Raw genomic sequence first — 62,254 nt, 5'->3', positions numbered from 1 at the left:
GCCAGGACTGGTGTCGAGGCATAAAGGCAGTGTATAAAACTATTAAAGGCCGAGGGTGAACAGAAATTATCTACTTCCTTCAGCTGGCAAGCCAATAAAGGGGGCAGAGATTTAAAACCAAATGACATAATGATTAAAAGAGTGGAGGGAAAAACAGACAGCCCAAGAACAAGAGAAGCTTGGAATTCATAGCCTGAAAGCAGAAACCATCATTGCATTTACAAATCAGCTGGATGAGCGTTTGACATGCAATTATTGAGGACAGTGGATTGAGAGCTGAGAGGGTTTGAGTTCCATGGTGTTTGTTTTTGACTGGTGTGGGCCAATTGGCCCCTTCCTATAGGGTATATTTCCATGATGCTATAAGTTATCAATATAGTAAATTTACTTTTGAGCCTTAGTTAGATCAAATTCAAATGGGAAGAAATACACTTTGGGTTCATCTTTCACAAGTAGCATTACAAACTGCCTTAAGATAATAGATAATTTGCACTGCCCAAATTGAAAACTGGTGGCTGACTTTTTAAATGCACACTAATATGACACTGGTGTTATGGCCAAGAAAGAACGGCTATGCCTCGACTGCCGCAGAAGACTAAGGACATTTGGTAAGCCTACAGCATCCCCCTTCCCATCAGAACTGCCCCCTCCATCGACTCCTTTAAGTCAAGACTAAAATCTTATCTATACTCCCAAGCCTTTCCTGATGTCCACTGAGCGAGGGCTATATGTATATATGTATGTAGTTTGTATGTTTATACTATTCTTATAACAAATGTAAAGCACTTTGGCCAACGAGAGTTGTTTTTTTAAATGTGCTATATAAATAAATGCGACTTGACTTGACTTGGCAATATCTCTTACCGATTTCTACAGATGCACCATAGAAAGCATCTTATCGAGATGCATCACAACTTGGCCAAGATTGCAAGAAATTGCAAAGAATTTGTAATGCATCCCAGTCCATCAAACAAACCAGCCTCATCCCCCTCACCCCCCCCCCCCCCCCCCCCCCCCGGTCACCCTATCTACACCGCACGCTGCCCTGGGAAAGCATAAAGCCAGCATAATTAAGGACCACTTACACCCAGGTCATTCCCTATTCTATCTACCTCCGTTGGGCAGAAGATAAAGCTGGAAAGGATGTACCACCAGATTTGGGAACAGCTTCGTCCCCGCCATTATCAAACTACTGAACAGATCTCTCAATCTATGGATGTCGTCCCCATCTCCTAACCTACCTTGTTGTGGCCTTTGAACTTTTTCTAATCTACACTTTCTCTGTAGCTGTCTCATCATATTCTGCAGTAATTATTTTTGTCTTTATTCTGTCTGTTGTTGTTTCTTGTCTGTATGGCTTGATTGTACTTGGGCATGGTATGATGTCCCAGCCTAGCACTCAAAGATTTTCACTGTATCTCCGCACAAGTGACAATAATAAACCAATGCCTTTTTTGGGCATCGGAAGGTACATAAAGTGGTGGATTTTTTGGGATGAAGAATTTGATCACAGTTTAGACCTCACCGAATGGCAGGAAAGACTTTCTCTGGACAACCCATGGCCTCACATTCTGAATGATTTCTGACAGCTTATGTATTTGCTATCACGAATAAAAAAAAACATTAACCAAATGAGAAAAATTCCTGTGAATATCTATTTGGCAAATCCAATGACTGATTGATTTGGCCACACTGGATGACAACATGAGACCCTGCAATATCTGAACTACTGTTAAGACGTGAACCATTTTATAATTTGGTGGGATCCTAAGAGTATTATTGAGAGGTCCAATATTTCCTTTCATGTGGATTGGAAGTGGGATGCACTTGTGACCTTTTAATTGTTTCACGTGCCACGTAAGAGAGATCTCAGCTATTATTGGAATCTGCTATCAAGAAAACAATTTAGAGAGCATTTATCTTTCGATTTCTGCAGGGTATTGAATGTAGACTCGTGGCTCAACAATATGGCTTCTAACTGATATCCAGTTCATTATTGTTCTAGCAGAAGGCCAATTGGACTAATATTTAAACAATCTTATTGTGTGGGTGATTTAATTTGTTTAAAGATGCTTTGCTATTCCAATAAATATCATAAATGGGGATTCTTTCAACCTGCCTCTTCAAATGGACGTGAACTCGCTGCACAAGAACATCGACATCATATAATCTTTCTGCAATTACTTTCCACTTGGGTATCAATTTCCCTTCATTCTTGGAAGGTAAAAAAAGTTATTGCCTTTGGGTTTGTGGTTTTATCAGTTATGTAATAGGTTTTTGCTTCCGCTTTTATGAAACCATGCCAAGACGTAACTAACTGGTGAACTGCCGGGAGCTTCATTCAATGCAAAGTGGGCAAACCTTCACTTGTGGATTCAATGGCTACACGGAGGATAAAATTATGGCAAGCAAAATAAGCATCAGGAAGAACTATTGGGAAGTTTGGCCAGTACAATGGCTGGGTTCCCTTCAGTTTACACGTGTGGTTTAAATTTGAACACCATCGTCCAGATCAGGTCGTGAAACTGAGACAAAGTGGGTGTTGGAATCTGTAAAACGCATTCTCAAACTTTCAATTGAGGCAGAAGGCTGGAGAAAAATGATAGAAACATTCTCCAAACAAGCAGAACCGTCAGCTTTAAAATGTCAACGCAAAATAATCATACAAATGCATTCTGGCTCTTTGGAAGAATAATCAAGAGAGAAATCAGCATTGTACTGCAAACTGTGCATTTAAAGCAATATACACATTTGACATTAAAATGATTTAACAAAGCTTTAGAAGCCGTTAAAATTATTTCAATTCTGAAATTAAGAGATTAATAAATAGTTAAAAATAAAGCACATTAAAAGCATATTAGGTTTTATGTAAAACAATCTGGACCTAACTAATAGTTAAATAAAATCTATCTCTTGCACCAGGGTTGGGAGTCAAAAAGATTAAACACTCAGGCCATTTTGTTTTTTTAGAAAAAAAATATGAATGGCTTTAACACACAATAGAGCAACTTCTTCCGACTTTAAAATAGTTTTGCATCAATAAAAAAATGAGCATTCACGTATGGGAGGCAAACACAAATAGGATGGAGCCAGGTTCAGGAGGTTTTAAGCTCTGCTGAAGAAAGCCAAACCAATCCTTGGTCAATGAACCTTCATTGGCTTAATTTCAATCTAGTCCCCTTCTGAAAAGGAAGATTAAGGATGTTCATGTAAGACTTGACAAAGCCCCCCCCCCCCCCCACTCAAAGATGTACAGAAAATGGTTTCATTTTATGTACACTGTTTGAGAATTGGTTGTTGACATTAAAAATAATTGGTAATTTTAAAAACCTTTTGTGTGCGAATGAGGCATCTGCCAAGATTGGAGATAAAGCCAAGAACCTCACACTTAGGAACAAAATGTGATCATAGTACTGTTGACACTCTCATGGTTTATGAACAAAGCACTTCATTTTAATTACCAATCAGAGCAACGTTCATGAGTTCATCATCATCGCCAATCAAAAATGCCGGGCTGGGGCGAGATGACCTCTCGGAGTTCATGGATGTGCTCCCTGCCATAGATAAGGATTGGTCAGTTGATATCGGAGACTTTGACCAACTCTCTGCTTTAATACTAGAGTGAGATTTTTTCTTCTCCCTGTCTCGGTCCCGATCGCGATCCTTGTCCTTCCCTTTCTTCTTCTCCTTTTTGTGCTTTTTATGCTTTTCCAAACTATACTCAGGGAGCGGCCGGACATCGTCGTCCGAGCTTGGACTGTTCTGGTGGGACTTCTCAGCGAAGGACGAGCCGGACTCGCTGCCACTGTCGCCACCTTGAGGGGTGTAGGCGGGCGACTTGCTGTAGCTCGGGGAACAACGTTCGTGTTTTGGCGTTGATCCGCTGAACAAAGGCGACCCATAGTTTTTTGCTCCGGTGATCTGCGGTCTTAAGCCATCGCCGCTGCCATCACTTGGCTTCTGCAAGGTCACCTTGGCCTTGATGCTCGGAGAACCACCGTCGTGCTTGCTGATGATGATCTTGGCCACGCCCGTCCCCCCGCCGTTCTTGGAGTCGGAGGATTTCTTCCCACTGTCGCCCGAACTCCCCGAGACGGAGACCTTGGATTTGCTTTCTTTGTCACTCTTCTCTCGCTTTCCCTGATAATCAGCCGGTGACACACTGTGCTTGGACGGGATGCCGTGAGCAGATGCCATTGCTGCTGCTGCCGCCGCCGCCGCCATTTGGCCGTCTGCAGAGTCGTCAGCGTTAGAACCACCCACACCACCCACGCCATGTTTCAACTTATCAATCACTGCCGTCAAAGACGGCTTCTTGGTCCGACTGGGAGACTTCCCTTTGATTAGATTTCCGTGGGCGTTTTGAGATGAAGACATTGAGGAAGCAGAGGAGGAGGACGAGGAAGAGGAAGAGGAAGCTGGAGGTTTCTGGTTCAAGGAACCGGAGGATGCCATGCCAGAAGACTGCTTCATGCCTGAGCTGGAGCTAGACCCAGACATGTGAGAGCTTCCTGAGCCCGAGCTGACTGGAGACTTGGCTTTCATTGGCGGAGTTCCCGGAATGGGCTTCAGTGGCGATGAAAGCTTCTCCGAGTTGCCCGACGGTCTGGAGTGGGAGGGAGAGACGCTGGGCTTTCCTCCGGATGGATTAGCAAGAGACGAGGACGACTTGACCTGGGGCTTCATTTTGCTGCTGCTGTTGCTGGACAAGCTGCCACTGCTGGTCAAACCGTGCTTGGTGACTGGAGAGGAGCTGGGTTTACCCATGGACTGAGACGAGCTCTTGGACTGACTGGAACTGCCGCTGCCTTGCCCTGGATACAGGCTGCCGCTGCTCATTTTGGAACTGGAAGAGCTCTCCGACTTGTTGCTTTTCAATTTGCCGGAAGAGGAATTGGAGGAATGAGAGTGGTGACTTTTGCTGCTGGACGAAGGGCCTGAGCCAAACTGACTGTGCAAGGACGATTTTCCGACCATCTCCTTGCGGATCTGAATTGTAATTTTCGGGATTGGAGGGGTGGCCACACTGGGTGGAGTCTGTGACCTCCCAGAGCTGCCAGGGGATTTGGAACCGGTGGTGCTGGCAGGTGGTGTGAAAGGCCTACTAGACACGCTGTGAGACGGAGACTTGTTTTCCGAGTCGGTTTTCTTGCGCTTCGGAGGCTTTTCCTTGTTTTTGCCATCGCTCGACGGAGTCCGGGTGCGCTTGCCGGGTTTACTGTCGTTGGTCATCCCGGGTAAGCTGTTGCTCCCGCCACCGTTTCCTTCCTTGGCAGATCGCTGCTTTTGAGACTTGTCCACTTTTGCAACCTCCACGGTGCTCAACAAGGGGCTCTGGTTTCCAGTGTGTTCCATCCCGTCGGGCGGCCCCAGCGACTTGTTGCTGTTGGTAAACATACTAAAATCCACCATGTCCGCGTGGCTGCTCCCTTTGGAGCGCTCCCCGCTGTCACCGCCCATCGCCTGCACGTTCATGGAGGCAGACGCCGGTGGGGGGAAACCCTTCATGTCATCCATATCGCCGCCCTGGCTGCTCTCGTCAAAGTATCCACTCACAAAATTGTTCCCGCTTTGATTTTCCAATAAAAAATCTACTCCGTCGGGAAAAAACTGGTTAGAGGAGTCACTGGTGGGAGTGGCGGTGGCATCTGCTATTAGGTCTGCAGGGTCAGTGTATGTGTTCTCGTTGCTCCCAGCCTGAAAAACGTCTGCATCAAAAGTGCTGTTCACAGCAGCATGGGATGAATTGACGGAATCACGGACAGGGGTGCCGGCGGACGGACAATTGTCGGTGGGGGTGGCCAGCTTCGTTTGCTCCGCTATGTCGGACAGAATCTCTGTGACGTCAGCTCCAATACTGTCCGTGCTAGACAGGCGTGCCATCCTCTGCATGGTGGACTGCTGCGAGTGTGCAACTGTGCCAGGGTACGTTGTCGGAGTGTTGCACTGACTGGGGGCAGGGGTGATGTGCGGGGTGTCCAAAGTATCCCCGGGCATGTTGACGTCAAAGACACTGTTCGGAGCGTCGAAGTCCATGGAGATGAGCTCTCTCTGGAAGTCTTCCTCGGTCTGAGGTTGCTTGGGTTTATCCGTCTGAGACCGAGTCCTCTTCTTCTTCTGTTTGGTGCTGCCCGAAGCCACGTCGATTCGTGGGGAGCTGGAAGAAGAATTTTGCCTCTCCAAGGGGCTGCTGCTGTAAAGCGTGGAAAAATCTTGGCTGGGGTTGTCCTTGAGCAGGTTCATCAGCATGGGGTGGTTTTTGGTATTACTTGCAGGGGAAGAAACCAGCGGAGGTGTGTGACCAGGGGGCGTGGGGCTTGACCCAATGGATGAACCAACACTCCCTGTAATTTGCAACAAGCTGGTCAGGATCGGGTTCTGGTTCACTTTAAAGGAGTCTTCCCCGTGTCCTGATTCGTGCCTTTCCTTCATGCCCTGCATATTGAAGATGGTGGAGTTGGGCCCAGGAAAGGTGCTGGTTGGCGTAGTGGTGGTGTCACTGGGTGGGTTGTTGACCTGCTGCGTGCTGTAGCCGGGGCTGCTGGGTGGAGGGGGGTTCCTCTTCAGCATGTCCTCCACTGTCTCGGCAATGAGGGGCAGAGCTGGGGTGTCCGCTTGGATGGTCTCTGCCTTGCGGCGGATTGCCCGCATCGTCACTGGGATAGACATACATCTGCAACACACAGGGCATCAGTGGCAATTATTCACATTCACCCACACTGCTGTCAAACTGTACCACACAAACAAATTCAAGCAAAACAAAAAGCTTTCCACTGCACCTCGGTTCACGTGACAATAAACTAAACTGAACCAATTCAATAAAAGTGAACTTTATGAGGAACGCGACTGTGAGGCGGCACTGTGGCACAGCAATAGTGTTGGCCTTACAACGCCAAAGCCACATCGGGAACATGTTTCCTGCCTCTAATGTGTCCAATCCCTTAATAATCTTAGATGTTTCAATAAGATACCCTCTCATCCTTCTAAATTCCAGTGTCTCCAAGTCCAGTGGCTCCATTCTTTCAACATATGACAGTCCCGTCATCCCGGGAATTAACCTACGCTGCACTCCCTCATTAGCAAGAATGTCCTTCCTCAAATTTGGAGACCAAAACTGCACACAATATTCCAGGTGTGGTCTCACTAGGGCCCTGTTCAACTGCAGAAGGACCTCTTTGCTCCTATACTCAACTCCTCTTGTATACTCTGAAGAAGGGTTTTGGCCCGAAACGTTGCCCATTTCCTTCGCTCCATAGATGCTGCTGCACCCGCTGAGTTTCTCCAGCACTTTTGTCTATCCTCTTGTATACCCATGTATAGCATGATTTGACTGGATAGCACGCAGAACAAGTATTTCACTGTATCTCTGTACATGTGACAATAATAAACCAAACTAGATAACTACAAACAAGTATTCAACTCTGAAAGCTAGCCCATGCAGCATCCAACTATATGACAACTCATTTATTTATAATTCTCAAATTATTCCTATTTTGAAGTGTTAAAGGGCTCTTTATCCCAACATCCTGACAAAAGCTTTCTTGTTCTACAGTTACAGTCTTGTAGCTGTGTTCTACACTTGCCTTTAACACACTCCCACCTCACGGGAGAGTCCTTAGCTGTGTTTGATCTTCAATGCATTGTCTAATTTCAAACACATAACACTATTAAAAGTAGCTAAGTAGTTCTTCTATTTTTAAACTTCTTGGGTGTCAGAAGATTGGGAATAAAGTAGTTCAGACTATTAGTTTTACTCCCCACTGATTTTCATATCTGAAGCTATAACTTGTCAGGGTATCAGTACATACAAGGAACTGCAGATGCTGGTTTACAAAAAAGACACAAAATGCTGGAATAACTCAGCAGATCAAGCAACATCTATGGAGAACATGGATAGTCGATATTTCGGATCAGGTTCCTCCTACCCGACCTGAAAATTCACCTATCCATATTCTCCAGAGATGCTGCCTGACCTTCCGAGTTACTCCAGCACTTTGTGACTTTACTTGTCAGGGTATCATTGAATTGGTACTGGCATCCGTGGAGCAACGCACAAAGGCAGTAAATCTTTGGGAGTACGAGCAGGCCATTGAACTATGGACGGCCACAGAATCGAACCCCATGTCATCCAGAATACAAGATGCGCACGTCTCGGAAATTAGGGACAGGATAGCCTATCTAAATAGGAGACAAGAGGCTGCAGATGCTGGAATTTTGAGCAAAAAAACAAAGTGCTGAAGGAACTCAGCAGATCAGGCAGTATCTATGGAGGCAAATAGACAATAATTTGGGTTGGGACCTTTCTTCAGTCCGACCCGAAACGTTGTCTGTCCATTTCCCACCACACATGTGGCTTGGCCAACTGAGTAAGGCTCGTACTTTGTTGTTTTATCCCTACCTCAGTAAATATTCTAGAGCCTTGGATGATGTGCTCCATTAAACTAAAGATCTTCCAGTCTCTGTGTCCGCCCTAAACTAGCAATCTCTTCTCCTGCCAGATAGCTGAAGAATGCTAGGTATGGTATAAATATCACAGTGCCACCTCAAAAATAGGTGTTTAATTACTTAAGTGATTGTATATCGATAGACCTCATCTACGACACCCCCTTCATGATCTTCTGCTACACCGTTGTCAGGAGGTAACAAGGAACAGAGAAAACCCTTACCGCTGCACCACTCTGGTAATGAAGTCGTCAGTACAGATGAGGGCATCAGAAAGTCCTTTATAGAGCTTGCAGCACACTTGCCTGGAATCCAATACATCCATCACAACTGGCAAAATAAACAGCAGTGAACATAATTAAACACGAGAATAGAAGCTAGCCCGAAGATCATGGCTACGCGGGCTCTCTGGTTTTTAGGAGCATTCAAAACAGAAGAACAATTATTTAGGATAATGGTAAAGCTTGCAAATATTATCATAGTTTTACCATGCCCGGAGCCGAAGGTAATTTCAAAATTGTGGAAATGGACAAAGCACAATGGTACTGCGGGCCAAGGGGTTCTCGGATCAAGGTAGCCATTCTCCAACAGTAACAATCTGAAGAACCATTGGTGACACAGTGGAGCAGCTTGTAGAGCCGCTGCCTCACAGGGCCAGAGACCCAGATTTGATCCGGACCTCAGGTGCAGTTCGTGTCCATGTTCTCCCTTATGACCAAGTGGGCTTCATCCTGGTGCTCAGGTTTCCTCCCACATCTAAAAGACGTGCAGGTTTGCAGATTAATTGGCTTCTGTAAATTGTCCCGAGTGTGTAGTGAGTGGATGAGAAAGTGGGATAACATAGAACCAATGGTCAGGTGTACTTGGTCAACTATAATTTCCATGCTGCGTCTCGAAACTAAACTAGTGGGAAACAAGGAGAAGTTTTTTCCAAACGCAGAAAATAAAGCAGCCCGAAAGGCTGTTGGGGGCAAACATGAGATGCACTTGGAGGAACAACCTGCAGAGCTTTGATTTGAGGAGGAAGTTGGCTGAATTGTTCTACCGAGGAAGCAGCACAGGCAACTGTCAAATGGTCTCCATTTGCAGAGCTTCAATCTAGTACAATTCTCTATGCCTGTGTTGTGGCCCTATTGTTGAACGCATTAATTACCCAGTGTGGGTACTAGTGTGGGTAATTAATGTGGGTACCAGTGTGGGTACCCAGAAGGGCCTGTTTTCGTGTTGCCTAGACATTATGCCATGTGTCATGGTACACCAGTCATTGAAAGTAGGCATGCAGGTGCAGCAGGCAGTGAAGAAAGCGAATGGTATGTTAGCATTCATAGCAAAAGGATTTGAGTATAGGAGCAGGGAGGTTCTACTGCAGTTGTACGGGGTCTTGGTGAGACCACACCTGGAGTATTGTGTACATTTTTGGTCTCCTAATCTGAGGAAAGACATTCTTGCCATAGAGGGAGTACAGAGAAGGTTCACCAGACTGATTCCTGGGATGTCAGTACTTTCATATGAAGAAAGACTGGATAGACTTGGCTTGTACTCGCTAGAATTTAGAAGATTGAGGGGGGATCTTATAGAAACTTACAAAATTCTTAAGGGGTTGGACAGGCTAGATGCAGGAAGATTGTTCGCGATGTTGGGGAAGTCCAGAACAAGGGGTCACAGTTTAAGGATAAGGGGGGAAATCTTTTAGGACCGAGATGAGAAAAACATTTTTCACACAGAGAGTGGTGAATCTCTGGAATTCTCTGCCACAGGAGGTAGTTGAGGCCTGTTCATTGGCTATATTTAAGAGGGAGTTAGATGTGGCCCTTGTGGCTAAAGGGATCAGGGGTATGGAGAGAAGGCAGGGATGGGATACTGAGTTGGATGATCAGCCATGATCATATTAAATGGCGGTGCAGGCTTGAAGGGCCGAATGGCCTACTCCTGCACCTATTGTCTATGTTTCTATGAAGAGTGGACTTTTTACTGTTGTGCAGGTAGTTACATAAGTTTCTGTAAATGGGATTGCATAGTAAAATACCAGTCAGTTTTTGAGTTGATAAAGTAGCATACCGCACACGAGAGAGTCATTGACTGGGTGCTGGAAGGAGAGGCTGAAGCTGGTGTTGGTCAGTGGGCACACCTCAAACTGCAGACGACCGGGTAAATCTGCAAACACATGATTCACAACGCAATGATAACAACAATGCTGTGGAAAGATTAACAAATTGGGAGCGTAACTAAGAGATATTTATTTTTTTAATTTGTGATATTTAAATCGGCGCATCCTTATTTAAAGTAGCAATGCAATTGGTCTCACTAAGATTGACAGCAGTATCAATTATGGTAAAAAGACTGACCATTCTTTCTAAGTTCCAGAACACGTTCATTTTTCAACCCTTTTGTGTTAGTTCCATCTCTTAACAATATTCCATATTCTATCAATATTCTATTCTACAGAAATGACTATAATACTGCAACTACAACCTAACCAACCTCTCATTTCCTCTTTACATTAAATGTATTCACAGCCAGAATCTCTTTGGTCCTTTTAATAGTCCTTGCAGTCGGCTCCCCATACTTATTAACATCTCTGCATCAAAACATTTCAAAGAGGATATAATTCTTTTAACTGAAAAGCAAAAGACTTGAGATGATAGAAGTCTGAAATAAAAACAGAAAAGGGTCCAAATTTTCAGCAGGTCAGGCGAATACTCAAGTTCCCAGGTTCACCAGACTGATTCCTGGGATGGCAGGACTTTCAAGGTTCACCAGACTGATTCCTGGGATGGCAGGACTTTCAAGGTTCACCAGACTGATTCCTGGGATGGCAGGACTTTCAAGGTTCACCAGACTGATTCCTGGGATGGCAGGACTTTCAAGGTTCACCAGACTGATTCCTGGGATGGCAGGACTTTCAAGGTTCACCAGGCTGATTCCTGGGATGTCAGGACTTTCATATAAGGAAGACTGGATAGACTCGGCTTGTACTCTCTAGAATTTAGAAGATTGAGGGGGGATCTTATAGAAACTTACAAAATTCTTAAGGGGTTGGACAGGCTAGATGCAGGAAGATTGTTCCCGATGTTGGGGAAGTCCAGAACAAGGGGTCACACAGTTTAAGGATAAAGGGGAAATCCTTTAGGATCGAGATGAGAAAAACATTTTTCACACAGAGAGTGGTGAATCTCTGGAACTCTCTGCCACAGAAGGTAGTTGAGGCCAGTTCATTGGCTATATTTAAGAGGGAGTTAGATGTGGCCCTTGTGGCTAAAGGGATCAGGGGGTATGGAGAGAAGGCAGGTACAGGATACTGAGTTGGATGATCAGCCATGATCATACTGAATGGCGGTGCAGGCTCGAAGGGCCGAATGGCCTACTCCTGCACCTATTTTCTATGTTTCTATGTTTCCAGGTTGATGAGCTGGGAATATTTCTTTTTTTAAATCAAAATCTTTTTAATTTAGTTTTTAGGACATAACAAAGTGCAAAGTTGTATATTTGTTATAGACAGAGTGCACAAAAAGAATAAATAAAAAACAACTTATGCTAACATATAACAAGACAACAATAAAAGAAAATGAGATACCAAAAATAATCCCTCCCGAGTCACTACCAGTGAGCATATGCAAATATCAGCCTGTCACAACAATAATCCACGATAAATGAATGGGTAGACTGTTAAGGTGTTCAACTGTGCTTGATGATCAAGCATTTATAAAGTCTGGAATGCATTTAATAAAGGTCCCCACTCTTTCTGAAACCTTCCATTTGAATGTTGAAGTGAGTACCTGATTTTCTCGAGCTTTAGGCAGGACATAATATCTGTCAGCCATTGAGTATGAGTGGGCGGGGTAGGTTCCGTCCACCTGAGCAGGATTGTTCGCTGGGAATATTTCTAAAGCAAACATGTTTTAAATTGCAGAGTACAAGGGGGGGGGGGGGGGCAGAGGAAACAAAAGGAGACGTTTGTGAGAAGGTTAAGACCAAAGGGGACCGAAACACATATGTGGCGGTGGTGTTGCTGAAGACAGTACGAGGTGAGTGTTTTTTAAATCACAGCTAATCTGTCTGGAGTCGGTATAAATAGGAATGTGTAGGAAGGAACTGCAGATGCTAGTTTACACCAAAGAGGGACACAAAATGCTGGAGTAACTGTCCAGCTGAGTTACTCCAGATTTTTGTGTCTATCTTTGGTATAAATAGGAGATGGATGAGACCAGAAAGAAAAGTAAACATAACTGGAATTATAAGATATAAAACGCTGCAGTTGTTAGAAATATGGAGTAAAAGATATTAGTCGATCAAGTATCATCAGGTAGGGTGGAACAGTGGCGTAGCGGTAGAGCTGCTGCCTCACATAGATCCGGGTTCGAACATGACTACGGGTGCTGTCTGTACGGAGTTTGTACGTTCTGCCTGTGACCACATGGGTTTTCTCCGGGTGCTCCGGTTTCCTTCCAAGCTCAGGTTTGTAGGTTCATTGGCTTCGGTAAAAATTGTAAATTGTCCATAGTGTGTAGGATAGTGTCGGTGTGCGGGAATCGCTGGTCGGCGCGGACTCGGTGGGCCAAACGGCCTGTTTCCGCGCTGTATCTCTAAAGTCTAAAGTAAAGGTAGCATGTGTGGGAGAGCAAAATGGAGTAACGGTTCTATTACCTTCCTTCAGCACAGTCCTCTTCACACAGCTCCCAATTAGAATGTTGTACGCCACTTGGTGTCGGAGAAATTCCAGAACCCGAGGCACTTGGCCTGGGTGCCTGAAAGGGATTTTATGAAGCAGTGCTCCTTGCAAACATCTCCCATCGTGGATTGGGGCATCCTTGTTCAAAAAATAGCAATGCTGTTGGCCTGGCAAAGACTGGGGGGAAAAAATGGTGAAGTAATCAGGATATTACACATTTAATACCATACATTCACCATCCTTTGAAATGGAGGAGGGAACATGTCAAAGTGCAGGTGGGTCTTCATTTCTCCCTCTTTCGCTTACTTCTGGTCAAGTACGAAGAGCATGAGTGAGTTAAATGAATCATTCATAGAGTCATGTATACCAAAGATAGACACAAAAAGCTGGAGTAACTCAGCTGGACAGGCTCTTGGGCTCAACATGCCCACACCGACCAACATGCCCCCATTTTACACTAGTCCCATCTACCTGCGTTTGGTCCACATCCCTTTAAACCAATCCTATCCATGCACCTGTCCAAATGTTTCTTAAACGTTGTGATACTACCTGTCTCAGCTACCTCACCAGAAGCTCATTCCATATACCTACCAACCTTTGTGTAAATAAAGTTGTCCTTCCGGTTCGAGACCCAGGCACAGAACGCCACAGGAGATCCTTTTTCCCTGTGGCTATCAAACTGTACACCTCCTCCTCCTTCTGTCGTAGGGTAGACTGAGACAGGTCTTGATGGTTGATGTGGAATATTTTTTGTCAGCCAAGCCTAATCAGTTAATTGATAAATCAGCAAAGTTGCAAACAAATGAATGAATGTTAATGTTACTCACAGCATAAAACCGCATGTTGTGTTTCAAAGTTGAAGCACTGCCGTCCTTTCCAGAAAGTACAAATTGTGTAATCAATTCATAGAGTGGAACTAGAGTGGTTGGAGGATCAAAGAGGGGGATACCTGTCCAAGAAAAAATATACCAGTAAGATAATGAAAATCCCACAGCCAGTTAGAGTAAAAAATAAACACTAAATGGTACTGTTTAAAAAAGAGCTGCCAGATGCTGGAAAAATTGAAGGTAGACAAAAATGCTGGAGAAACTGTGGGTGAGACAGCATCTATGGAGCGAAGGAATAGGTGACGTTTCGGGTCGAGACCCGAAACGTCACCTATTCCTTCGCTCCATAGATGCTGCCTCACCCGCGGAGTTTCTCCAGCATTTATGTCTACACTAAATGGTACTGCTCTGTTAGATAATTTATTATATAGAACAGGAGTGATGATTAAGGTGACTTCTGATCTACAAGGTACTATAAAATTCAATGTAAAACTTGAACAATATGTTATAGTAAATACTCATACTTAACACTTTATTGTAGTCTCATCCAAATTTGCCTTTCGGGTGCACGAGAATTGAATAGCACTTTTTTCTTGTAATACCAACCTTCACTACTAGATGGCATAGACACACTTATTTAAACTTTAACAGAATGGTACTGACTGCTTGAAGTAAATTTCTGAAACAGAGTTTAAATTGTTTCCAAACCCAGACCGTCATTTCCATTTAAATATTTGGATAAGGATATTAACTTTGATGTTAAGAACACCCAGTCTGCTCTCTCAAAATTCATTTTTATACTTCGATGGGTTCAAATTTGCTCCACTTTGCCGCCTGTTCACTTGCACCTGGAGGCATGGCCGTCTTAACAGCATTATACGCCCCCGGGCAAAGTAGTTCGCTGAGGCCCCGATCTACATATTCCGTTTTCGTTCCTGTTTTTTCACATCGCTATAATCTGAATCGGGACACCTACTCCTGGCTTTCAATTCGTATTCACTAAATTTGTCTCTAATTTCCTGCAGATAGGTTTTCAGAGACTCAAGAAGATTCATGGCACCAAGTGTGTTCACATCCTCTGACTGCAGGACCTTGCTTGATTTGTTCACTCTTTCAAGAATGTCATTCCAAAGAATTGTGAGAAAGATCATTTCCAGGTTCTCCATTTCCTCGCTCAATCCTTCTGCCTCTCGCCTTGCGTTCACTTCCTGTTCAGTGTCGGCCGATACAGAATCCAGTGCATGTTTAATTTTCTCCAAACCCCCATACAGAGCATGAACCGCATCAAAATGTGACGGCCATCTTGTGTCAGACAGACGCTTGACCACAACATTTTTTCCCAAAAGATGATGCCAGAACATTCCATCGACGTGTAGAAGCAGAGAAAAAGGAATACAGACACTGAACAAAGTCAAAGAATTTTACAATCTGTAGACAACACTCTGCCGCTTTTACTCCCACCAAGTTCAGGCTGTGTCCAGCACAGGGGACATAGATGGCAAACTCATTCAGTTGATGAATCCGTGCTTGCAATCCAGTATAGCGTCCAGACATATTTGAGGCATTGTCATACGACTGACCACGGCAGTTTGATAGTGGAATTTTGTTCTCATTAAGGAAATCCACAACAGTGTCTGCTAGATTCTTTGCTCCATGAGAAAAGATGGTGATGAACCTAATGAAACGTTCCACAGGCTCACATCCTCGAATGTATCGGACAGTAAATGTCAGTTGATCAGTGTGTGAGATGTCTGGAGTGGAGTCCACACTTATTGAATAATACTTTGACTCTTTTATTTATTCAAGGATAGCACAAAGAACATGTTGTCCCATTAGTTCAATAAATTCCTCATAATGTTTGCCGATAAATACGTTGGGTTCCCTTCTCCAGGATTTCCAGTTATGCAGCGCGTGAGATACGTGTGGTTGTAGAGGTGACTGTGATACTAAATCAGAGGCCAATGCCAATGTTCACTTATTATCATAAAAATTAACATCAATTCATTAGCTTTAGTAAAACACATGTATTTTCCAATAACAAATATTTATAGTTTAGTACAGTACAGTATTTATTTATTGACAGCCAGTCACAACGTACATAGATTAGCATGGGGCGTCTATGCTCGTGGGGCCCCGGGCAACTGCCCAGCATGCCCATGCGTTAAGACTCCTTGTCTGGATGTGACCATACGGAGATAAATAAGGGAAAGTGGCAGCTGGAGGTAATGGGAAGAAGCCTGCAGCATAATTGCAGGCAAGCCTGATCCTGACCTCAAACAATTGCTGCTTCCTACCTTTGAACAGAGATTCCAAGCAAGTTCCCCCCTTTTTTAATTCACGCTACCCTGAAGAATGCATACTGAGGTCAATTAGAACATAGAACGGAACAGCACGAGAGCAGGCCATTCGGTCCATTATGCTGGACCTGAACATGATGCAAGACCAACTCTATCGGCACATAATCCATGTCCCTCCATATCCATATGCCTAGCCAGAATTCTCTTAAATGTCACTATTGTATCTGCCTCAGCCACAACCCCAGGCAGCACGCTGCAGGCACTCGCCACCTTGTGTGCAAAAAACATGCCTACACACATCTCATCTCATTGCCCCACTCACCTTAAAGCTAAGCCCCTAGTATTTGATTTTTCCATCCTGGAAAAAGGTTCTGACTGTCTACCCTATCTATGCCCCTCATCATGTGATGCACTTCTGTCATGTCTCCCTTGCACCCCCAGCTTTCTAGAGAACACAATCCGAGTCTGTCCAACCTCTTGCTGTAGCTAATACCCCCTAATCCAGGCACCATCCTGGTAAACATCCTCTGCACCTTTCCAAAGCCACCAGGTGCTTCCTGTAATGGGGCGACCAGAACTGCACGCAATACACAAATTACCGCCAAATTAAAGTCCTAAAAAGCTGCACGAGTTCCTGACTATTATGTTAAATTGTTCTAAAACCGAGATCAACTGACACAGCAAGGCCATAGAGAGAGCAGGGGGCTAACTGCAGGGTCTTCTGTCACTCGTGGTGTTTCCCACAAATGCAGTCTTGCATCCTCAGGGAACTGGTGCTTATAAGAACCTTTAGGCAACATGCTGGAACTTAGGACAACTTGAATACCTTCCCTCCCCCTGTCTTCTCCTCCTACTTTAAACACACCTGCAACAATTGTCTGGATATCTAATTATTTAGCTCAGTAATGAATTTCAATTGATAATGCTTTTCTCAGGCAGACGATGAGAATTTCATAATTCATCATAATTATGATGCTGCAGTTGCTCAATTGTTTTATTCATTCATCGTTCAGATATGAGTAGCACTGATAAAGGCAGCATTTATTGCTTATTCCTAATCACCCCTTGAATAATCCACCCAATTTTCATGAAAGCAGGCTTGGGTGATGCTGCCTCACCCGCTGAGTTTCTCCAGCATTTTATCTACCTGGGATTCTGGAGCACTGCATCATTTACTGGTTTAACAAGGGACCACTGAACACATCACCTTTGGTTCTTCTTTCATGTTAGTGGTGCCGCGTGTTAATTTTACTTTGGCAGCAAACTAACCTAAGAAGTTCTGAAGTTTCTGAATGCAAAAAGCTGACACAGGTATTGGCTGCGGAAACTTTAGGAAGAAGCAGGCTGGGAGGTCCACACTGTTGGCATTAGTCACAGAAGAGAAGGAAGGCGTGCTGGAAGAGAGATAAAGTTGGATTACTGTACAGGCACCAGTCAGCCAAGGCATCAAATTAGATGCACGCAGCAATTTTGAGCCTGTAATATTTAGTATTATCAAAAGTTGACTGAACCAATTAATAACACATTATAGAAAATACTACATCAAAGGCAAAATGTTAAAGCTAATATATTAATTACATGACATCCATAATTAATCAACCCAAATTCTTCCAACATAGCATCAATTTTGATTCAGTTGGCATCAATGCTGCCTCCTAAATCAGAAGATTGCAGGTTCATGCTTAATGTGGATATGAGTACACATTCTAGGTTTATGTGAGGGTACCCAGTGGTGGAGCACTTACTTTCAAATAAGAGTCAAAGTGAGACTACTTTGGTGGTTCAGATTGGTGCTATTGGACATTTGAAGGAAGTTAGCATTTAATTTTTTTTTGCTAACACAAGTAAGAATGTGTAAGAAAAAAGTGGAGATGCTGGTTTAAATTGAAGGTAGACACAAAATGCTGGAGTAACTCAGATGAGGCAGCATCTCTGGAGAGAAGGAATGGGCGACGTTTCAGGTCGAGACCCTTCTTCAGACTGAAGTCGCCCATTCCTTCTCTACAGAGATGCTGCCTCATCTGCTGAGTTACTCCAGCATTTGGTGTCTAACAAGAAATGTGTTGTTCCGTTTCGGGACATATGACATTAGAACACTCCTGCAACTTACTGAAATGTTTTAATATAATTTGCAAAAATAATATAATAAAAAGCCCAGAGATTTGGACGGAATAACTTTGTGCGAGATAGGAGTTTTAAAAGGGGATTTGAAGAGAGAGTGGTTTATATCTTTAGTCTGAAGAAGGGTCTCGACCCAAAACGTCACCTATTCCTTCACTCCATAGATGCTGCCTACCCGCTGAGTTTCTCCAGCATTTTTGTCTACCTGTCGTTTATATCTTGAACTTTCTGCTAGAGGAATGGTGGAATTTGATGCAACCATTAATTTTAAGACATTCAGACAGGCACCGAATAGGCAAGGCATAGAAAGAAAAGCTTTTCACTGTACCTCACTACATGTGATAATAACAATAAACTAAACTAAAAGGGTTTCAATTCAGAACGTCACCTATTCGTTTTCTCCAGAGATGCTGCTTGAAAGGACCCTTCATCAGATTGACTCTGCATTATTCTATTTTCTTCCGTTAACATGTGGGTTATAACTAGTGGGTTGGCCAAGGATCAGTGCTGAAATATTAACTGCTTACAGTCCTTAAGAAAGCTGATAGAATGCAACCTCTTCCTGAGGAGCAGCCATTACTCCATAAACGTAATGATAATTTGAATGAGTTTTGGCTAGGTGCCAATACTAAACCTGCAGAGACCAGATGGTTGGGCAGCTTACAACCTAGCAGTATGAATATTGATTTCTCTAACTTCAAGTATCCCTTGCATCCCCTCTCTCTCCGTCCCTCCCCCACCCGGCGGGTGCTCCACTGTTTCTTGATCTTCATTGCTTTTTGCATATCTTTTATTCATTTGTTCTATTTAACTTGCAAGCCTCTCGTTTCCCTCTCCCCTGACTCTCGATCAGAAGAAGGGTCTCGACCCGAAACGTCACCCATTCCTTTTCTCCAGAGACGCTGCCTGACCCGCTGAGTGACTACAGCTTTTTCTGTCTATTAGTCAAAAGCCAAAGTCAAGTCGGAGTCCAGGTGAAGCGAAAATCCCTCCTCCAGCACCAAGACTGGAATTTGAATTTGCATCCAAGGTATATTAACACAACCCATGTATATATGTCACATGGATGACGTGTATGTTCATTATCAGTCAGCTCTGGGACCATTGCCATTCACTAGGCAGCCAGCTGTGGGAGTATGTGGTTGAACAATAATTAGCATGTTTATTGAGAATGGTTTACGTTTCATCCGGTGGTCCCCAAGCACCAGTGTTTTCCTACCCTTTGTTGTCCGTGGGGTGGGAGCCAGTGATCAGGGGAGCTATCGGCAGCTTGCACATTGCCGTGGGGCCCTCAATCGTCACAAACACATTCATGCCCAAGGATCGCGGAACTGTATAGGGAGAATGAAAACAATGAGCCACACGAAACATCAACAGAATGAAAGGGAAAATAAACAGTGGTGTCAAATTCTGTTGGTAATACCCGTTACCAAAATAGAATTCGGCAAATTTGCAAATAATTCTGCATTTATAACATGAATGCATACACTTACACTTCCAATTATGAAGTAATTTATAAAATCCATCAATATCTATTTATCAAATGTGCATAAAAAGAGCTGTACTCATATTGTTTCCTGGAATCCATAATTCCATGTAATTTTATATTTTCAACTGGGTTGATATTCGAACTCAATCAGAATTGAATCTACATTCAACATGCTGGTTTGAGTATCTCAACAAATGGGATTGTGAGGCACTTTACAGTCAAAGTTAGTTTAGTTTAATTTAGAGATACTAGCGCGGAAACAGGCCCTTCGGCCCACCTACACTATCCTACACACTAGGGATAATTTACAATATTACCAAAGCCAATTAACCTACAAACCTGTACGTCTGTGGGATGTGGGAGGAAATTGGAGCACCTGGAGAAAACCCATGCGGTCACAGGGAGAACGTACAAATTCCGTTCGAGACAGCACCTGTGATTAGGGTCGAACCTGGGTCTGTGGCGCAGTAAGGCAGTAACTCTACCCCTGCACCACCTTGCCACCCCCAAAAGGACAGTGGGTTCTCAATATAGTTAGATAGAAGATAGAGTGGAAGATTTTCGAAGGCTGTTCACCGATGCTCAGTCAATTGTTCATTTTGCTTCAAAGCAAGGGTTAATGAGGTCAACCTACAATGAGTGAGATGGGGCAAAGGTAGAGGGCTAGGTGTTGTTAAATTAGGTTTGACTGACGTTAAAATGGGCTTGAGGCCAGAATCTTATCACAACACAGGTGGCTATTAGGCCCAGCAGACTCAGGGGAAAAAATCTCATCACTGCCATTCCCCTTCTTTATTTCCCTGCAAACCTCTCTCACATGCACATCAATTCCCCTTTGATTCTTTTCACCAGTCACCAATGCTGTGGAGCAATTTAACATCCCCAATTCTTTGGGATGTGGAAGGAAACCCACACAGTCAAGAGTGTGCAACCATCACACAAGCAGCACCAAGGTCAGACTCAAACCCGGGACCCTGGAGCTGCTTCCATGTAACGGATTCCAGGCTTTGAACGGGCTTCTCCTGATCCGTGTTTTTATGATACAAAATCGAGTTCCAATTGCAATGTAAATTGAGAGCTTTGTCCAAGCCAGCAAATAAAATACAGTTGATGGTTACATTAGACTGTATGGTTGTGAATTCTATTACAACAGCCCAAGCACACGATGCTATTCACAGCTGGTTTCTGCATGGATACAAGAGTGAGAAAATTCAAATCATGCACAATTCAAAATAGATAGTGCAAATCAGGCTTCATCTTTGGCAGCTGAATATTTTGATTCAAAATTAAATCATGATGGAAAAACATTTGTGCTGCAGCCTCACAAAAAAACAGAGGCTCCTTAATGTACATATGTATTAGAAATGGACGACGAATGGACTTCATCCAAAATTAACTTGGTGACCCATCTCCATCCATTTAACAATTACTGATTTTACTTTATAACAACATTTAAAAGACATTTGGACGGGTGCACAGACAGGAAGAGTTTAGAGGGATATGGGTCAAACGTGGGCAGATGGGGTAGCTTGGTCCGGCACGGTTAAGTTGGGCCGAATGGCCTGTTTCCGTGCTGTACGACTCTATGATTCATCTAAAATGATCCTAGGACCTACCGTTCTCATTCAGGTTCAGAGGAGCGCCATTTACATCTTCAAACACGTCGTACGGAGAGACATAGTACTTCAGGTTCATTAAGTGTCCTGTAAAATCAGGCAAGATATTAACTTCAACCTTTCAATAAACAAACTGCTTCAAGCATAAAAACTATTAGAATTACACCAGTCAGAAAGATGAAAGAGAACATTTTCATTTTGAGATGTTTCTTTCACCTGTTTTAGGGGGGGGGGGTTGAAACTTTCAGTGATTAAGTTAAAGTAAAGAATGGAGACTTGTACGCGATACTGCAGATATCGCAACACCATGCACCAGTTTCCAGGAGGAGTAAATAGAGGCAGAGTCTGTTGTCACCAGTGTCCTCCTGTGAGTTTGAATCTCGGCAAGATTTGTGGCTCTGTTAATAGTAGAAAAATTTCTCCAACAAAATGCAGCGAATGCTGTGATAGCAATGTGAAACAAATCCCATTCATAAATTTTATCCAGCAGTACCTCCAAAGGTGACTGGCAAAACTCCTTTCTAACAGATACAGTGGTGTTACCACCCTCTCCCCGTCTGAAGAAGGGGTGGGAGATTGCAACCTTCACGTGATCCACCCTGTTTCAACTAATGCAATCTACCCGATGTGCACAAACAAATAGAACAAGTTGACCCACAACTTTAGGCTGTGCACGCCATAGGCTAAAAGAAGTCTGAAGAAGGGTCACGACCCGAAACGTCACCCATTCCTTCTCTCCAGAGATGCTGCCTGTCCCGCTGACTTACTCCAGCATTTTGTGTCTCTCTTTTATCAGTGGTATTACTGGATTGATTAACATGCAGTAATGATGAGATTGAACTAAAATTTTAAATATTGCTAAATATCTTCACTGAGTATATCTCAGAATCAGAATCAGAATAGTACTTTATTTGCCAAGTATGTTTTGCAACATACGAGGAATTCTATGGTTCCAAAGTTACAAAAGCCCATGATTTTCCAGAGACTCGATACAAAAAGATGTCAGCACCGCTTACGTATGCAAGCCCCTTTGCCAGAAATAACATCAAATACTGAAACAAAGACATACCACCACTCCTCGGTGTAAGATAGCCAACATTTCCTTGGAGTATTGTATCAAGGTTACTTGCATTTGTTGCTAATCTGAAAAAAACAAGGAAATGACTTTATGATTGGATTAAAATAAACAATGTGGGAAAATTGTTTAGTTTTAGTTTTAGAGATACAGCATCGAAATAGGCCATTCGGCCCACCGAGTCAATGCCATTTTATCAATTTACAGAGGGCCACTAACCTACAAACCCGCACATCTTTGGAATATTTGCAGTATTTTCAGATTTGATTGGGCAGCATGCAAAACAAAGCTTTTCACTGTATCTTGATACACATGACAATAATAGACGTAAGCTGAAAACATCAGTCAGGAGTCTCCCTTTCCTGTCTGAAGGTTTCAGGATGTGAGTGTGTTCCAAGTCAAATTCACCTATGTTTCTCTCACCTGGTGAAAAGCAATTGCACTTACTTTGATTTACAGTGATCCATCACATATTAACTGACTATAGTTTTACACATTGTAAAGTAATCTGAAAAGTTACATCCAGCCAAAGAATATTATATTTACCTGAACATGTGTGCCATCTTTGAAAGATCAAGCTCGAGGGACTGCAGAGCCAGGTACATTTTAGTTTTCAGCTTACTGTTGGAGAAAATTGACAACAAATAGACCCTTGAATAACCACATTCCCAATATTCATGTTGGCACTCTTGCTTGAAAGTTTCCAGAGTCAGGACAATAGATATTTGTGGTGGGCGGATCCGAACGGAATGTGTATTGTTGCTCAGAAAAGCAGATTAATCTTTTTATTTGTTTATGTTCTCCCTTCTTCTGTACATAGTTTTTGTACTGCTCTTCTCTGCAGTTTTCCTTACATCGTGCTTGACTATTCCCATATGTTATACTGCATGTAGTGAAGCTGACCTTGTATTCCTGTGCGTGCTGCTTCAACAACTAATCTTAGATTCCGTGGGAATACACTTAGCTTAAGCTTCGTCTCAACTCAAACACTAGGTTATTTCTGAATTCTTCAAAACGCAAATCATATTCAAAAAGCTTTATTTCCACTACAATCTGCTCCCAACATAAATTGATCACCTAGGAAAAAAAACTTAATTGAAGGCCAGATGGATTACAATCATGGCTCAACCACACCGGTGTAAATACTGCGATTCTCATACCCAAAAAACCCCCCAAAATAACAAATTTCCATAACATTATATGATGTTAATGAAAATCCCACAGCAGAAGTCATTAGGACTGTTTGCCCTAGTAATTCCCATGCCATTTCATTTGTATGAGAAATGATGGGATTCTGTCTAGACTCAATATACACGCATACATAGGAAATGTGGCCATCTAAATGCAGCTAACAATACAAACAAAGGTGAGAGGAGGAAAGGAGTAAAGGGAAATAATTGAACATAACTGAAACATCAGGTTGGGATGTTCTGAAGGTACTTTATCCAGGTATGGATGGTTAAATATAGCACAAATTATTATTTGGAAGTCAAATACATTTTATTATGGGACTATTGTAATTTTAAATATATATACTTGCAATGTACTTTGAATGGAAGTGCAAAACAACTACATATTGCTCAGGATTTCAATGAGATTTATTCCTTGGATACCTCTTACATCACCAAGTTTACTGCTGAAGAAGTACTAAAAATATTTGGATGATACATAGAGCATAACAGCACAGGAACAGATCCTTCGGCCTGCAATGTCTATGCCAAACATGATGCCAAGATAATCTCATCTGCCTGCACGCAGTCCATTTCCTTCTGTTCCCCATGTACCTATCAAAAAGCTTCTTAACATACCAAGACCTTGTCATCTTCATCTTCTCAATTTAAACACATCAGGTTTCTAGGATGCAAATTACTTGGGACTGAAATGGTAATAAAACACGAAACCTACACAAGCCCCCACCCAACATTACACCCCAGAAGAAAGAATAAAGTCTTCTTGTAGCACACCTCAGAACTGTTCTCAGGGGTATGACAGCGACCTGATCCAATGGCATTCCTAGAGTGACGACATAACCCCCATGCATCACTGCTTGTCAACTCGATCATACTTGGAATATTTTAACCCAGATTTCAGCACTAAACTCACGCAACATGAGATTATGGTTTCACGTTGAAAGACTTGTGTGTCTGTAATTCTTTTGTAAATGAACCAAGATGCAAAATGAAATTATTATTTAGGTCCTTACTTGTCTCCGGGAAGTTTGTATAGGTTGACAAGGCCTTTAAGGTGTTTTGAGAACTCGAGAAAATTCTTCTCTCTGCAAAGAAACCAAGAATGCAATGCAAAGTCAAATAAAAGCATGAAAATAAAGGCCTTCAATCTGTAAAAGCATGCTCATAGTTTTTTCCAATTATTCTAGAATTGAACGATAGCAAGGAGTGATGGAATTAGGACTAAGTCATCAAAATTTAGTTTAGTTTATTATTATTATTAATATCATGCCGGGGAGATGGCTGCCCTGCCGGCAGTCTGTTCGTATTTCCATTCTCTTTGTTATTTTTTAGTGTGTTAAAAGTTTGTTTGAATGTTCTTCAGTTTGTTTGATGTGGGGGAGGGGTAGGGGATCGGGGGAAACTTTTTCAGGTTCCTACCTTCCCGGAGATGTGATTAATTTTCGGATCACATTCTCCGGGCTCTGGAGCTGGAGCCCCACTGCAGGGCACGGACTTAACATCGGAGCTGATCCCTTGCCTGGGATCGCTCCCAGCGCGGACCTTATCATCAAGAGCTCGCAGTCTTCGGGAGAGGCTAGTCGGGAGCTCCACCGCCGCAGAAGGTTCGAATAGCCCCGACGCGAGGTTCGATCGTCCAGCGCGGGGGAGTTAACATCCCCCCCAATGCGGGAGCGGATCGCCTCAACACGGAGGGCCCGAAATGCCTCCGGCTACGGGAGTCAAGATCGTCCCGTCAACGGGGGCTCGAGGCCCATGACCAAAGAAGAACTAAGGGAAAGGACTTGAACTTTATTTCGCCTTCCATCACAGTGAGGAATGTGTAGGAGTCACTGTGGTGGATGTTCATGTTAAAATGTGTTTTTGAGTGATCTGTTGCTTTTAATTGTATGACTAACCTGGCCAATGAAATTCCTCGTATGTTGCAAAACATACTTGATTCTGATTCCAATTCTTCTGATCATGCGTACAGTGTAAAGCTTGTTTGTGTGCTTTGCCTGAGCTGATCCAGTCAATGTACAAATTAGGAAGGTCGAGGCCACAGTGTGGAAGAGAAAATAATTCAGATGGTGAGCCTTCTCTAGCAGCTGAGGATCCAACTAAGGGGTCTATTAGACATGGCACTAGCTGGCTTCACCATAACAGCCACAGATGTCGATGGTCCTTTGGGGAAAAAGGAAGTGCAGCCACCTTCCAGACTGCTTGGGCAGTATCTCCAATACAAAAAAATAGAACAGTGTAGTACAGGAAAAATACCTTCCATGCACTATACCTGTGCCGCACAATACAAAGTCAAACCTGCACGTGATCTATATCATGCCTCCATTCCCTGTATATCCCTGTGCCTATCTTAAAGCCTCTTAACGGCCTTATCGTTTCTGCCTTCACCACATCATCTGGCAGCACATTCCAGGCATCTGCCATTGTATAACAAAAAGACTTGCCCCGCACATAGAAACATAGAAACATAGAAAGTAGGTGCGAGAGTAGACCACCAGGTCCGTTGAGCCTGCACCGCCATTCGCTCATGGCTGAACACTAAACAGACACACTTACCCACAAACAGTAGACACAAGACACAGAACACAAGACACTACCCTCCCCTTTATACCGCTATCACCCCTCTCCACCCCAAGAACCGCGTGATCTCCTGGGGGAGGCAAAAAAACGGATAAAAACCCAGGTCCAATTCGGGAAAAAAATCCGGGAAATTCCTCTCCGACCCCAATCCAGGCGATCGACACTTGTCCAGGAGATCACTCAGGTCTTACTATACTAACCATACCTAGGTCCATATCCCTGCCCTCTCCCCGTAGCCCCTTATCCCCTTGGCAGCTAAAAAACCATCTATTTTAGACTTAAATATATTTAACGTTTCTGCTTCCACTGCTCCCTGGGGCAGTGAATTCCATAAATTAACCACCCTCTGGGTGAAGAAGTTCTTCCTCATCTCAGTTTTAAAAGAGCCCCCCCTTATTCTGCAACTATGTCCCCTAGTTCTAGTTTCCCCGATCATTGGGAACATCCTCGGTGCATCCACCCGATCAAGGCCCCTCACGATCTTATATGTTTCAATGAGATCGCCTCTCATTCTTCTAAACTCCAAAGAGTAGAGTTCCAGCCTACTTAACCTTTCCTCATATGTCAATCCCCTCATTGCAGGAATTAATCTTGTAAACCTTCGCTGCACTGCCTCCAGGGCTAGTACATCCTTTCTTAAGTATGGACCCCAGAACTGTACACAGTATTCCAAATGTGGTCTCACTAATACTGTGTACAGCTGCAGCAAGACCTCCGTGTTTTTATACTCAATCCCCCTAGCAATAAAGGCCAAAACTCCATTGGCCTTCCTGATTGCTTGCTGCACCCGCATACTAACTTTTAGTGATTCATGTACTACTACCCCTAGATCCCTTTGCGTTGCATTACAACGCAGCTCCTCCTCATTTAGAAAATAACTTGCCCTATCATTTTTTTTCTAGTTTAAACTCTGCCCCTCTCATCTTAAGGCTATACCCTCTAATCTTTGGAGTCCAGAGTCGAGAGTAGAAACAAGGAACTAATAATGCTGGTTTACTCAAAGAAAATACACACAGTTAAAGGGCTTTCTCACGGTGCGACCTGACGCAAGACTTAACAAGAGTTTAACATCGTGGGAACCTCCTGCGATAACAGTACGGCATTCGTGGACCACCGAGGACCTCCGTGGCGCTAACGGCAGGTAGTCGTGTAACTTTGTACGGTCGGGAGAAAATTCAAACATTTTTGAATTTCTCCAAGAGTGACTTGAGCACTTTTTGGTGAGCGTTGCAACATTGTATGAACGCAGATGCCAGTGCGATATCCGTGCGATATCCGTAATGACTCTTGCGGGTACCGTGGGAACTCCTGCGAACGGTAAACCCGGAAGCTTGACAGAGGGGACATAAGGTGAGTAAAAAAGGTGGTCTCAATATCGCCAATGGACCATGTGTCCATCGAGGACGTCCCACCTAATTGTCATTGTTTGAGAATCTTTTTCACAGTAAGACTTGCAGAGATGCCTCTCAGAAAAGCGTCAAGAAAGTCAGAAAGTTTTTAGCCATGCAGGTAAATGAGGAGGAGACTCAGCAAGAGAGACAGGTGGAGAGGCAAGAGGAGATGCCAGAGATACCACTGCCTGTGGGCTCCTTGGAGCAGGGAGAGGGTGATCAAGGTGGATTTGAGATTGCCTCCCCAGTAGCTGTTGCCTCCCCAATAGCCTCAGCAGTCGATAAGAAAGTTGTAAGATAGACTTTTATAAGAATCGCCTGACGCCAAGTAGCGGAGGGTGATTGCTATGTGCAACCCTGGTTCCAGTGCCTTTCTCATTACAGTGTCAGTCTTCTTCAGCAGAGGTCCCAAATTATTGTTTAACTCATTAAAGAGCTCGGGTGAAATTCTGACAAAGTTTTTGAATGCACTTTTATCCTCTTCGCACAGCACATTAAGCAGTTGCTCATATTGTCCAAATTGAGGTCTCCGTTGAAACATGGGCTTAACCCAGTGAGACTTCCTCTTAATTCTCTTTTTAATTAATCTCACCCTTCTGCCTTCACGCAAGCGTTTTCGATGCACATGTTGCGCTAATGCATACAGCACGTCAATGAAAATAACAACCAGCCTGTACTCGAACCAACTTTGTATAGGCATGTCTGCAAATGAGCCAATTCTACGAACGGAGGATATTTATATAGTGTGTGAAAAAAAGTGACATCATTTGTGCCACGTGATTAACTACACTACAGTCCACGATGTTCATTCACGATTAACGGGAAAGATCGGGAGACGGACAAGTCACTCGCACAAATGACAGAATTGCCGAGTACCGTGGGAACTCTTTATCTACCCCCCGTTATATCGTACGGAACTCGTGCTGGACCACGACCACTTCACTCTGGTGACATCTTGCGTCAGGTCGCACCGTGAGAACCGGCCATGAGGGTCCCAATCCGAAACATCAGCTTTACATGTTATCCAGAGATGCTGCCTGACCCACTTTGTGGATTCAGCACTTTGTGTCACTTTGTGTCTTTTGTTTTGGTCAAGTAAAGAGTGTTGAATTGCCAAATGCACGAGGAACGCAACAACTAAATTATTTCTTGTTGCAGCTTCATGAAGCTGAGAAACTAATCACAAAATCATATCACAGAAGCAGGAAAGAAACGCTCTCTTCTCATTACCTAATCTGATTTTTTTAAAGCAGAAATTGCATTTCTTGAGTCAACCTCTCACTAATTAACAACTAGTTTCATGCAGTTAACACCAAACTGGCTTCCACCTCACATCAAAACACTTTAAATTACTCTCAAGGTGTGACTGCTATATTTGTTTGGTGCCGTGTTAAAAATGACATACCTCAGATACTGCACCAGCTCCTGACAGCTCTGTGGGGAAAAAGAACATGAATGGTTTACGTATTTAGACATTTGAAAGTTTAACTGTAATATTACTTCAACTTTCTTTCTTTAAAACAGTGCTCGACAAACCACATTCAAATACAGGACTTTGCCGTTAATAATCTATAGTTGTAGTACCAAAGAAAGTTCTTAGATTTGAAAGACTATTTGAGATGCAGTTATGCACTGCCAATCTTCTTGCTTCCAGGCACTGTTCAGAACAGCTGAAAGGGTTATTGCAGTTTTTAGACACAAAAGTCTGAAGAGAGGTCTCGACCCGAAATGTCACCCATTCCTTCTCTCCAGAGATGCTGCCTGTCCCGCTGAGTTACTCCAGCATTTTGTTTCCGTCTTTGCTGTAAACCAGCATCTGCAGTTCCTTCCTACACATTGCACTGTTGGTGTTGTCCAATGCCGAGGTAAACAAATCCATGGAACATAGTGAAGGATAGGTTACGGCTCTGGCTGTCCACCAGACAGCATAGAAACAGACCCATTGGCCGACAACATCTGCACTGATTGTTACACTGTACTAATCTTAATTTCCTGCATTAGGTCTTTAGTTTCCTATGTCTTGCCATTTCGCGTGCTTGTCTACATGTTTCCTTAAATGGTGCAAGTGTCACGTGTACCGAGGAACAGTGAAATTCTTTCTGCTTCTGTCTCCACCACCTCCTCAGGAAGCCCATTCCAGATTCCAACCATTGTGGAAAAAAATTCCCCCTCAGATCCCCTCTAAACCTTGTACCTCTCACCGTAAACCCGTCATCTTGTTTTAGACACCTACATTGAAGAATCTTACTATCTACCTTATCTATCTCCCTCATAATTCCACATAGCTCTGTCAAGTCTCCCCTGGGAAAACAAACCCAGCCTGTCCAGTACCTCCTTATAACTGAAATTCTCCAATCCAAGCAACATATTCTAAAAATTCTGCAATGAAAACTAATTTCCATTTCTGGTAGCGCATCCTATGTTGTACCAATCAACCATCTCACCTCTCCATTCTTAGACTGATACCCATAGTTATGAGTAGAAACAAAGAATTGCAGATGCTGGTTTATACCAACGATGGGCACAAAGTGCTGGAGTAACTCAGCGGGTCTGGTGGCCTCTCTGGAGAAAAAGGATGCTTCTTCTTCAGAGATGCTGCTTGGCCCACTGCGTTACTCCAACACTTGGTGCCCATCTTTGCCCATCATTATTAATTGGCTAAGCAACCACATCTCTTGTGAAACAAGAAATCTAATTGGGGTTAAAATCATTAGGTAACATTAAAATTGTACTTAATTCTCAATAGCATCATAACACAAGTCCTACCACAGGATTTTCTCCATGGTGTGCCACCTTGACATCACAGACTTGCCCCGATGGATCCAGCAGCACCTCTACATAGAACATGTCTGACGTGATGTAGCATTCAGTACCCGAAGGACTCAAGTGTGAACCAAGGCTGGTAGAGAGAAAAAAAAAATGCTTAGAATTAGCTACCCATAAAGAGTCAAAGAGTCCAATTTTCCCAAGGCAAGATAACTAACTACACCAGCTCACATTTGGCCCATATAACTCTAAACCTTTTATATCATTGTCGCTGTGCAAATGTCTGTCAAATGTTATTATAGTACCTGCCTCAAATACCTCCTCTGGCAGCTTGTTCCTTCCACTATGACCTTCTGAGTGAAAAAGATGCTCCTCAGGATCCCATTAAATCTTTCCACTCTCACCTTAAACACATGCCCTCTGGTTCTCGATTCCCCAACTCGAGGTAAAAGACACGTGCATCTATCTTATCTATTTCCCCATGATCTTGTATACCTCTATAAATCACCCCTCATCATCCTGCATTCCAAGGAATAAAGTCCAAGCCAGCCCAACCTCTCCCTTTTGGCGAGGCCCTGGCAACGCATGGAGATTATTGTCCTTTTACTTATCAGAGGCGGAAATATGACACCAAAACTATTTAAAACTATTTGATTTTCAAAGCTCTTACCTGTTCTGTCTGGCAATCGACTCCAGACGGTCTGTCATTGCTGGCAAAGACATTACTGAAAAAACAGTGAGTTAGCACTAGTGAGAAGATTTAGGGAATATTTCAGATGTAGCAAGAATTTATGGGATAACTTTAAAGCAAAAAACCAAATTACTATAGAGATGGTGGAAAACACAAAGTGCTGGAGAAACTCAGTGGGTCAGACAGCAACTGAGAAAGGAATGGACAGAGGATGTTTTGATTCCATTTCGTCCCCAGATGCTGCCTGACTGGTTGAGTTCATCCAGCACTTTGTGTTTTGCTCAGGATTTTACCACCTGCATTTCTTGCATCTCTCCAACATAGATAGACCTAACACCACGCCAGAGGCATTTTAGCTTGTGTGCATAGATGGACTTAGGGAAGCTGTCATAAAAAGGAACTGCAGATGCTGGTTTAAGCCAAAGATAGGCACAAAATGCTGGAGTATCTCAGTGGGTAATGCAGCATCTCTGGCGTAAATATATGGGTTACCAGTGGAGATTGGTGCTGCTCCTCCTGGACGCGATGGAGCCCTGGGTCAATGGCGGTGGACATTGAAGCTGGTCTCAAGAAGGACGCCGACCCAATACATCACCTCTTCCTTTTCTCCGTAGATGCTGCCTGATCTGTTGAGTTACTCCAGCACTTTGTGTCTATCTTTAGATTTAAATACGACTTTCTAATGTAGGGAAAAGGGCTAAATACCAGACAACAAAGCCAAGTGACTGGAGAGTGTTACCATAGACGTCGAGCAAGAGGGGGAGAATGGCAGAATTAGAAGCATAAATATTTCAGTCAGGCCAGGGGGAGCTGGCAGCGGGAGGAGAGAATTTATAAACATGGTTTTTAAACTGGATTAACTGGAAATAGATTTGCCAATGAGTTAGCTAAGGGGATAACAGTGCACAACTATGTATTTAGGGAAGGCTCTTGATTTGAGAGATTTCTACTAGTAAAATGTTTTAAATAAACTTGGGTTGGATTTTGGTCCGAACTGACAAATACAGATATTTTGGTTCAATAATTCTCGTATGTGTAAAAATGTCACACCCTTAAAAATAGCCTGAACCCGTCTAATATACATGCACATGAAAACTTAATCATATCTCCTGGCTTAAAATTAAAAAGCCACGCGCATTCAATATATTTTTAAGAGCAAGCCTTGAAGGTTATGCATCGCAATAGAGTCAGAGTGATAAAGAGATCATGCACAGAAGCATGGCCCATGGAGTCTGCGTGACCATCTATGATCTATTTACACTCATCCCATATTAACCCATGGTACGACAAAAATGCTAGAGAAACCCAGCGGGTGCAGCAGCATCTATGGAAATAGGCAACATTTCGGGCCAAAACCCTTCTTCAGACTGAAGCAGGATGGGGAGGGGGGGGGGGGGGGGGGTAGGGTAGAAGAAAGGAAGAGGAGGAGCCAGAGGGCTGAGGGAGAGCTGAGAAAGGGAGGAGACAGCAAGGGCTACCGGAAATTGGAGAAGGCAATGTTCAGGCCACTGGGATGCAGACTGCCCAAGCGGAATATGAGGTGCTGCTCCTCCAGTTTCCGGTGGTGCTCACCCTGCAATGGAGGAGGCCCAGGACAGAAAGGACAGATTCGGAATGAGAGGGGGAGTTGACGTGCTGAGCCACAGGGAGATCAGGTTGGTTAATGCGGACCGAGCGGAGGTGTTCGGCGAAACTGATCGCCAAGCCTACGCTTAGTCTCACCGAGGTTAACCCATCATTTGTCCTTCACACAATCTCAACAACACGCCCAGATTATATTACACTAGGAGCAATTTACAATAGCCAATTAACCTACCAATATGTAGGTGGTTAGGATATGGGAGGAACTGGAAGCACCCAAATATTCACATGGTCACAGGTAGAGTGTGCAATCTCCACACGGACATCCATTGATGTCGGGATTGAACTGGGATCTCTGACTCCATGAGGAACAGCTCTATTAGCTGTATCACTCTGCCACGTTATGTAGCATATTAAAAAATAACATTCCTCCCTCTGTGACCTTGCAGGCAACATAGCGATGAGTGACAGACAAGAATGCTTCAAGTCTGGTGTTTCTATATTTAGTAGATATTAACTCTGCTTGCAAGAGAGAGCGACCACAATTTATTGTTAGGTTTATTATTAGATTAATTTAGAGATACAGCATGGAAACAGGCCCTTGGCCAACCGAGTACACGGCGACCATCATTCACCTGTTCACGCTACTTGTTTGTTATCCCATTTCCTCATCCACAATTTTTACAGAGGCCAGTTGACCAACAAACCCACACATCTTTGGGATATGGGAGGAAACAGAGCACTTGGACAAAACCCACGTTGTCACAGGGAGAACATGCAAAACTCCACACAGACAGCACCAGAGGTCAGGACCGAACCTGGATATCTGATGCTGTAAGGTAGTAACCTCTGTCACTGTGCGACACACATAATAAATCTGCCAAGGTTTATACACTGTTTTCAGATGGAAACCATTGATTCTGAAATTCCTTTTAAGTCGTCAAACAAGATCATTAAAAAATCTGCATGCAACCTTTCATTAGATTACATGAAGGTGATCATACAGCCACGCATACACGATTTGTGAAATGGGGCAGAACTAATGGACCTAATGTGCAAGTCTCTATAGAAATCACACACATATGTATAAAATAAATAGTTGTACACCAGTTATTCATGTCAACCTATAACGAGTTTCACTAACCTTTAAGTGCTTTTTGCAGGGTCTCCAAACACGCAATAAGATGCTGGTGGCCCCCTGTGTTCATTATATTACGTTTCTCCTTCATAACAGTAGGACAAAACAGTAATTAGAATGAGAGCTCACAAGAATATGTGTACAAGATAAAAGTTTATTTACCATTTTTAACACTACACCAGTAATTATCAAAACATCTGCCACTAAGATGTTGTTTAATACTTTACTTCAACAGATCAATGAGTTAATATAGCTGCGAATGGGTCAGCATTATATTTGGCACTTGCATGCTGCCATTATTAAGGATGGGTATGTCCTGGAGACTCCACCTCCTGTTAACTGGCTGCTAAACTATCCATCATTTACAACTCACTGTGATCAGACTGCAGAGCTTCATTTGATTCATTGGTTAACACACAACAGTACAGCACAGAAACAGCCCCTTCAGCCCACAATGTGCATGGCAAACATGATGCCAAGGTAAAGAATACTCCTCTGACTGCGTGTGATCCATGTCCCTCCATATTCATTTATCTATCTGAAAGCCCCTTTAATGACACTATTGAATCAGCCACCACCATCATCCCTGGCAAAGCTTTCCAGGCACACACCACGCCCCGTGTAAAAAAACTTGCCCCGCACATCTCCTTTAAACCTGGCCCCTTTCACCTTAAAGTTAAGCCCTCTGGTTTTTGGCATTTCCACCCTGGGAAAATGATTCTGATTGTCTACCCTATCCATGCCTCAATCATTTTATATACTTCTAGCAGGTCACCCCTCAGCCTTGAGTTTGTCCAAGCTCTCGATATAGGTAATACTGAGGTCAGGTTGAGATATTATTTGGCCCCTCTACTGCATGCCATTTCTGCTGCTGAGCACACATTTAGCCGTGCATTGCAGCTTGATGAGGCTGGCAACTAATAAATCAGAGGCATGCCTTTCTGCACTCGTCACCAACCAAGGCTGGCCCTCTGGCTTTATTTGCATAGAGTGATGTACATTCCAGACCATGAGGCTACCAAATGTTTTGCAAGCTCTGATCTAACTCCCAAAGCATCTTATTGATTCTCGTTTCATCTGCTCCATTCCTTACCATAGCTTGTCGAACAAGTTTTGCCGTTTCGGACCAGGGCCTTGATGTTTGACTATATTTTGTATGCAGCTTCTCCAGCAAAGAGTTCATTTTACTCAACTTCTCGGCTTCTGTGAAACAATTGGAAAGATGACAAATTTCACATTTGGATATGCAGTTTGAATTCATCAATTCAATACCTCGGAAGGCGGGGGGGGGGGGGGGGGGGGGGGGGGTACAGTTCAGTGGTGGGGTGCTGCATTTGACTGCAGATCAAGAGGTCCCCGGTCTAAATACTGGTGCCCCCTTCAAAACTTATAGAGCTATGCAGTGGCGCAGCAGCAGTGTTACTGCCTTACAGCACCAAGGACCCAGGTTCGATCCTGACTAGGGGTGCTGTCTGTACAGAGTTTGCACGTTCTCCCCGTGACCACGTGGGGTTTCCCGGGGAGCTCTGGTTTCCGCCCACATTCTAAGGACGTTGGTTAGTTGGCATCAGCAAAGATTGTAAATTGTCTCTAGTGTGTTGGATAGTGTCACGTGTATGGGGATTGCTGATCGGCACTGACTCAGTGGGCCAAAGGGCCTGTTCCCACGCTGTATCTCTAAACTAAAACTAAATTTAAAAAGTGCTCTGCAATTGTGACCTGCTTGAAAAAGCAAAATTCTAATTATGTTTTTCTGCATTTCCAATTAATATTCATAGTAGAAAGCTTCAAACAAACGTAAAATAGGAGCAGAGTAGGCCACTCTACCACCTATCAAGTCTATCCCATCATTCAATATGATAATGGGTGATCAGACCCTGGCTTAATTTTCTCTTCTGTGCCAGTTCTTCAAATCCCTCAATTTCCCTGATTACTTGAAGATCCTCTTCAAACACCCTCAATGGTCTATCCTCCAACAATGTCTGGGATAGAGAATTCCAGGCATTTATCCTGTCCAAGGCAGCAAGAAATGGCTGAGATTTGTGAATGCAACCCAGTCCATCACACAAACCAGCCTCTCCCTTGTTAACTCCCTGCCACCTGTACATTGCCCCAGAAAAGATGCCAACCTGATCAAGAACTACTCGCACGCTAGTAATTCTCTCTTCTCCCCTTTCTCATCTGGCAGAAGATATAAAACCTTCAAATCATGTACCACCAGATTCAAGAACAGCTTCTTCCCCAGTGTTTTACAAGTCACTTGACTGGACCTCTCAAACGCCATTGATGAATTTCTGATCTTCCAATCTCCCTGGTTTTTTATCTGCACTTTATCTGCACTGTAGCCGCATAGCCATATTCTGGTTCTTTCATATTCAATTTTTAACAACCAAGCTGCGAAAGATTTAAAAAACATTTGTTGTTCTTTTCCATTTCACATTCTCAAATAAATTGAAAACCTTGTGAAGATTTTATCTGATATTTGGAATCACTTGGAAAGAGAAGCCAAAAAGCCAAAAGCCTGAAGAAGTGTCTCGACCCAAAACGTCACCCATTCCTTCTCTCCAGAGATGCTGAGTTACTCCAGCATTTTGTGTCTACCTTCCAAAAGACCATCTGGTTGCTTTTGTTTTAGATAAGTAATCCAAACAGAATGTGGTTTACAACATCTCACTGGGGAGTCAGGAATTTCAACTAGGAAGCATCATCACCTTTGGCAGTCCCCCGAGATCCTGTTTGTATTGGAAGCTCTTATTCCCAAAGGACAGTAATGACAGCATCCATGACGGAATGCTTTGTGACTCAAGATGCTGCTTTGCAGATGCCAGCAGGTTGACATTGGGAATTTTTCCCACACGTACTGGGAGAAGCAGCATAAATGCCTGCCCCATTGCAGCCCTGTGAAACAGTATAAATGCCTGCCCCATTGCAGCCCTGTGAAACAGCATAAATGCCTGCCCCATTGCAGCCCTGTGAAGCAGCATAAATGCCTGCCCCATTGCAGCCCTGTGAAACAGTATAAATGCCTGCCCCATTGCAGCCCTGTGAAACAGCAATCGGATTACACAGGGTTTATGGATTCTGAATCCTCTGATGTTTAGTGCAATTAATTTTAATCAAATATTTCAAGAACTTCAGAAGGAAGGGAGCAGCAAGAGGGACTTGGGATTTGAATTGCAATAATTCATATAATATAGAACAGTTTAAATCCAGAGATTTAAGTTTAGCTTAATTTATTATTGTCACATGTACCAAAGGACAGTGAAAAGCTTTTTCATTGTGTGCTATCCAGCCAGTGAAAACACCACATGATTACAATCAAGCTGTCCACAGTGTGCAGGATAAAGGGTACAACGTTTAGTACAAGATAAAGTCCAGTAAAGTCAAATTAAAGATAGTTCAGTCTCCAATGAGATAGGTGGGAGTTCAGGACTGCTTTCTAGTTGGTGAGGGGACGGTTCCGTTGCCTGATAACAGTTGGAAATGAACTGGCCTGAATCTGCAGGTGTGCGTTCACAAATTTCTGTACCTCTTGCCTGATGGGAGAGAGGAGAAGAGTGTGTGGCCAGGGTGAGATTATGCTAGGTCTTTTAAATTTAATCATGGGTGCCGTGATTCGCATTTACTGCCCATCCTCTACTGTCCTTTGAATGGAGTTATTTGCCAGTTCATTTCCCTCAGCAGCTCTTACTGCAGCGTGTCATATTGATCAGACCAGGCAAACATACACAATATCCCTCTCTAAAGGATATTACTGAACACAATAGACTACTACAACAATCTAACACTTAACAACTATTATTGATGCTGGATGTCTAGTCTAATTGATTGAAATACAAATCCCATTCTTCCCCTTGCTTCAGGATCATGAGCCCAGTCCCCTGGTATTCTGCCCAATCACCGTGTACAGACGATTACCAGATGATATAACAAATTATTATTATTATTATTTTTTTTTTTAATTTGTATTTTTATTAGAAGCCGTGTACAGTTGTATAAACCACGGCATATGACAAAATACATTTTGTGTACAACTTCTATTTTAAATTTAACAAGAAAGATAGACCAAGAGAGAAAGAGTGAGAGAAAGAAAGAGTGAAGGAAATAGTGATATGTAAACCCCTAGACTACCAGGTGTGTAGTCCAGGGGTGAACAAGTGATAGCCTGGAGAAAATTAAAGACAAAAACCCATAAAATAATTTTTTAAAAAGAAAGAGAAAATAGAGAAAAATATTTTTTTTTAAAAGGGCCCCATGTGTGGATATACCTGCTTCATATCTCACCACACCCATCACCCAGTTCGTGAGTCGGTTTATTTCCAGAGTTGTGTTGCACCATACTATACTTGTAATGAATCAATAAAAGGAGACCATGTCTTTAAAAATTGCTCTGATTTTCCTGCTAAGACGAATCTCATATCTTCAAGATGTAACGTCTCAGACATGCTTGTAATCCACATTTTAAGCGTTGGGGTGGATGCTTTTTTCCAAAATTTGAGTATGAGTTTTTTTGCCATTATCAGGCCGTAGTTGAGGAAACGTCTTTGAAATATTGATATGATACAACAAATTAGACGAGCAAATAAACTATGGGAATATTCTCAACCGAGGAGAGTTCACATACTAAAAATATTGGCTATTAATACATTTACCGTGGCTATTAAAAACATTCATGGCCATTGTTAAACTAGAGGAGAAATGAAGGACAAGGAAAGTAGGGAGAAGTGGGGCTGAAGCCAGTGATCAGGCTAGCCAGAGATCACAGGTTTAAGGTAAGAGGGGAAAGATTTAATAGGAACCCGGGTCAATTTTTGTCATGCAGAGGGTGGTGAGTATATGGACCGAGCTGCCAGAGGAGGTAGTTGGGCTGGGTACTATAAAATTTAAAAGACAATTGGACAGATGCATGGATAGGAAATGTGTAGAGGGATATGGGCCTAATGCAGACAGGTGGGACTAGCATTGAAGGGGCATTTTAGTTGGCATAGGCATGTTGGGCCCAAGTTTCCATTCTGTATGACTCTATGACTCTAATTTTGATTCTAGCTTTGATCTTACTGAATGATAGAGCAAGCTTGAGAGACCATAGAGACTACTTGTGCTGTTTATTATAATGTACGGGGCTAGGAAACCTAAATTTGGACATGGCTAACCTGCCAAAATGTGTAGAGATGCTTGGCAAAAACAGACACAGGTTCAACTCTGTTTTCCCTGCCTGTGCTTTGCTGATCAAAGATTGCCAACAAAAAGAGCTGGTCGGTGAAAAATTGCATTCAAAACAAAACAAACTACTCAAGACTTAATACCATCTTTCTTCAATGATATATTAGTCAGGAGTATTTGCTCACTCCATTTAACAAGTGGACCTGGAGCCACTGTCAAGAACATCTGAACATAAGAAAGGGCAGGAGTCGGCTATTTATCCTCTCAAGGCCAATTTGCCAATCAATAAAATAGTGGCAAATCCGAACCTTGACTTCCACCCTTTATCGTGAGACTATGCAACCTAACTTCTCCAACGTGGGGAAACATCCTTACAGTTTACTTCCACAAGCCCCCTCGGAACTTTGTGTTTCTGTACGATCATTCTCATTCTTCTAGATGGCTCGAGCAAAAATATGGGTCGAAATGGCCTAATATTTCCTTAGAGGACAATAGTCGAATCCGACGAACCAGTTCAGTGTCACGTGTAGTGAGGTACAGTGAAAAGCTTTTGCTGTTGGTAACCATTCCAGAACCAGACGCACAAAATGGAAGTTATCACTAATTGCTGTTTTGTAAAGACTGCAAATAAGTAATCAGCTTGTGAAACTTATCAGTTTCAAAAAGTACACTTGTTACACTCAATACGTCCAATGGCTAATTCAGTCATTGCATGTCTGTTTTGTGAGACCATATGCTGAATTATTTACCCTTGACTGAGAAGGCGAGAGATTGAACGACCCCAGCATAGCACTGCGTCAGCACCATTGCCACCAGATTCTGAAAGAGACAATGTTTGCCCTCACCTCCTCCCTCATCTTCATTCAGTAACAGCTTAATTCAACACAAGCAATCTGCTCTCAGAAAACCATGACTTACTGTGGCACTTTTGTGTCTTATATTCCACAAAAGCAAAGCTGCTTAACTGCCTGGCCAATCTTACGAGGACAAGATTTGCTGACTTTTTTTTTTTTGGGATCATCAGTCACAAGGCAGTATTTATAACAAATATCACATTTAAAAGCAACAATGATTAGTCTCAGTAATTATCACCATCTTGGCTTTGATCTGGTTCACTAATGTCCTTCAGGAGAGAAAGTCTGCTGTCCTTAATGGGTCTGGCTCACAAGTGATTCAAAGTGTCACACCTGACAGTGTGCCAGATTCCTGCATTACAATCCCTTGGTATATCCTGTCGCACTGCAGGGCACATCTACCTGCAGAAGGGAATAGCCAATGGAATCCTGAACATCAACTGAATCCACAGTATCAGGACAAACTTGAAGCAAAGAAACATTTTCCTTATAACCCTCCTCCCACAGCTGATGAATCACTCAATGCTCCTCCACAATGAACAACATTTGGAAGAGGCACTGAAATCAGTAAGGAAACAGAATTTACTCTGGATGTCAGACCTCGAGCTCCATCACTAAATGTGCTTGGTGACACTGACCAAACATGAGGCTGCCTGAGTTGAAGAACATGGCTGCAGGACTAGTCTGCTCGCAGAGAGTGAACATGAGGGATCAACCTATTTGACCTCATCTCATGAATTTATCTGTAGCAGATGTATTTGTACATGATAGTACGGCAAAGCACAATCCTTGTGGAAACAACAACCGTCTTCACAATGAGGGCATCCTCCATCATGTTGTGTAGTACTCAAACGTGCTAAATTAGATCATACAAGAAACCGCAGATGCTAGAACCTTGAGCAAAACACAATGTGCTGGAGGAACACGTCAGGTCAGGCAGTATCTGGGAAGGGAATGGACAGACGACAAGTCTGAAGAAGGGTCCCCACTCGGAACACACAATCCCTCTGTAGATGCTGCCTGACCCACCGGGTTCCTCCAGCACTTTGTGTTTTGCTGAATTGGATCATCTCTTACAGATCTGAAGCTCAAACCTGAGTATCCACAAGGTGCTGTTGCCCAGCAGAAGAAATGTACTTAACCAATCTGTAACCTTGTGGCTCAACACATTCTTCACTCTGCCAATACTGTCAACCAAGCGGAACAACCTTGGTTCAGAGAGTTAGCAGGGAACACCAGGAAGACAAACTGAAGAGATGAAGAGAATTCTTCCCTTCCCTCCCCCACCACCCCCTCCCCGGGCACTTTCCCTTGCAACCGCAAGAGATGCTACACTTGACGCTTTACCTCCCCCCTCGACTCCATGCAAGGACCCAAACAGTCGTTCCAGGTGCGACAGAGTTTCACCTGCATTTCCTCCAACCTCATCTATTGCATCCGCTACTCTAGATGTCAGCTGATCTACATCGGTGAGACCAAGCGTAGGCTTGGCGATCGTTTCGACAAACACCTCCGCATTAACCAACCTGATCTCCCGGTGGCTCAGCACTTCAACACCTCCTCCCATTCCGAAACCGACCTTTCTGTCCTGGGCCTTCTTTCATGCAAAGCAGCACCAAGCAACACACATCTGCCATTGCTGAATTCCACACAATCAATATCCTGGTGGTCGACATTGAGCAGAAACTCACCTGGACCTGCCTCCAAGAGACTAGTTATTATGAGACACAAGACTCAATTCATGACATTTAGGCCTTTCCACCATCTACAAGGCATAAATCAGGAGATTGATGGAATTGTCTCCAATTCCCAAACCCTTGTCCTCTACCACCATGTGCACCATTGGCCTATATCCCTCTAAACCTTCCTTATCCATGTACCTGTCCAAGTGTATTTTAAATGTTGTTATAGTACCTACCTCAGCTACTTCTTCTGGCAGAATTCAAACAGAATCTAGTTCCGTTTGCTTTACAATTAACACAACAACATCTTCATGGCATTCATCGGTCACACAAACCCGAAGAGTCATGGCCAATATGCAGAGTAATGGCCAGTCACAAACACTATAACAGGAATTGATAAACAGCTAATGTCTCAGTGGTAAAAGCAAGGATCTGAACAAGAGAGAGACACACCAAGATCAAGGATCTGAACGAGAAACACCAAGCACGGATCTGAACAAGAGAGACAGGATCTAAACATGAGAGGGCAAGTGTCAAAAAACTGCAAATGCTGGAATCTTGAGTAATACACAAAGTCCTGGAGTAACTCAGCGGGTCAGGCAGTGGGCGTCTTCTTCAGACAGTAGACGGTCCCGACCCGAAATGTCATCTATGTCCCCCAGAGACGCGTCTGACTTGCTGGCTTTGCCCCACCCACCGCATCTCTCCACCACCCCCCATCCTCATCTCCCCCTTCCCCTCCATTCTCGTCTTCCCCTCCCCTCGATCTCTCCCTCATCTCCCTTACCCTTCCCCTGGATTCACATCCCCCATTTCCCTCCTACCTCCTCCGCACGATTCTCCTCCCCCATTCTTTGCCACAGAAGGCTATAAAAGGCTGTCAGCGGATATATTAACGGCAGAGATAGATAGATTCTTGATTAGTAGGGGTGTCAAAGGTTATGGGGAGTAGGCAGGAGAACGGGTTTAGGAGGGAGATGAGATCAGCCACGATTGAATGGCAGAGTATACTTGACGGGCCGAATGGCCTAATTGTTCCTATCACTTATGACCTTCCCTTCTTGCCCCAGATCCCTCCATCCTCATCTCTCCACCCCTCCCCCTGCATCTTCCTCCCTCCCCGTCTCCTCTGGCCTTCTCTCCTCCTTTCCCCTCCCCTAGATTCTCCATTCCCTTTTCTCCTCACCCCAGGCCCTCCCTCCCCCACTTCCTAATCTCCTAATCTGAGGAAAGACATTCTTGCCATAGAGGGAGTACAGAGAAGGTTCACCAGACTGATTCCTGGGATGTCTGGACTTTCATATGAAGAAAGACTGGATAGACTCGGCTTGTACTCGCTAGAATTTAGAAGATTGAGGGGGGATCTTATAGAAACGTACAAAATTCTTAAGGGGTTGGACAGGCTAGATGCAGGAAGATTGTTTCCGATGTTGGGGAAGTCCAGAACAAGGGGTCACAGTTTAAGGATAAAGGGGAAATCCTTTAGGACCAAGATGATAAAAACATTTTTCACACAGAGAGTGGTGAATCTCTGGAATTCTCTGCCACAGAAGGTAGTTGAGGCCAGTTCATTGGCTATATTTAAGAGGGAGTTAGATGTGGCCCTTGTGGCTAAAGGGATCAGGGGGTATGGAGAGAAGGCAGGGATGGGATAATGAGTTGGATGATCAGCCATGATCATATTGAATGGCGACGCCGGCTCGAAGGGCCGAATGGCCTACTCCTGCACCTATTTTCTATGTTTCTCCACCCCCCCCCCTCCATCCTCATCCTCCTCCTTTCCCCTCCCCTCGATTCTCCTCCCTCCCTCCTCGTCTCCCCCTCCAGCCGGGCTCCAGCCCCAAGGGAAGGCAGAGAGAGGAGGAGGAGGAGGAGGGGGGGGGGGGTAGAGATGGCGTCCGCTCCGCTCTCACCTGTCACCTCCTCCTTGCTGCGGTCGGCGGGCGCTGGCGGCTGTGGATGGGCCGGCGGGGGAGGGGGCTGGGGCTGGGGCTGGAGCGGCTGCTGGGGCTGGGGCGGGGGCTGCGGGCCGGCCGGCGTGTCCACGGCACCGCTGTGACCGTAAGAGACGGAGACGGGAAAGCCCTGCAGCGCCGCCATCTTGCCTTCCCTCCCTCCCTCGCCCGGCGCCGCCGCTGACCTCACTTCCGGCGCGGGCGAATGCGCGTCATGGACAGGTGCAAAGTGGTGGACAAAGCCCAGAGAACTCAGGCAGCAGTATTAGTACTGGAGTAACTAGCTCAGGCAGCAGTATTAGTACTGGAGTAACTAGCTCAGGCAGCAGTATTAGTACTGGAGTAACTAACTCAGGCAGCAGTATTAGTACTGGAGTAACTAGCTCAGGCAGCAGTATTAGTACTGGAGTAACTAGCTCAGGCAGCAGTATTAGTACTAGGAGTAACTAACTCAGGCAGCAGTATTAGTACTGGAGCAACTAACTCAGGCAGCAGTATTAGTACTGGAGTAACTAGCTCAGGCAGCAGTATTAGTACTGGAGTAACTAACTCAGGCAGCAGTATTAGTACTGGAGTAACTGGCTCAGGCAGCAGTATTAGTACTGGAGTAACTAGCTCAGGCAGCAGTATTAGTACTAGAGTAACTAGCTCAGGCAGCAGTATTAGTACTGGAGTAACTAGCTCAGGCAGCAGTATTAGTACTGGAGTAACTAGCTCAGGCAGCAGTATTAGTACTGGAGTAACTAGCTCAGGCAGCAGTATTAGTACTGGAGTAACTAGCTCAGGCAGCAGTATTAGTACTGGAGCAACTAACTCAGGCAGCAGTATTAGTACTGGAGTAACTAACTCAGGCAGCAGTATTAGTACTGGAGCAACTAACTCAGGCAGCAGTATTAGTACTAGAGTAACTAGCTCAGGCAGCAGTATTAGTACTGGAGTAACTAGCTCAGGCAGCAGTATTAGTACTGGAGTAACTAACTCAGGCAGCAGTATTAGTACTGGAGTAACTAACTCAGGCAGCAGTATTAGTACTGGAGCAACTAACTCAGGCAGCAGTATTAGTACTAGAGTAACTAGCTCAGGCAGCAGTATTAGTACTGGAGTAACTAGCTCAGGCAGCAGTATTAGTACTGGAGCAACTAACTCAGGCAGCAGTATTAGTACTGAGTAACTAGCTCAGGCAGCAGTATTAGTACTGGAGTAACTAGCTCAGGCAGCAGTATTAGTACTGGAGTAATAGCTCAGGCAGCAGTATTAGTACTGGAGTAACTAGCTCAGGCCAGCAGTATAGTACTGGAGTAACTAGCTCAGGCAGCAGTATTAGTACTGGAGTAACTAGCTCAGGCAGCAGATTAGTACTGGAGTACTAGCTCAGGCAGCAGTATTAGTACTGGAGTAACTAGCTCAGGCAGCAGTATTAGTACTGGAGTAACTAGCCTCAGGGCAGCAGTATATAGTACTGGAGTAACTAGCTCAGGCAGCAGATTCGTACTGAGTAGCTACTCAGTCTGAGTAACTAGCTCAGGGCTAGCAGTATTAGTACTGGAGTAACTAACTCAGGCAGCAGTATTAGTACTGGAGTAACTAACTCAGGCAGCAGTATTAGCACTGGAGTAACTAGCTCAGGCAGCAGTATTAGTACTGGAGTAACTAGCTCAGGCAGCAGTATTAGTACTGGAGTAACTAGCTCAGGCAGCAGTATTAGTACTGGAGTAACTAACTCAGGCAGCAGTATTAGTACTGGAGTAACTAGACTCAGGCAGCAGTATTAGTACTGGAGTACTAGCTCAGGCAGCAGTATTAGTACTGGAGTAACTAGCTCATGCAGCAGTATTAGTACTGGAGTAACTAGCTCAGGCAGCAGTATTAGTACTGGAGTAACTAACTCAGGCAGCAGTATTAGTACTGGAGTAACTAGCTCAGGCAGCAGTATTAGTACTGGAGTAACTAACTCAGGCAGCAGTATTAGTACTGGAGTAACTAGCTCAGGCAGCAGTATTAGTACTGGAGTAGCTAACTCAGGCAGCAGTATTAGTACTGGAGTAACTAGCTCAGGCAGCAGTATTAGTACTGGAGTAACTAGCTCAGGCAGCAGTATTAGCACTGGAGTAACTAACTCAGGCAGCAGTATTAGTACTGGAGTAACTAACTCAGGCAGCGGTATTAATACTGGAGTAACTAACCCAGGCAGCAGTATTAGTACTGGAGTAACTAACTCAGGCAGCAGTATTAATACTGGAGTAACTAACTCAGGCAGCAGTATTAGTACTGGAGTAACTAACTCAGGCAGCAGTATTAGTACTGGAGTAACTAACTCAGGCAGCAGTATTAGTATGGAGTACCTAACTCAGGCAGCAGTATTAGTACTGGAGTAACTAACTCAGGCAGCAGTATTAGTACTGGAGTAACTAACTCAGGCAGCAGTATTAGTACTGGAGTAACTAACTCAGGCAGCAGTATTAGTACTGGAGTAACTCAGGCAGGAGTATTAATACTGGAGTAACTCAGGCAGCAGTATTAGTACTGGAGTAACTCAGGCAGCAGTATTAGTACTGGAGTAACTAACTCAGGCAGCGGTATTAGTACTGGAGTAACTCAGGCAGCGGTATTAGTACTGGAGTAACTCAGGCAGCGGTATCAGTACTGGAGTAACTCAGGCAGCAGTATTAGTACTGGAGTAACTCAGGCAGCAGTATTAGTACTGGAGTAACTCAGGCAGCAGAATTAGTACTGGAGTAACTCAGGCAGCAGTATTAGTACTGGAGTAACTCAGGCAGCAGTATTAGTACTGGAGTAACTAACTCAGGCAGCAGTATTAGTACTGGAGTAACTAACTCAGGCAGCAGTATTAGTGCTGGAGTAACTCAGGCAGCAGTATTAGTACTGGAGTAACTCAGGCAGCAGTATTAGTACTGGAGTAACTCAGGCAGCAGTATTAGTACTGGAGTAACTCAGGCAGCAGTATTAGTACTGGAGTAACTCTGGCAGAAGTATTAGTACTGGAGTAACTCAGGCAGCAGTATTAGTACTGGAGTAACTCAGGCAGCAGTATTAGTACTGGAGTAACTCAGGCAGCAGTATTAGTACTGGAGTAACTCGGGCAGCATCTGTGTGGAACATGGAGTAACTCAGGCAGCAGTATTAGTACTGGAGTAACTCAGGCAGCAGTATTAGTACTGGAGTAACTCAGGCAGCATCTCCATCTATGGGGAACATGGAGTAACTCAGGCAGCATCTGTGGGAAACATGGAGTTACTCAGGCAGCATCTGTGGGGAACATGGAGTAACTCAGGCAGCATCTGTGGGGAACATGGAGTAACTCAGGCAGCATCTGTGGGGAACATGGAGTAACTCAGGCAGCATCTGTGGGGAACATGGAGTAACTCAGGCAGCATATGTGGGGAACGGAGTAACTCAGGCAGCATCTGTGTAGAACATGGACAGATACAAAGTAGTGCTGGAGTAATAATAATAAACTTTAAAGTGGAGGCCTCAATGGGCCCGACTATGGGTGAACTGGGGTTGGGGACTGGACTTTGTGCCTTCCCTCATAATGGGAACCATTGTGGGGGGATGTTCTTTATGTTTAAAACTCTTATTAATGTTATGTCTGTATTCCTTCTTTATGTGCTGCAAAATGGCAAGAAGCATTTCACTTCACTACACCTAGGTGTATGTGAATGTGTCCAATAAAATACCTTTGATACCTTTGATATTACAGACTCGAGGTCCAGACAAGGGGCAACATTACATAAAAATGCATTGCATATTAAAAAACTATTATAAAGTACATATAAAATCTTAGTATATCACTTATAAAAGCATCATAAATTATATTAAAAAAACACAATACATGAGTTAAAAATCCAGATTAAAAGAATGATCAATGTCCTACAACGAGACAACGATACCAATGCCTCCACAGCTGGGATTCATAGCGTGTAGTGCTAACCCTTATGTTTGACAAGGCCACAATAATTACATTTTTAGAGTCATTTATCCTGCAAATGAATTTGTACAAGTGATTTCTTAGGTTAGTTTCTAAGGTACTGACTCCTGCAGCCACAAACATATTACTGGCACTACACCATCTAGGCTTCCTTAGCAGTGGTCTCATGGCATCGTTATATGCCACCGTTAGTCTCTGCATACTTGTCTTTCCATAGTTCGACCACAGGTGCGCAGTGTAGAGTGGTGTGCAGTATGCTCTAAATAGCGACATCTTCACCACATCTGCACACGCACCAAATTTACGCAAGAGAATATTCGCCTGTACATACAGCATGCGTCGTTGCCTATAAATATCCTCATCATCTGTCATTTGTTCTGTAATAATATGCCCTAGATGTTTTACCTTATTACAGACACTAAGATTATTGTCAGACAATTTAAAATCAGGAAATTTTAGACATTTATCCTCTTTGGTTCTACAGATCATAACAGCACTCTTACTAGCATTATATTTAATATCATGTTCCACACCATACACAGAACATATAGTAAGGAGCTGCTGGAGACCAGCACTAGATGGACTAAAGACCACAAGATCATCTGCATGCATAATATGGTTCACTAAAATATTACCAATCACGCACCCAGTGTTACAGGCTTTCAATTGTTTGGACAGATCATCAATATATAGATTAAAAAGGACTGGGGACAAAATTCCCCCTTGTCTAACACCATTGCTAACCCCAAATGGGGCTGAGACCCTATTGCCCCATTTTATTTGCATAATCTGCAGGGCATACCAGTAGGCCAGAATTCTCACAATGTATTTAGGCACCCCCCTCTTTGACTCATTTTACCAAACAGCTTTCTGTGATTAACACGGTCAAAGGCTTTGGAAGCATCAATAAAGCACATAAGGATTGAAGAGTTTTTGCCTCTATATTTGGTTACAATCTCCTTTAGGGCATATATGCATAAGTCAGTGCCATGTTTAGCTTTAAAGCCAAACTGGTTATCTGTGGAGTTAACAAACTCGTTTATTCTATCCAGCAGAACTGTTTCTAAAACTTTTGACAATATGCTGGCTAAAGCTATGGGCCTGTAATTATTTAGGCTGCCTACTTTACCAGCTTTGTCCTTAATGACCGGCACTAACAGAACAGACAACATTGAGTCTGGTAACAAGCCATGAATCATAAAGCCAGTAAAACAAATAGCAAGGAGAGGAGCTATCTTCATACTCGCATACTTAAGATGTTCAGCAGAAATATGATCCAAGCCTCTTGCTTTGTTGTTGGACAGCTTGTTCATGGCATGATACACCTCATGTGACATAAGTAACTCAGGCAGCATCTGTGGAGAACATGGACAGGTACAAAATACTGGAGTAACTCGGGCAGCATCTCTGCAAAACAAGGACAGGTACAAAGTAGTACTGGAGTAACTCAGGCAGCATCTGTGGGGAACAAGAACAGGTACAAAGTAGTGCTGGGGTAACTCGGGCAGCATCTCTGCAAAACAAGGACAGGTACAAAGTAGTACTGGAGTAACTCAGGCAGCATCTGTGGGGAACAAGGACAGGTACAAAGTAGTACTGGAGTAACTCAGGCAGCATCTGTGGGGAACAAGGACAGGTACAAAGTAGTACTGGAGTAACTCAGGCAGCATCTGTGGGGAACAAGGACAGGTACACAGTAGTACTGGGGTAACTCAGGCAGCATCTCTGAAGAACATAGACAGGTACAAAGCACAAACTACACTCCAACAGCCCACTACATTACTGCCCCTCATTATTGTGTCCAAATTGGTTGTATTAGTATGACACAAAGTGCTGGAGTAACTCAGCGGCTCAGGCAGCATCTCTGGAGATAAAGGATAGGTGACATTTAGGAATAGGAATACTTTATTGCCATGTGACAAAGCACAGTAATATTCTTTGCTTGCCTACACAATGTATACAAATAGCAGCCACCTACGGCACCGACAAAGTTACAAAGCACACCGGCTACCCCCCCGCCCCTCCCCCAACAGTTACCCCACGCCGCATCCCTGTTGTCTTTTGCCCCCCCCCCATTGTCCATTGATCTTCTTCTCCCCCTCGCGCTCTCATCGACCGTTGATTGTGGGTCCATCCACGAGGCTTCACCACCGCCGAGGCCTCACCGCTGTCGACGCCCCACCGTGCCTCTGCGGTGCCGACCCTGGCCCCACCCGACCCGTTAGGCCCCGACCCGGGCTTCTACCCGGCGATCAAGATGCATCGAGACCACAGCGACTCAATAAAGGGGCTGTCCCACTTTGGCGACCTAATCCGCGAGTTAAGAAGTGGCTTTGACCTTCAAGCTCGAGGGCACTCGCCTGGAAAACCTCGAGCTGGATCGACCGTCCGCGCTGAAACCGCGAGCTGGATCGACCGACCGCACACACACACACACGCGCACGCACACACACACACACACACACACACACACACACACACACACGGAAAGTGGGGGAACGCTGTCTGAGATTCACACCGGCGATGAAGAGGAAGGTAAACGGCTGCCAAAGTGTACGGTAAATCCTTAAAGGGCCTGTCCCACTTTCCCGAGTTATTCATGAATTCACAAATTCACGAATTCTCCCGAGATTTCCCCTTGACTCAAACTCGCAGAATGTTCGTAGGAGTCCGTAGATATATCGTAGCGGCTCGTTATGGCAGCCGTAGGTACTCATGGCATCAGGTAAGTCGGGACGTATTTTCCAGCCTGATAAAAAATGTCCCACGAGTAAATAAATAGCCCCGAGTACCTATGGCTGGCATAATGAGCCTCTACAATGTATCCACGGACTCCTACAGAAGCGTTACCAACATTCTGCGAGTTTGAATCAAGGGGAAAACTGGGGAGAATTTGTGAATAACTCGGGAAAGTGGGACAGGCCCATTAGAGAGCGCGGGGGGGGGGGGGGGGTGGAGGAAGGGAGAAGGGGGGGGGGGGAAGGAGTGGAGTCACTTTTAAGAAGTATAATAAAGTTTAGCGGGCATTTAACATTACCGGTCGGTTTTCCTTGGTCCTGAAAACTCCAATACTGCTCAGGCAGCAGTATTAGTACTGGAGTAACTAACTCAGGCAGCAGTATTAGTACTGGAGTAACTAACTCAGGCACCAGTATTAGTACTGGAGTAACTAGCTCAGGCAGCAGTATTAGTACTGGAGTAACTAGCTCAGGCAGCAGTATTAGTACTGGAGTAACTAGCTCAGGCAGCAGTATTAGTACTGGAGTAACTAGCTCAGGCAGCAGTATTAGTACTGGAGTAACTAACTCAGGCAGCAGTATTAGTACTGGAGTAACTAGCTCAGGCAGCAGTATTAGTACTGGAGTAACTAGCTCAGGCAGCAGTATTAGTACTGGAGTAACTAGCTCAGGCAGCAGTATTAGTACTGGAGTAACTAACTCAGGCAGCAGTATTAGTATTGGAGTAACTAGCTCAGGCAGCAGTATTAGAACTGGAGTAACTAACTCAGGCAGCAGTATTAGTACTGGAGTAACTAACTCAGGCACCAGTATTAGTACTGGAGTAACTAGCTCAGGCAGCAGTATTAGTTCTGGAGTAACTAACTCAGGCAGCAGTATTAGTACTGGAGTAACTAACTCAGGCACCAGTATTAGTACTGGAGTAACTAGCTCAGGCAGCAGTATTGGTACTGGAGTAACTAACTCAGGCAGCAGTATTAGTACTGGAGTAACTAGCTCAGGCAGCAGTATTAGTACTGGAGTAACTAACTCAGGCAGCAGTATTAGTACTGGAGTAACTAGCTCACGCAGCAGTATTAGTACTGGAGTAACTAGCTCAGGTAGCAGTATTAGTACTGGAGTAACTAACTCAGGCACTAGTATTAGTACTGGAGTAACTAACTCAGGCAGCAGTATTAGTACTGGAGTAACTAGCTCAGGCAGCAGTATTAGTACTGGAGTAACTAGCTCAGGCAGCAGTATTAGTACTGGAGTAACTAACTCAGGCAGCAGTATTAGTACTGGAGTAACTAGCTCAGGCAGCAGTATTAGTACTGGAGTAACTAACTCGGGCAGCAGTATTAGTACTGGAGTAACTAGCTCAAGCAGCAGTATTAGTACTGGAGTAACTAGCTCAGGCAGCAGTATTAGTACTGGAGTAACTAGCTCAGGCAGCAGTATTAGTACTGGAGTAACTAGCTCAGGCAGCAGTATTAGTACTGGAGTAACTAACTCAGGCACCAGTATTAGTATTGGAGTAACTAGCTCAGGCAGCAGTATTAGTACTGGAGTAACTAGCTCAGGCAGCAGTATTAGTACTGGAGTAACTAGCTCAGGCAGCAGTATTAGTACTGGAGTAACTAACTCAGGCAGCAGTATTAGTACTGGAGTAACTAACTCAGGCAGCAGCATTAGTACTGGAGTAACTAGCTCAGGCAGCAGTATTAGTACTGGAGTAACTAACTCAGGCAGCAGTATTAGTACTGGAGTAACTAACTCAGGCAGCAGTATTGGTACTGGAGTAACTAACTCAAGCACCAGTATTGGTACTGGAGTAACTAGCTCAGGCAGCAGTATTGGTACTGGAGTAACTAGCACAGGCAGCAGTATTGGTACTGGAGTAACTAACTCAGGCAGCAGTATTGGTACTGGAGTAACTAGCTCAGGCAACAGTATTAGTACTGGAGCAACTAGCTCAGGCAGCAGTATTAGTACTGGAGTAACTAGCTCAGGCAGCAGTATTAGTACTGGAGTAACTAGCTCAGGCAGCAGTATTAGTACTGGAGTAACTAGCTCAGGCAGCAGTATTAGTACTGGAGTAACTAGCTCAGGCAGCAGTATTATTACGGGAGTAACTAGCTCAGGCAGCAGTATTAGTACTGGAGTAACTAGCTTAGGCAACAGTATTAGTACTGGAGTAACTAGCTCAGGCAGCAGTATTAGTACTGGAGTAACTAGCTCAGGCAGCAGTATTAGTACTGGAGTAACTAACTCAGGCAGCAGTATTAGTACTGGAGTAACTAACTCAGGCAGCAGTATTAGTACTGGTGTAACTAACTCAGGCAGCAGTATTAGTACTGGAGTAACTAACTCAGGCAGCAGTATTAGTACTGGAGTAACTAGCTCAGGCAGCAGTATTAGTACTGGAGTAACTAACTCAGGCAGCAGTATTAGTACTGGTGTAACTCAGGCCGCAGTATTAGTACTGGAGTTACTAACTCAGGCAGCAGTATTAGTACTGGAGTAACTAACTCAGTCAGCAGTATTAGTACTGGAGTAACTAACTCAGGCAGCAGTATTAGTACTGGAGTAACTAACTCAGGCAGCAGTATTAGTACTGGAGTAACTAACTCAGGCAGCAGTATTAGTACTGGAGTAACTCTCAGGCAGCAGTATTAGTACTGGAGTAACTCAGGCAGCAGTATTAGTACTGGAGTAACTAACTCAGGCAGCAGTATTAGTACTGGAGTACCTAACTCAGGCAGCAGTATTAGTACTGGAGTAACTAACTCAGGCAGCAGTATTAGTACTGGAGTAACTAACTCAGGCAGCAGTATTAGTACTGGAGTAACTCAGGCAGCAGTATTAGTACTGGAGTAACTCAGGCAGCAGTATTAGTACTGGAGTAACTCGGGCAGCATCTGTGTGGAACATGGAGTAACTCAGGCAGCAGTATTAATACTGGAGTAACTCAGGCAGCAGTATTAGTACAGGAGTAACTCAGGCAGCAGTATTAGTACTGGAGTAACTCAGGCAGCATCTCCATCTGTGGGGAACATGGAGTAACTCAGGCAGCATCTATGTGGAACATGGAATAACTCAGGCAGCATCTGTGGGGAACATGGAGTAACTCAGGCAGCATCTGTGTATAACATGGAGTAACTCAGGCAGCATCTGTGTAGAACATGGAGTAACTCAGGCAGCATCTGTGGGGAACATGGAGTAACTCAGGCAGCATCTGTGGGGAACATGGAGTAACTCAGGCAGCATCTGTGGGGAACATGGACAGGTACAAAGTAGTACTGGAGTAATAATAATAAACTTTATTACAGACTCGAGGTCCAGACAAGGGGCAACATTACATAAAAATGCATTGCATATTAAAAAATTTATCATAAAGTACATATAAAATCTTAGTATATCACTTATAAAAGCATCATAAATTATATTAAAAAAACACAATACATGAGTTAAAAATCCAGATTAAAAGAATGATCAATGTCCTACAACGAGACAACGATACCAATGTCTCCACAGCTGGGATTCATAGCGTGTAGTGCTAACCCTTATGTTTGACAAGGCCACAATAAGCACATTTTTAGAGTCATTTATCCTGCAAATGAATTTATACATGTGATTTCTTAGGTTAGCTTCTAAAGTACTGACTCCTGCAGCCACAAACATATTACTGGCACTACACCATCTAGGCTTCCTTAGCAGTGTTCTCATGGCATCGTTATATGCCACCTTTAGTCTCTGCATACTTGTCTTTCCATAGTTCGACCACAGGTGCGCAGTGTAGAGTGGTGTGCAGTATGCTCCAAATAGCGACACCTTCACCACATCTGCACACGCACCAAATTTACGCAAGAGAATATTCGCCTGTACAAACAGCATGCGTCGTTGCCTATAAATATCCTCATCATCTGTCATTTGTTCTGTAATAATATGCCCAAGATATTTTACCTTATTACAGACACTAAGATTATTGTCAGACAATTTAAAATCAGGAAATTTTAGACATTTATCCTCTTTGGTTCTACAGATCATAACAGCACTCTTACTAGCATTATATTTAATATCATGTTCCACACCATACACAGAACATATAGTAAGGAGCTGCTGGAGACCAGCACTAGATGGACTAAAGACCACAAGATCATCTGCATGCATAATATGGTTCACTAAAATATTACCAATCACGCACCCAGTATAACAGGCTTTCAATTGTTTGGACAGATCATCAATATATAGATTAAAAAGGACTGGGGACAAAATTCCCCCTTGTCTAACACCATTGCTAACCCCAAATGGGGCTGAGACCCTATTGCCCCATTTTATTTGCATAATCTGCAGGGCATACCAGAAGGCCAAAATTCTCACAATGTATTTAGGCACCCCCCTCTTTGACTCATTTTACCAAACAGTTTTCTGTGATTAACACGGTCAAAGGCTTTGGAAGCATCAATAAAGCACATAAGGATTGAAGAGTTTTTGCCTCTATATTTGGTTACAATCTCCTTTAGGGCATATATGCATAAGTCAGTGCCATGTTTAGCTTTAAAGCCAAACTGGTTATCTGTGGAGTTAACAAACTCATTTATTCTATCCAGCAGAACTGTTTCTAAAACTTTTGACAATATGCTGGCTAAAGCTATGGGCCTGTAATTATTTAGGCTGCCTACTTTACCAGCTTTGTCCTTAACGACCGGCACTAACAGAACAGACAACATTGAGTCTGGTAACAAGCCATGAATCATAAAGCCAGTAAAACAAATAGCAAGGAGAGGAGCTATCTTCATACTCGCATACTTAAGATGTTCAGCAGAAATATGATCCAAGCCACTTGCTTTGTTGTTGGACAGCTTGTTCATGGCATGATACACCTCATGTGACATAAGTAACTCAGGCAGCATCTGTGGAGAACATGGACAGGTACAAAATACTGGAGTAACTCGGGCAGCATCTCTGCAAAACAAGGACAGGTACAAAGTAGTACTGGAGTAACTCAGGCAGCATCAGTGGGGAACATGGACAGGTACAAAGTAGTACTGGAGTAACTCAGGCAGCATCTCCGGGGAACATGGACAGGTACAAAGTAGTGCTGGGGTAATTCAGGCAGCATCAGTGGGGAACATGGACAGGTACAGAGTAGTACTGGAGTAACTCAGGCAGCATCTGTGGGGAACATAGACAGGTACAAAGTAGTGCTGGAGTAACAGGCAGCATCAGTGGGGAATATAGACAGGTACACAGTAGTACTGGGGTAACTCAGGCAGCATCTCTGAAGAACATAGACAGGTACAAAGCACAAACTACACTCCAACAGCCCACTACATTACTGCCCCTCATTATTGTGTCCAAATTGGTTGTATTAGTATGACACAAAGTGCTGGAGTAACTCAGCGGCTCAGGCAGCATCTCTGGAGATAAAGGATAGGTGACATTTAGGAATAGGAATACTTTATTGCCATGTGACAAAGCACAGTGATATTCTTTGCTTGCCTACACAATGTACACAAATAGCAGCCACCTGCGGCACCGACAAAGTTACAAAGCACACCGGCTACCCCCCCACCCCTCCCCCAACAGTTACCCCACGCCGCATCCCTGTTATCTTTTGCCGCCTCCCCCCCCCCTCATTGTCCATTGATCTTCTCCCCCTCGCGCTCTCATCGACCGTTGATTGCGGGTCCAGCGAGGCTTCACCACCGCCGAGGCCTCACCGCTGTCGACGCCCCACCGTGCCTCTGCGGTGCCGACCCTGGCCCCACCCAACCCGTTAGGCCCCGACCCGGGCTTCTACCTGGCGATCAAGATGCATCGAGACCACAGCGACTCAATAAAGGGGCTGTCCCACTTTGGCGACCTAATCCTCGAGTTAAGAAGTGGCTTTGACCTTCAAGCTCGAGGGCACTCGCCTGGAAAACCTCGAGCTGGATCGACCGTCCGCGCTGAAACCGCGAGCTGGATCGACCGACCGCACACACACACACGCGCACGCACACACACACACACGCGCACGCACACACACACACACACACACACACACACACACACACACACACACGGAAAGTGGGGGAACGCTGTCTGAAATTCACACCCGCGATGAAGAGGAAGGTAAACGGCTGCCAAAGTGTACGGTAAATCCTTAAAGGGCCTGTCCCACTTTCCCGAGTTATTCATGAATTCACAAATTCACGAATTCTCCCGAGATTTCCCCTTGACTCAAACTCGCAGAATGTTCGTTAGGAGTCCGTAGGAGTCCGTAGATATATCGTAGCGGCTCGTTATGCCAGCCGTAGGTACTCATGGCATCAGGTAAGTCGGGACGTATTTTCCAGCCTGATAAAAAATGTCCCACGAGTAAATAAATAGCCCCGAGTACCTATGGCTGGCATAACGAGCCTTTACAATGTATCCACGGACTCCTACAGAAGCGTTACCAACATTCTGTGAGTTTGAAACAAGGGGAAAACTCGGGAGAATTTGTGAATAACTCGGGAAAGTGGGACAGGCCCATTAGAGAGCGCGGGGGGGGGGGGTGGGTGGAGGAAGGGAGAAGGGGGGAGAAGGGGAGGGAAGGGGGGGGAGAAGGAGTGGAGTCACTTTTAAGAAGTATAATAAAGTTTAGCAGGCATTTAACATTACCGGTCGGTTTTCCTTGGTCCTGAAAACTCCAATGAGCCAATCAAAATGCCTGGTCAGCGAAGGAGATTGCCTACGGCTGCCCTCCCACCTGTAACTAAATAGTGGCCCCACTCCACTGCACTACGAGTTCAAAAGAACCATGCCAACCATATTTTACTCACGGAAAGGTTTTCAACATGCTGAAACATTTTCCGCGACCTAGCTGAGGCCGCGGGTATTCGGGAACTTCCCTCGAGCATGAAGGAGAGTTTCGGCGAACCCATAGGACCTCCTAGGACCACGTGCCGTCCATGCTGCGAGTTTGAAGGTCGAAGACACTCTTCTAAACTCGCAGATTAGGTCGCCCAAGTGGGACAGCCCCTTTAAGCCCAACGGCAGCGCTCCCAGTCCACAGGCGTGGCCCGTCGGGAAGCCTTCTCAGGTCGCGACCTGAAAGAGATTTCAGGTCGGGACCCTTCTTCAGACTGAAGTTTCAGGAAGGGTCCCAACCCGAAATGTCACCCATTTTCTCCAGAGACGCTGTCTGACCCGCTGTTACTCCAGTACGAAGATTATTTGAATGTCATATGTCCCGAAGCAGAGCAATGAAATTCTTACTTGTAGCAACACAACAGATATATTATATTACTCACTAGACCCCAAGATAAAGAACAAAGAGAAATTCAATATATATGAAAACAAATAAAAATTTATAGTGCAAACATAAAGCCCCAAGTCCACAGTGCAATCAAGGTAGTTTGTAGTTCAGTGTTTAGTTGGAGTTCATGATGTTCAATAGCCTGATGGTTGTTGGGAAGAAGCTGCTCCTACACCTGGATGTTACAATTTCCAGACTCCTGTATCTTCTTCCCGAATGCAGGAATGAAATGAGAACATGGCCAGGCTGTTGTGGGTCTCTGATAATGTTGGCTCCATTTTTGAGGCAGCGCCTCCCTGCAGTTCCCTTCGATGATGGGGAGGTTCAACCAAGTTAAACTAATCCACTCTGCGAGTAATCAATACTGGGGAATAGCCTTGTGGATCTTTACTGCACCCTCTCGAGCTTAATCATATCCTTCCTCTAGTGTAACAATTAATCACAATCACAATAATACTTTATTAGCCAAGTATGTTTTGCAACATACAAGGAATTTCATTTGCCAAGTCAGTCCTACAAATAAAAAGCAACGGAACACACAAAACACATTTTAACATAAACATCCACCACAGTGACTTCTCCACATTCCCCACTGTGATGGAATGTGAAAAAAAAGTTCAATCTCTTCCCTTAGCTCTCCCGCGGTCGGGGGCCTTGAGCCCTCCGTTGACGGGACGATCTTGACTCCCGTATCCGGAGGCGTTTTGGCTCTCCGCATCAGGGCGATCAGCTCCTGCATCGGGGGGATGTCAGCTCCCCCGCGCCAGGTGATCGCACCCCGCATCGGGGCTGGTCGAGCCTCTGCATCGTTGGAGCTCCCGACTGGCCTCTCCTGAGACTGCAAGCTCCCGATGTAAAGTCCGCAGGCCGAGGTTGGAGCGATCCCAGCCAAGGGATCGATTCCGATGCTAAGTCCACGCCCCGCGGTGGGGCCCAAAGTCAGTCCGAGGTGGCCTTCACCTCTATCGATAGGCCGCAGAGCGACCGGAGACACGATCTGGAACACGATCTGGAACAAAAATGCATCTCCGGCTAGGTAAGAAACTGAAAAAACGTTTCCCCCAGACCCCCGACCCCCCCCCCCCCCCACATAAAACAAACCAGAGAACATTTACACAGACTTTTAAAAGGACTAAAAATGTTTTAAAATACGAAAAACACAAAAAAACAGACAAACTGTTGGTGGGGCTGCCTATCGTGCACAGTCCAAGCGCAGTCTAACTAATAATAATAATAATGGATGGGATTTATATAACTAATGGTTTGTAGAACTCTACCATGACATCCCAACTTGATGCCGCAGCCAATGAAGGCAAACACCTTTCTCGCCATCCTGTCTACATGTGTTGCCTGTTTCAGGGAACTATACACATCTCTGTTCAGCAACACCCCCGCCAAGACCCTGCCATTCATTGTGTACTGTATGCCCTGCTCTGGTTTAACATTAAAATGCATCACTTCACACTTAGCTATGTTCAATTCCATCTGCCATTCCCTTGCTTACTTTCCCAATTGTCCTGTATCTTGTTATAATGTTAGACTATGTTCTTCACTGTCCATAATCAAGGACAAGTTTCCCCCCGGCCATTGACTATTCTCCCCTCTCCAATCAGGCAAAAGGTATAGAAGTGTGCAAACACACATCTCCACATTCAGGGACAGTTTCTTCCCAGCTATTAGCAGGCAACTGAATCATCCTACCACAACCAGAGGGCAGTCCTGAACTACTATCTACCACTTTGGTGACCTTCCGACTATCATTGATCGGACTTTGCTGGCTTTACCTTGCACTAACTAAACTTTATTCCCTTATAGAAACATAGAAAAATAGAAAATAGGTGCAGGAGTAGGCCATTCGGCCCTTCGAGCCTGCACCGCCATACAATATGATCATGGCTGATCATCCAACTCAGTATCCTGTACCTGCCTTCTCTCCATACCACCTGATACCTTTAGCCACAAGGGCTACATTTAACTCCCTCTTAAATATAGCCAATGAACTGGCCTCAACTACCTTCTGTGGCAGAGAATTCCAGAGATTCACCACTCTCTGCGTGAAAAATGTTTTTCTCATCTCGGTCCTAAAAGATTTCCCCCTTATCCTTAAACTGTGACCCCTTGTTCTGGACTTCCCCAACATCGGGAACAATCTTCCTGCATCAAGCCTGTCCAACCCGTGAAGAATTTTGTAAGTTTCTATAAGATCCCCCCTCAATCTTCTAAATTCTAGCGAGTACAAGCCGAGTCTATCCAGTCTTTCTTCATATGAAAGTCCTGACATCCCAGGAATCAGTCTGGTGAACCTTCTCTGTACTCCCTCTATGGCAAGAATGTCTTTCCTCAGAATAGGAGACCAAAACTGTACGCAATACTCCAGGTGTGGTCTCATCAAGACCCTGTACAACTGCATATATCACATTATCACATATCTATACACTGCAAATGGCTCGATTGTAATCATGCATTGTCTTTCTGCTGACTGGATAGCACGCAACAAAAGCTTTTCACTGTACCTCGGTACACGGGACCATAAACTGAACTAAACTGAACATTATTCCCCAATTTGGTGTCAACTGCAAACCTAAATTTCCATATGTGTAGGAAGGAACTGCAGCTGCTGGTTTATACTGAAGATATCAATTTCTTTATAATTTCCTTGTAGATAGATTTAGTCAGAATCTTTTTCCTTTACTCTATGCTGCGCTTAGATCAATAATTGGTCCGTAACTTACTTAAGACACCACTAGGTGGCACTCCATCTGAACTCTTGAGCATTATTCGGGATCTCTGCTGGAAAATGTGAGTGAGGGGCTTATTATGAAAGTGTGAAGAGTTGCAGAAACCAGTTATAAGGAGCTAAACTAACTTCAGCCAGGGTACAAAAGCAAAAATAAAACTTCTGCTGCTGCTGATTATGATTAAAAAGTCACAAATATTCAGGCCAATAAATAAGCCAAGCAGTTTCACAGAACGAGACTGTGATTCTTCATCAGAATGCTGTCAGGGATATGATGATAGACTGTGAAAAGGATTAATTTCAATTTGAGGAGTCATGTGATTATATAAAAGGCTTCAATTGAGGAGTAAGATTCAAATCCTCACTCCCTCTTCTCCCCTCTCCTGTCAGACAAGAGTTACAGAAATTTCAAAATGCTTCCCTTCAGATATGATGCGATAGAACTTCATTTATTCTAGGAAGGAAATTGATCTGCCAACAATCATAAAAACACAAAATACATGAACCATGAAATTAAAGTGACGAGTAGAAAGGATTGGGGGATGTGCAAAGATTGGGGAGTGGGGGGGGAGTGGGGGGGGGGGGGGGGGGAGAGTCAGTCTACCCCACGACAGAAGGGGGAGGAGTTGTACAGTTTGATAGTCACAGGGAAGAAGGATCTCCTGTGGCATTCTGTGCTGCATCTTGGTGGAACCAGTCTGTTGCTGAAGGTGCTCCTCAGGTTGACCAGTGAGCTGTATTGTCCAAGATGCTCCGCAGTTTGAGGAGGAGCATCCTCCCCTCCAAGAGCACCCCCCGTGAATGCAACTCCAACTCCACCCCCAGGACGGAGCCAGCCTTCCTGTTGAGTTTGTTAAAACTGTTGCCGTCTGCGGCCTTCGCCCTGCTGCCCCAGCACACGGCAGCGAAGAAGATGGCACTGCCTACCACCGATTGGTAGAACATCTGCAGCATCTTACTGCAGATGTTGAAGGAGCGGAGCCTTCTCACGAAGTACAGCCGGCTCTCAGCTTTCCTGGACCAGTCCAGTTTACTGTCCAGGCAAACTACAAGGTATTTGTACTCCCTGGTAAACTGCACATCCACACCATTGATGGAGACTGGGGACAGGGGTGTTCCTCTCCTCCTAAAGTCCTCCATTAACTCCTTCGTCTTGTCGGTGTTGAGCTGCCGGTGATTCAGTGCATGCGACCATCCTCCCGCATCTTCATCAGTTTGCCCCCTAGCAGTGCAGGTGTTGAAAGCCCTGGAGAAGTAAGAAATCATGACTCCCACAAGGCTTACTCTCAAATGTCAGGAGCTAATTATTAAGAAGTGCATAGAGTTGCACATACCAATGATAAGGAGCTAAACTAACTTCAACCAGGGTACAAAAGCAAAAATAAAAACTGCTACAGCTGCTGATTATGATAAAAAGGTACAAATACTCAGGCCAATAAATAAGCCAGGCAGTTTCACTGGAGAAAAACAGCATTAACAGAAGGAGAGTGTGATTCTTCATCTGAATGCTTCGTCAGGGATATGATGACAGACTGTGAAAATGAATAAGTTCAATAACTTGAGGAGTCATGTGATTATATAAAAATCTTCAATTGAGATCCCGGTCACTCCCTCTTCTCTCCCATCAGGCAAGAGGTACAGAAATTTCAAAATTAGTTCCTCTAGATTCAGAGACAGTTTCTTTCCAGTTGCAATCAGCCAACTGAACCATCTTCTCACCAGCTATAGAGCAGTCCTGACCTCCCAGCTACCACATTGGAGCCAATCAAAATATCTTTAATCGGACTTTATCTTGCACTATGCATTATATCCTTCACCCTGTATCTGTACACCGTGAATGGCTTAAATTGTCATCTTTCTGCTGACTGGATAGCACACAACTTTCTCACATGTGACGATAATAAACTAAATTAAATCACTGAGTCATTGTTCACACTGTACAACAAAAATTGTATTTAATAATGTTTTAATAGCCCTAGACTGTCACAATATGTAGGAAGGCTCTGCAGATACTGGTTTAAACCGAAGATAGACAC

At 44.2% G+C, this 62,254-nt stretch overlaps 1 protein-coding gene across 1 annotated transcript; it reads right to left on the bottom strand.

The window, feature by feature from the left end:
• Positions 1-2,614: 2,614 nt before the first annotated feature.
• med1 (mediator complex subunit 1) lies at positions 2,615-43,681 on the bottom strand. The gene is made up of 17 exons (XM_033034855.1): positions 43,486-43,681; positions 34,967-35,076; positions 33,880-33,958; positions 31,134-31,188; positions 30,464-30,596; positions 29,103-29,131; positions 24,740-24,811; positions 23,083-23,157; positions 22,531-22,604; positions 21,462-21,548; positions 19,576-19,687; positions 17,505-17,629; positions 13,939-14,060; positions 13,087-13,288; positions 10,501-10,596; positions 8,667-8,772; positions 2,615-6,673 (listed from the first exon to the last, which is right to left on the bottom strand). Exons 1-17 carry the CDS (start codon positions 43,670-43,672, stop codon positions 3,454-3,456), a joined length of 4,884 nt encoding a protein of 1,627 aa, XP_032890746.1. The 5' UTR covers positions 43,673-43,681; the 3' UTR covers positions 2,615-3,453.
• Positions 43,682-62,254: the final 18,573 nt, after the last annotated feature.

Source organism: Amblyraja radiata, chromosome 16 (genome assembly GCF_010909765.2).
Source record: "Amblyraja radiata isolate CabotCenter1 chromosome 16, sAmbRad1.1.pri, whole genome shotgun sequence".
In the NCBI taxonomy this organism is placed as follows: Eukaryota; Metazoa; Chordata; class Chondrichthyes; order Rajiformes; family Rajidae; genus Amblyraja; species Amblyraja radiata.
This window is presented reverse-complemented; position numbering and strand designations above follow the sequence as displayed.

Coding starts and splice junctions, on each gene's coding strand:
- med1 (XM_033034855.1), bottom strand. CDS start 43,672: ATGGCGGCGCTGCAGGGCTTTCCCGTCTCCGTCTCTTACGGTCACAGC. Junction 22,605..23,082: donor AAGATGGCACACATGTTCAG/GTAAATATAATA, acceptor TGTTTTTTTCAG/ATTAGCAACAAATGCAAGTA. Junction 14,061..17,504: donor GAAACTTCAGAACTTCTTAG/GTTAGTTTGCTG, acceptor TTTCTTGGACAG/GTATCCCCCTCTTTGATCCT.